Below are 72,089 nucleotides of genomic sequence, written 5' to 3' on the forward strand. Positions count from 1 at the left end.
TAATTTTTGAAAGAAAAGGGTGCCAATGTTAAATGTATGAAACGTCTAGAGAGAATTATTTCCTGCAAAATTTTCAATGACTTATATCTCGAAAACAAACACACGGACCCTTCATTTTTTTCTGCTTTTTTAGTTCCTTTATTTATATACTATCACTTTATGAAAGTCTTTTAAAAGCTGGTTATTTTGAAACAAAGTATCAAACATCCTTAAACACTATGTTAAATAACTATATACTAGATGCAATTCTTTATTTCTTCTTACTCTCTTTCTTAGAACGAAAATACAACAGATGAGGAAAAAATATATATGAGGAAATGAGGTATTATTACCAATGAGACAATTATCCATTTTAGTTCAAATGAAGTGGATGGAAGCAATTATGGGTATACATACAGCCTTCAACAATTAGAAATACCCATACCGTGTAGTCGGTTATAAAAGGCCCCGACATGAAAAAAGTGAAACCATTTAAACGAGAAAACAAACGGCCTAGTAGTGGAACAGCACAACATAAGAACAAACTGTAAAAAATAAGCAGCAATTGACTTAACTCAAATGATCAGAACAAGACACAAAACAACTCATATGAAAACAAATGAAACAAAGCACCGAAACAACAGTATTCGCAAATACTGAAATCTTGTTCAAAATCAATTAATAAATAAATCATGTTCCCCAGATCTAGACTAAAGTATTAATCTTTGCACATCCATTAAGTTGTAATTGCATTTTAAATTGATCTACTTCTGTTGATTTCCATTTATTTTATAAAAAAAAACGGCCTTTCTAAACGTTTTTTTCGCAAATGACACCAACACTGCACGCAACGTGACGACATTTCGAATTTGTGTTTATACATGCTTAATGTGTTTAAAATCAATTCTTTGTTCTTCAAACAAAATAACGAGGTTTCATGTTTTTTCCCCTTTTAATACACTCATATGTAGCATAATATGGGGTAGACCTTTTGTTGTTGTCATTTTTGAAACGAATAAGACAAAACTCAACAGCAGAAATCCAAATGGCAATTTTGACTAGTGAATATACAAAATAATTAATGATCAATATGTAGACTCTTTTCGACCAACAGTTAAACTTAATCCTTCTTTTCGAACGACTGCAAAAATATGCGTTCTCTCTAGGTGACGTCATCAGACATGGTCGCCTTTTTCATGTATTCACAATAGGAATTTCAGAGGAAAGCAAGAAAATTTTGACCAATGAAGAACTGAGATCAAACAAGCCACACGTTGATTTAATAAAAATAATCAATATGTCAGGTCGGATTAATCGAGTTAGAATTAGAGAAATACAAAACCACGTCCGTTTGGAGTAGGGATGCATAAATTTCCGCCTAATTCAACCTACCTTTATTTTCCAGTCAAAATTATCACCCTTTCATTCCGGTTCATAAGGATTGATTGACATACCTATTAAATTATCTATTTTTTTATTCTGTAGTGTGAAATATTTCCACTGAACATTAAGCAAACACCAATTAAACTACCAATCAAAAAACTACAAACCACTAAAAAAAATTGAGAATGGAAATGGGGAATATGTCAAAGAGACAACAACCCGACCAAAGAGCAGACAACAGCCGAAGGCAACCAATGGGTCTTCAACGCAGCGAGAAAATCCCGCACCCGGAGGTGGTCCTCAGCTGGCCCCTACATAAAATTGTGTACTAGTTCAGCGAAATTAGTCGTCACACTAAACTCCAAAACATTAAAATGAACTAAAATTAAAACACATACAAGACTAAAAAAGGCCATAGGCTCCTGACTTGGGACAGGCTCAAAAATGCGGCGGGGTTAAACATGTTTTGTGAGATCTCAACCCTCCCCCTATACCTCTAGCCAATGTAGAATAAAGAAACACATAGCAATACGCACATTAAAACTCAGTTCAAAAGAAGTCCACTAAAAATGATTGAGGAATTACTTTTAACAATAATCTATTTTGTTCGGCAAACATGAAATAATGATTTTAAATTACAAATTAGGCAATGAGTTTGACGTCGAAATATATGGCTTACCAACTGCATGGACGATGAATGTCTTTATACATGTACTTAATAATCATAAACGTATTTCTGGATAAATATATGTCAGTAGTGACGTTTTAGATTTTAATGAACGCAATCTTGTATGTATAACTGGAAAATTCAAGATCACGTCAACACAAATTACGTACAACTTTTTCCTATTGCTTACATAGCCGTATACACCTTATTTATGTTATTATAAACGGTATACCACATCTAAATTGTCACGTTAATATTGTTATTATAGCTCATAAATTAATTTGCGATCAATGTAAATGTATTGATCCTTTGGATAAATTTATCATTCAAGATTGTGGAGTTTGAATGTTGTTTTCAGTCGGTAGTAACATTAATATTCACACTATATTAGACTACAAGAGAAAACAAGAGAAAACAATACTAGAAATTTCACAAAAACAGAAAATGTATAAGCAAATTTATTTCCATAACGTCTGAAACTACTTTGATATTCAAATGCTACAAAATAAGAAAATGCATGTTTGATATTCACATGTCACAAAATATGAAAATGTTTGTTTGATATATACATGTCACAATATATAAAATGTATGTTTGATATGCACATGTCACAATATATGAAAATACATGTTTAATATGCACATGTCACAAATGTGAAAATGTATGGTTGTGAATATTATGTTGGCACATCACCATCCTCGCTACTATCATTACCATAATTATTACCATTATCATTATCATAAGCATTTTGTTACCATTATCGTTACGATTATCGTTACCATCATCATTACAATTATCATGATCATTACCATTAGCATTATCGTTACCATTGTCGTTACCATTATCATTACCATTATCATTACCATTATCATTACCATTATCATTACCATTACCATATAGAGAATAATTGGTAAAAAGTGCAGTATAACGAGCAAAAAAATACAAAAAGTAGAGAAAAATATGCAAGTAAAAAAAAAGAATAGTGAATGATAGGGTGCTCACATATAACGAATAAAGTAAAATGGTCTAAAAATTTGAAGAATAAGGAAATGAGGTACCTCAAATCTAGAACCTCGTGTGTTTATAAAAAAATCAAGTTCAATGCTGGTGGTGGAAATTTTAGAAGCCAAGCTTAAGATAAGAAATTACCAAAGAACAACCATAAAACAAAATAAAAAACAAAAAGTATTTTAAAAAGTAACATTTCTATGCCTTGCAAATTGTTTATTTTTCAAAATAAGCATCATCATTTTTGTTGGACCCGGGTTAAAGAAAAAAAATCTGCCTACCAATTTTGCGAAAGACATATTATGGTAAATAATTAACGTAAATGAAGAAAACAGATATCCACTAAGTCATATTAACTGAAATAATTCTATTTATTCCCTAACAAAGAAAACACAATTTCGCTAAGTCAATCCCCTGGTTTATCAGACAACTAACACACAGTGAGAAACCTATATAGAATGGTTGTACTATAAAGGGCAGTTGTAAAACAACCAGATAGTGCAATAAAGAATTTGTTAATGATAAATTAAAGACTGTATGATTTACCTACTCCTTTGTATACGTTCTAGTTGAATTGTTACTTATCAATATAAAGAAACAAAAACCTAACGTTAAACAGAAACGAAACAATTCATGTGGTACATAGATTCGACAAGTTTGATTGTGTTGTCACATCCGTAAGTCTAAACAACGTAAATTAGTCACATATCAAAATGCTTGATAGTTATATCTCAAATTGTTAAACGCATATATCTTTGCAAATATTTTACCATTAAAAGCTATCTTTCTTATAAAGCTACAGTGTTGCGCTTCCCACAATAACTGTTCGATTCGATAATTGAAATCATATGGAACAAACCAAATTAGGAGAAAAATGTATTGTATTTTAAGCTTGGCTTTCGTAAAACGAAGATTATACAGTGGCTTATTGAGTTTAACGTACCAAAAAATTCAGAATGCAAAATGGTGGCTTTCCTTAGTTACGGACTGGTAGAACGTGGAATCTAACCCTTCAAAATATTTGTCAACGTCCAATGAAAATTATCGTTCAAAACGAATTGCATTAGAGTATTTAACATCAACTTATTAACATGTATAACTTAATGATATATATTGTTTTATGTATTCAAAAATTTGTTGGTTTTTTTTTTCGATGATAATGATGTAGATGCTTGATTTCACTCTCTTGATATTTATAAATTAGTTTGGTGATGTTTGATAAAAAAATGTAAGCTGAAGCGAAGTTTTATATGAGTAACTGTTCATACATTTGGCCATGCAGGTCAATGTCTGACAAAAAGTAGATTAGGAATTCGAAACTGCGAAATAATTCATTTCTGTAACAAAAGAATGACGACAGAGAGTATCCAATTCAATACTTGATACCATTTGAACCATGTGTAAAGATTGACAGTAATTCGTCATAACGAGATAGGGCCATTTCTAAAAGATTTCGACAATTTGTATTTAGGTTCATAGATTTATAGTACTAACTGTGTACTTGCTATGAGGTATAAGTTTTGCTCAATACCGCTGATAACTTTTATGTCATTTTGTGGCTGGTGGAAAGTTGTCTCATTGGCAACCATTTACATTTTCTTATTTTATATTGAATGCTTTCTTTCGAATGAGCTGCATTTCGAACTTAACATCTTAACTTCTAAACTTGTTTTGTTTTGGTAATTCTACAAATGGCACACAATTATATATAATCGAAAAAACATTCTTGAGTTCTGATCAAAGCTTCAATTTTTTTAGATACAAAATAACCTTTCAGTAGTTATAACAAAAAAAGCAGTAGTGGATTCAAGTGTGGTGGTTGAAGCTATAACCACCTTTTGATATAAAATAAATATTTGGCAAATAGTTTCACTTTCTTGTACGTTTTTAATCCGTATAACTTGGCCTTTAAATTGTAACTTTATTATGTATGAATTTTTTTTTATCTGAAATCTTGTTAAAGCATGTACCAAGGCAGACATATAACAGTTGTTTTCATTCGTTTGATGTGTTTGAGCTTTTAATTTTACCATTTGATAAGGGACCTTTCGTTTTGAGTTTTCCTTGGAGTTGGTATTTTTGTTATTTTACTTTTTTCAGTTAACACACACGTGTACTTGTAATTTATTTGACATTCAAACCGGAGACTGAACATGTTCGGGTTATAGTTATCAATGAAAAGTTTGATTTGCCACTTTTGACATTTTCACAATATTTTCATTCAACAGAAAATATTTTCAATATTGACACAGCTCAGAAATATGAGAAATTTAACAATAGCTAGCTATCAAATCTTTTCATGTCTATAGTTCGGAATTTCTAATCTCATAAGAGCATTACAAAAGACATTAAGATGCAAATCCATTTAAGATTAGAATTTATATTATGCAATACATAAGTGAAGAATTCTTCTGATAAATCTAGCACATTTAATTTCTGGCTGAAAAAAAGTATATATCAAGTAAATGCTATTTTAATCCTCTGCATCACCAGTGCTGTTGTATGGAGAGCCTAAAGTGCAAAAATTAAAAAAAAAAAATAACTACAAGGAAAATAAACCAAAATCATAATTTTTTTTTACTGAAAATCACAATTCAAAACAATTTCTGTGCAAAATCAAAGAAACAAAGAAAAATATGTTTTCAATGCTCTCTAGAAGGATACAACTGAACATTTTGATGGACTGGCATATAACCTCATGCATTTGAAAGTGGATATCACTTCACATAAAGCAAACATGTGTCCAGTCTGAAAACTTAACTTAAAAAATATAACCGACTACATATTCAAAAGTCCCTATATTCTGCCTGAAGAAGACATTCAGACGATTGTGCAGTTGGCAGTCAAACATTATCCCCCACAAGGCTGAAAGCACACCTCATGTTACTTCCTATACACTTCTAGGTATATCATCGATTAAAAATAAACACGTGGGAACCGTGTACATCTAACATTAGGTTAGTGAGCGCGTTTTATTGTAAATACACGGTTAGTGGGCGTGGTTTATTTTTGGATACACGGTTAGTAGTAGGGATATGTGTCTAATAAAAAGGTGTTTTCTCATAATTACATACACTGTGAATATATGGAATTATAATGTTTTAAGCTTTCAGACAAAAAAAAAGTCTCACTGTAAATAATGTAAATTCTGTTTAATGGTGTGATAAAATTGTGTTATCAAGGTTAAAAACTAGTACGTCTTAATTCCTAATATCAAGATAGTCGCTTAGATAAATTCGTTACACAGTGTCATAGTGACCTAACATGATATATACGGTGTCAGTAAATATCATATGGGGCTCGAGCTTCACTCTCTCGTCACATATGAAATTTTCTGACCCCATCACTATCGTTTAAGGTCACTAGCGCAATGTTTAACCATTATTATCAGACGCCTTGAAAAATTAAAAAAAAAGAACGTCAACAAAAGTGCAGAGCCTTACAAATTACTCCTAACTAAGATGCATGAATTTGATTTTTCAGCTCAAAACAAGGAAAACACGACTTTGGTCTAATCAGAAAACAAGATTTATGTAAAACAAAATTCAGTTCCTGCAACAAGATAAAGAAGCGGGGCCTTGCATTCTGCTTGTATGTATAATTTATGGATACTAAATGCAACTGTTTACACATTATTAAAAGATTGACCATTTGAACTATAAATTCCAAAGTTGAAATTCACTGATTATCGTAACAATCGATGGCGCTTACGAAATCGCAATGAACCGTAACAAAAGCAATGAACCTGATAAACGACAAAAAGTAGTTTTCAGCTTTTCGATTCTTTTCGTAGTGTATGTAATATGTCGAGTTGTCAAATAATAAATACCTTACATCTACACGGCCATAAAAAACGAAAGAAATGCATATTATAACAAAACGTGCCATAGGCTTTTAATACAGTCTTTATTTGACGTTTAAAAAGATGCAGTAACTTTTTGCTTTAACAATTTAACAACAATCACAACATTTAAAAATCTTATTTACTCTAGATATCGTTGTTTTACATAGGAGTATGAAACTATTTTATGTCTCATGCTGCAGGTGAAAACTGAGTAGTGACTTTTCCCCTATTCATTACATTTATATGATATGTGTTTTCCCTATTGGTCACCCATACATGTTGCAATGTATAATGATTTATTGTTTTAACTAAACTTTAAGCAGGTACTTATAAACACTGGCAACAGTTGTGAACAATCCTATATTTATTTAAATATGTCAATGTAATAATAAGATTATTCTGCATAATGATTGTTTTCGTCGTACTTATTAATGGTAGAAATTGCACCATAAACATGTATTTATAATATTATGTGAATTGTTTAATGATTTCCAAATTTATTATTCTGAAAGTAAAAATATTTTATAGCATTTATAACTAAGAACAATATATTCTAGTAATTATGATTGACCTGAAATAGAAATATAGCAGTATGTAACGAACTTTAAATCTTTTTTAAAGATTTCCTTTGCCTTATAAAAGAGGGACGAAAGATACCAGAGGGACATTCAAATTCATAGATCGAAAACAAACTGACAACGCCATGGCAAAAAATAAAAAGACAAACAGATATATAATAGTTCAGATGACACAACATAGAAAACTAAAGTCTAAGCAACACGAATCCCACCAAAAACTGGGGGTGATCTCAGGTGATCCGGAAAGGTAAGCAGATCCTGCTCCACATGTGGCACCCGTCGTGTTGCTTATGTTATTACAAATCCGGTAAATAGTCTAATTCGGTAGGTCACATTCGTTAAAAGGGGAGGGTATAGTAGTTACGACATAAGGAACATATCCGATATCATCTGTGAAACGGCTATTCCATAATGGTCAACCAACTCGTGATGGCGTCCGTAAAATTTACGAAGGGATGATTTCAACTTCACCATTTGGAACTCTTGATTTAATAGCTTCCTTGTGAGCAGCAATCCTCTATCAAGGAAATCATGATAGGAAATACAAGCCCGGAAATATCGTATCAATTGGGAGATATATACTCCGTATGCAGGCGCTGCTGGAATGTTGCTACATAGAAATGGAAAGTTCACAATTGGGAAGCTGAAATCATCTCTTTTGTCGTAAAGTTTTGTATTCAACCGACCCTCATTGTCAATTTCTAGATGTAAGTCAAGATATGAGACAGACTGAACTGTATCTGTAGTATCCTTTATCTCTAGTTCGATGGGATAGATTCGTTCAACATAGTCACCAAATTTTGTATTATTTAGTGAGAGAACATCATCTATATAGCGGAACGAAAAGTTAAAGGATATTGCTACCTTCTTATCTTTCTTCCTAAGAAGTTCCTTTATGAAGTCAGCCTCATAATAATAAAGAAACAAGTGGGCAAGAAGAGGGACACAATTGGTTCCCATTGGAATTCCGACAGTCTGTTGAAAAACACGTCCTCCAAACGTAACAAATATGTTGTCAATCAAGAAATCAAGCATCTTGATAATGTCAGTTTCAGTGAATTTTTTGTTTGAATCAGAGTGATTCTTTACAAAGTAGGATTTATCCCTCCTCAAGACAAGATTCTTGTTTCTACGTTGGCCATTCTTTTTAATGAAACTAAGTAATACCAACTCTTTCAATTTGTCTTTTAGTTTGGAATGGGGAATACTTGTGTAAAGTGTAAAAAAGTCAAATGTTTTAATACTATTGCAAGATGAGAGAGTTTTAGGTTGTATGCACTCTAAAAGATCTTTGGATTTTTTTAGTATCCACATCTGATTCACGCCACCTCTAGAATAGGCAGTTTCACAATAACTTTGGAGCCCGGCTTTGATTGCTGATAAAATAGATGTTAATAATTTAGAAAGAGGTTTCGTGGAGCACTTGGAAGACCCAGCAATATACCGTTGTTTGTAAGGACACTTATGTAAAATTGAGAATGGAAATGGGGAATGTGTCAAAGAGACAACAACCCGACTATAGAGCAGACAACAGCCGAAGGCCACCAAGGGGTCTTCAATGCAGCGAGAAACTCCCGCACCCGGAGGCGTCCTTCAGCTGGCCCCTAAACAAATATTAAACTAGTTTAGGTATCCAATACAGTGATGGAAGATCCAGTTCTTCATCTTTGGTTGAAATTTCAAAGGAACATAGAACAGACCTATGGTTATCCAGGATTTCCTCTTTGGTAAGTGTCGTGAGGGTATATGTTGAGTTTCCAAATGAATTGTCAACACCTAATTCATTTATCAAGCAGTTTATGTAATGATATTTACACACAAGAACGATGTTGTTTGGGGCTTTATCTGCGGGGACAACAACATATTTGTCATGGAGGTAGGACAAGTGTTTTGCAACATTTGGGTCTTTAAAAATTGACGTAGCGTGGGTATTGATAGGCCCATTTAGTTTCTTAATTCGGATTTGTATTAACGACCTCACAGCCTTAATCCATTCGGAAAGAGTATCTACGTCTTCTTTCTCGCGTTTAGCCCATTGCCTGGCATAATCCTCGACTGAATCCATCTGTATTTTGAAGTTGTATTTCCAATTGATGGATTTAGGCTCACGATATTTCGGACTTTTGGATAACAAATTTCGCAGGGAAGTGTTATTGACAATGTTGAGGTTTCCGGTAATAACGTGGCCAGCCGGATTATATGTGAATTTGGAACTAGCACAGATGCAATCAGGAGGTTTAGACTTGAAGTCGTCAATGTTGAGATCCTGCAAAACGTGTTTGTAATTGAAAATTTTAGTTGCAATTGGTAAAGTATAAGTATTAGAAGTTATTGGTACAGACTGATCTTTAAAATAAGGAGGTATGTTTGACTGAACTAATTTATGATGAAGGATATTGCCTAAGTTGACGCCATCGAGACCTTTGTTGGCAAAGGAAAGTTTAAGAAAAGATCTTTTCTCTTTTTCATCTTTTCCAATGAGAACTGGTTTGAAAAGTCTGTGACTTGCAATATCCAAAATGATAGCTGTAAGTTTGTATTGGTTTGAATGAGGGTTTGAATAAGATAGTATTAAAATGATAATAATAAGTGCTTGGTTGATTGATTGATCGGCGGAAGGCCCATTGTTATCGGCCTCTCCGTCCGTTCGTTCGTGCGTCCAACGTTCCCGCTTTGTAACTTCCAAACCCCTAGGAATTTGATGAATCTGAAACTTGACACGATTATTAAGATGTGTCACGATCAAAGACGAAAACCCTGTTATGAAGGTCAAGGTAACAAATAATCCCAGTACTTAAGAATTGTTTCTGCTTTTCTAGCATATAAATAGCTTAGGGTTGGGTTATGGAACATTACATGTTTATTCACCCGGTTTGTAATGCACAAGGACTAAAGCCATACAGGGAACGTTATGGTTAAAGACTTAGTTTAACTAAGTATCTCCTGTGCACAGGTACAAAATGAGTTTCCACTGTTCAATTTCAAACATATTGGAGTTTGCCATGATGATTAACCACTACTATAAGGTGTGTCGCGTACAAGGAAGAAAACTATACATCGACAGTCATAGTCAAAAACTTAGATCAACAAAGTCACCCCTATGCATATATCCACACATCGTTCCGCTCTTTCACTTTCTACCTAGTGAGAGTGATGTCATAAATCTTGGAACGATAATTCATGTCTACTTAAGGTAAACGTTATTTTGGTGCATGGAAGAAAATCTGTATTTTCGTTTGTATTTTGTCAAATCCTCCTTGTGTCTTTTTTATAAGAATTAGATTTTAAAAGTAGTTAGAATGAAAAAAAGCCTTATGATTACACAGAACACTAGTGATAAAATTCTCAAGTATTTGTGAAAACTTCAGTTGTTGAAAATCCTTGGACTTTCCACTATCTTTATGCTCCCTTTGTTCCATCAAAATTGCAAGACAGACCTGTTACTATAATACTTACATAAGGAAATAGGGCATAGTACCTTGATGACTTTTGAATAGAATACATTTTTGGGGGCGTATTACATTTGGACCAATTTAAAAAAAAATGCTTTCTTTGAAAAAAAGCAATTCGTACACCGAGACCGCTGACTGGTTGCCAAACAATTGATGCCGAATTTTGTCTTATTTTCATTTGAAAAAATTGACTGTGAATAAGGTAATGATTATGTCTAAACACCTTTATTGAACGTATTTAATTGTGTGTAACTTTTTTTTCACAAGTCAATTAAAAGCACACTTGGGTTTTAGTTTTAAATAGATACGTGTATACAGTTACTATTTCTGATGAATATATATCTAGTTTATACTTTTTAACTGAATTATAATATTGGTGAACATGAAATATTTCAGCGTTCCAGATGAAGGTAAATCCAGAAATGAAATACGCTTCGAACACATGACTTTTATAAAGTATTGTTGCGTGAACCACCTGAGGGGTTCACGCCTATATATTGGCGAGTTTTTAAAGCTTCTATGAGCCATTCGATATCCTCGGAAACAAGATCTCGGAATATCTCGAAAATTTTCGATCATTTATACAGGGAGTTACCTATGGTTTTGATACGGTCCCTCTATTTTACCACGTGACATTGTATTAATATTTCGACAACCAAATTAAATATAAAAAAGAAGATGTGGTATGATTGCCAATGAGACAACTCTCCACAAGAGACCAAATGACACAGAAATTAACAACTATAGGTCACCGTACGGCCTTCAACAATGAACAAATCCCATACCGCACAGTCAGCTATAAAAGGCCCCGAAATGACAATGTAAAACAATTCAAACGAGAAAACTAACGGCCTAATTTATGTACAAAAAATGAACGAAAAACAAATATGTAACACATAAACAAACGACAACCACTAAATTACAAGCTCCTGACTTGGGACAGGCACATAAAGTTCATTTGTAGATCAGAAAATAAAAAATTAAAGATTAGATTGCAGTAAAAAAGTCATTTATATATTACAACATATTTGCTGTTGACAGAACTTGAAAGTGTTAAATATGAAGTATAATGATATTGCAACTATATAATTCATGTTTTGAGACGGTCTCTTTACGCGTTGTTTGTGAAGTATTTAATACAACGTGTTATGTGCATGGTAACAATAAACATGAGAATAATATACTGACATTAAATTATGTCCCAGAATAAACTTATTATTTCAAAGCAAATGTCGAAAAGCAAGAAGAAAATGAACAAAACGATATTACTGTTAAAAATATTTATCACAGTAGGTCGGAAAACAAAAAGATAATTAAACAAATTTACACCGTATTGTGTCTAAATAATGATACTAACAGACCAAGGGAATATTCATTAAAATTATTAAAGTTTAAACTGGGACTAAATTTACGTATGGTTTGATAAGTCTCTGCTTATATTTTGTATAGAAATAAAATAGAAAATTAGACTTGAAGAAGATATTGATTTGATAAAAAAATTGCCATTAGTAAATACTTGACGTTTGTGTTTATTGATAATATATTTTGAATTTCTGGAAAAGATTTATTAACAGTTAGGAAAGTATGTTAATTGAATTTTAATTCTTTTTCTGTTTTTAATAGTTCAACCTTATAGTATCTTAATATTTGCAATGATTGTGCGATTTTAAAAATTGTATGCATTGTGTTGACCAGCTACTCTACAAACGTCTTGCCGTTTATTTACATTATATTCTACTATTATTATTACACCGTGTTCAAACGACAAAATAAAGTCGGATTTAAAATCTGGTTTGAAAACAATATTGGTTTGTGTTGACACAAATTCCGGATTGAATGGCAAAGAATCCGGAGTCAAACCACTTGGTCCGAGTACACAGTTATTTCGTAGTGCATTTCTTTTAGACAATAAATGAAAATTAAAAAAATCCCACCTGCGCTTTCTCAATAATATTTTTACAGTGTGTTGTACTACTTTTGGGACAAATTATATCAAAATTATAGAAAACTTCATCGGCTCTAACTCAAAATATGGACAATTTTATGTTAAGGGGGTCTTGAAATCTTTTGACAGCTTCCGAAGTGCTAATTTTTAACCTTTTTCAGCTGGACCAAATCACTACTTTACTTTAAAATTCATGACCCAAATTTTTTTACAGTGTAATTTCATCCCCCTTCTTGCTATTTGAGGCATAAAACATGGAGAAATAAATTTGAAAGGGGTATAAAAAAAACTGGCAAGTAACACACTGTCCACACTAGGGACTATATTTGTACAACGAAAATCAAAGGACGATAACTGTGTACTCGGACCACTTGAGGTAGACAGTTTGACACCCGAATTCAACTAACATTAGATTTGAACCTAGAATAAATATACGGGATGACGCAAATGCATAGTCTTATCCAGAATTACTACTTCTTGCGCAAGAAAACTACGTGCATGCGTAAGCATTAATTTCACTCGTGGTAGGTGATTTTTTGCATTTCTTGTCTAAATCTAGGACACAGCAGTAAGAATTTGACGTGATTTTGAAGCATGCTCATCACTGAGACACTCTGACATCTAGTTGTTTTTTCTAATCTTTTTTTTTTTCTTTTTGAGTGACTGTCCTACTATAAACTTTGAAATTTTCGAAATGCTAAGGATAACCCGAGGAATAAATTACCTTGGCTCTATTTGGTAAAACCTTTCGGAATTTTGGGTCTTTATTGCTCCTAAACTTTGTTTTATATTTGGTCTATTTTACTGTTTTGATTCGAGCGTCACTGATGAGTCTTTAGTAGTCGTATCGCGCGTACAAAACTTTAATCCTGACCACGTGTCCATGATGAGTTTATTGATGTTTACCAAATATAAACTTTTTATATAAATTGGTTCTTTTGAGTGCATGTTCGGGTATTCACAAGACTAAACTAGATATTTTTTTCAAAACAAAGCTTTCCTGTCAAATTTTTGATTTGATTTAAGTTACTTCAGGAAATCCTTAAAATTTGAAATGTTTTATCTGACCAAAGTAAATGTCAGTATATAAGAGGTCTTAATGAAGCTGGTGTGTTACTCTCAAGAACAAAATACGAAATATTCTTATAATTTGTGTCACAGAGTTACACTAAAAATGGAAATTAGACTGTCAATTTCTCTATACCTCCTCTTCCATGAGTACAGACAGCTTCAATGAGTATAAGAATAATTTAAAGCATCTAGGAAACAAAATATGAAGACATGAAAATTAAATAAACTCATCCAGATTATGAAACAAACTGAGTGCTGAACTTTACATCTTGATTGGTCTGTGCAATTTGCTTTAGACATCCGGTTTGCAGAAATTGAGAATTGCAATAAAATCAGGTCGTTGTACAAAAAACACGGAGGAAAAATGATGTACACTCCCAAGTAATAAATAAAATAGTAAAGCCTTAAAAGGTAATTTCAAATGGTACCTGTGTACAATTTTCTATTTGCAACTAAAATCCAACAGTGATTTTAATTGAATTGTGCAAGAATCTACACACAATAACATATTTAACAGTCAATTATTTCAATTCAAAAGCAAAAATAAATTCAGCAAAAAATATTTGGTGACCTATCAGCGGTCTTGGGTTCACGTTTTGCTTTTCTTATTTCAAAGAAAACAACTTGATTTTAATTTTTAAACACTGGGTCGCTACTGCTGCTCTTGGATTGATAAGCATAGAGAATATCATCAGCTCAGTAATCAGTACTATATTTATCAAAAGTTTCTTACATTGTCCGTTTTTGAATTTATAAAATAGAAAAAAAGGTTTCAACTCCATCACACAAAATTGACCTAGGATGAATTTGGTTTTTTTTTTTTGGTTGTTTTTTTTTAATAGCTGTTCCACTGTATCGGCTCTTAAATATCATAGGCTTGAAAGTATGCGGCTTTGAATCTTCGTTGTGAAGGCATTTTAAAAAAAGGCTTCGGACGCATGAAATTTATAAAGTGTTGTTTTCATTTTATGTTGGTTATAAGAATCTTATTCTTACTTCGATGCTTTGGAAATATGGATACGAGAATCTAAGCTGTGATGTAAAAACACAGTTTGTGCTCTACAATACCGAGTAATTCTACAAGAATTGAAATCTGTTTATACTGTGCGTACAACTATCCAATGCGATATGTGTATAAAAGAAGGAAAGCGCACACAATTTGATACAAAACATAATAATTGTTTGTTTTTGATACACATTGCGTTACTTTCTTCTTGAAGTAACTTATTGTAAACTGCTTTGTCAACATTCTTGATGACAGTGATACCATACAGGTTCCCTCTACGGGATATAAAAATTTCTGCAACTACTGAGACAAATAGAACCAAACTTATTTTTAATAAACAGAAATGTAATATATTTGTACAGGCACAAATTGTTTCCCTATATGCTGCAATGGAAGGAATAAATTTAAGCTATTGTATGATGGTGATGTTTTGGTTTTGATATGTCATATTTTTGAATTCACATATTCATATAAACCTGATTGTTAATTTTACTTTTAAGTTATTTTCTTTCTTTCCTTTTTTTTCGGTTGTTTGTTTGATCTTGTGTTTACTTTACTCCATCAGGCAAAGTTGGCCTTAGATGGATTTGGTTATTTTTTTCTAGGTCCTTTTTGGTTTATAGCTCTTCAACGTTTTCGTTCCTTATAAATCCTTGGCTTTCATATATTCGGCTTTGGTCGTTACTAATGAAGGTAAAGCCAGAAAAGCACTTCGGACGCATGATATTTATAACGTGTTGTTTTTATTTTTTACTTTTATGTTTTTACTTCTATTTTTGGTTGTTCTGTTATTGTTTCTTGTTTGTTTTGTTGTTGTTGTTGTTAATTGTTGTTTTTATTATTTATTAGGGTTGGGGGAGTTCTACAGGGTTTCCCATTGAGACATTTATTTCACAATCAATTCCAATGAATTTTATTTAATAAAATTATTTAATAAAATATAGTCTTCATTTAAAGGAAAGTTTGTTTTAAACAATAAACATTCTTTTTAGTTATCCATTTAGATGGTTCTGATATGTAAACTTTATTACTCTATGGCTTTGTTATTCAATTCATCGTTGTGGCGTGATCGTCAGTTTGCAAAAAAAAATAGATAAACCCGGCCCGGTGCTAGGGGCCGTCTTAAACTTGCAGTGTGGTGAGAGCATTTAAGCTCTGTACGTGTTGAAGGCCTCACTGACTTTTGGATTTAGAATGATATTAAAAGCTGTGTTCCGTTGCTTTTTTTTTTGTGTTGTTTGCTTTACATGTACTGATTGTGTCTCATGGATAGATACCCCTTAACTGGCAATTTGTAAATCGAAAAAAATATTGACGATCCATACCCACCACTGTATCTTCCCCATACAATAAAAATTTTGGCACATCATTTTTGTTTTTCGCCTCGCTCCAATCGGCTCAATTGTTAAGATTCAGATACTTAGCTTCAACATCTTCCTCCAGGAATGTATTGTAATCTCAAGTCAATTAAACAATTTCGTTAATAAGGAATACATGTGAACAATGTGCTGAAATTGAATGAAGGTATGGTAAATATCAATGAGACCATAACAGGCATATTCCTTCATCCCTTTCTGGCTGTATGATAATATATTTCACAACTTGCTCGCTATGCCCGTCTCTGTAGTTGGTTTTATATTTCAATGAATAGTATTCATGTATAACTGGTAATTTAAATGGCAGGGATTTTGTTATCACAAATTAATAAAAACCTTTACCAAATTCTTTCAGAGATATAAAGATTTAGTTAGAAAGTTTGGCTGTGCCTGTAGAATTCTTATTACAAACGGGATATCCCATTCTTATTTTTACGGTGATGTTGTTTATAAAGCCTTTAAAGTTAGACACATTCCGTGTAAACTAATTGATCCTTTAAATAAACTTATTCTTAAAGGTCGTCAATTTAACTCAGTAGTTAATTTTTCAAATATAGATCTTATAGGAATACTAACATTGTTTCTGTTTTTGAAAAATTAAAACATAATTGACTACATGTGCTATAAATGTACAGCTATGATAATTTATTATTCTTCATCCTGTATATACTGTTTACTTATATTTTTGCATTGCACAAGGTCATACGTTTTTCAAACTGTTTATGACGTCTTTACGGTTAATCCGTTGGATATGTCCTGGTTGAGGAGTCAGGAGCCTGTTGTACAGTGGTTTTCTTGTTTGAATTGTAATGGGCCAAACCGTTTAGGAATTGGGAGCCACAAAACAAGGATTTTCTGGTTTCCGAACAAAAACTTAAGTATAAGTCTAAGGATCTCTATTAAATTGTACCACAAGGTTCCATACCAAAAAAAAAAAAGAAGATTTGGATTAATTTTAGGGGTTATGGTCCTTACCGTTTAGGAATTAGGAACCAAATAGGGGCTTTAAACAATAATTTACTAAAACTTTCCAAAAATTCCTAATATAAATGGGTTTTTAATGCAAAGTCTTGAATTCTTAGGGTTCTTTAGTATGCTGAATCTAACATCGCATTTAGATTTTGGGCACAATTCTAAAAGGGGCATTAGCTACGAGATATGAAAAAAATTAGAATATGATTTAATTTTAATTCAATCATTAATAAGAAATAAATAATGAAATAATAATTCGCTTTTTAGCAGCCAATTTGGGTCAATTTTGTCAAAATAAGCAAAATAACATAGTTGAGGAATTATTCACTTGCAAGTGAATAATTCGACCTCATTGAATCCGTATTCATGTGACCTTCAATTTAACTCACTAGCTAGGGTTGGTTTTGCATGTATTAGTCGTGTTCAGCCATTAAAAGGAAAAGAATGTCAACATTGAAAGTGAATCAAAGGTGAACCGTTTCGTTGACTGTTTCGATCCACACAAAAAAAATCATTCTTATACAGATAATTAACTTATTTTTTTAACCTAAAACATGAAATCAAATAGACATAGAAAAGTCCAGTTGCACGAAGTCGCTATCTATTTATATTTATGTTTCTGTTTATATCGGGTTATATGACCGTCAGCAGTCTTCGGAGGTCATCTCGATAGTTAATTATATGGCTTCTAGAGTAAAATACACACGAAATTCTGATATATATTATCGATTACATGCATTCTTAACTGTTCATTTCAGACTTATTTTAATTTGGATAGGTGTTTTAGTATGTAATAAATGAAATATGTGAAAATTTGAGTCAAATCGGTGAGCATGATTTTGACAGCTAATGCCCCTTTAAATGGTCCACATTAAGGCAAAAAGGGTCCAGATTTAAACTTTGTTTGAATTTAACAAAAAATGAATTTTTGGGGTTCTTTGATATGCTGAATCTAAACATGTATTCAGATTTTTTATTTTGGGTAAAATCAGAGTTAAAAATTAAACTTTGTTTGATTTCACAGATTTGCTAAATTTTGGATATTTATTGGACCATAATAGTTAAGTTCTTAGACCACATTCATTCTATGTCAAAAACCTATAATGTGTCAAATACTAATTCACGAATCCAAATTCTGGGCGTCTGAGCTGTATCAATCTTCAATGTTGTGTCCATACTTGCCCCAGCTGTTCAGGGTTCAACCTATGCGGTCGTATCATACTGCGCCCTGCAGAGCATATTATTTTTATATAATATATAATATCCCCCCCCCCCCTTTCCCCCTTTAAGCTCTTAATCCATTACTGGTGCAATATTTTATTGAACGATAATATTGATATAAATAGAAAGTGTATGCATTTATTTTTGATATAAAGAATAAAAGTATTGAGAGCTGTTAGGAGTGGTGAAATTTGTATGTCTTTGGAAAAGGGTGTCGTGAATTTATTTTCCTTCCTCAGGGTGGGGACTTGAAAAAAATAAGAGAAATTTCCAAAATTCCTCCCATCCCCCCAATGACAGAAAATGACCAGTCACCTAGTTAAAAGTATAAAAATGATGTTAAGTATCACTATTTCAACCTATTTTGATATGAAACACATGACTTTGGAATTCAGAATTACACGATAAGAGTGTGGACAAAAATATTTAGTTTGTTATGCACGTGTTTGTATTGCTTGTCATTTTGTCATTCTTTAGACATATTAGAATAAAGATGTAACATCGATTTGAGTTATTTTGAATATATTGTTGAATTGTGAACAATAGATTCCCAATGTTATGAGAAGCTAAGTAACATCTTTATTCTACTATGTCTAACTGCTTCAACTTCTTTCAATATCGTGTAACTTCCTTTAGATTTATTTCCATAGGTGAACACTTTTTAAGAAAGTGTCCAAGGAAATATTCAAAGAGCAAAATATCCGGATGAATAAAAATGAGCAATAGAAAATAACTCTCCATTCCTGAAAAATAATGGAGAGTTTGAACAAAAGATTTACGTCACATATGTATTTTAAGATAGATTATATTTGAATCATTAAATATGAACATTGATATTAAACAAAAACCCAAATCCTATGACATAATGCATATGTAGACTCAATTTCTATTTTTATTTTTAACGACATGAGTTGAATATAAATGCAGCAACATGTTTCGCCGATAAGAAGAAAGACATTTCTATTTTTTTCCAAGGAGAGTATAAATATCCTGTGCGTTTATGTGTTGAATATCATATGTAGAACATCATATGCTGGAATAGCCAAGTAAGGTAAAGCAATTGTAATTTTCATTACTGATAAAGCGTCAAAAATCGAATATGGAAAAATAAGTAAGGAATTACTTTGAAATTCATACATTTCTTTGCATTAGAAGTTAAGAGTTCAACTTTTCGTTCCTTTTTTGTTTTAAAGGCTTTCCAAATAAGCAAGGAACACCTGCATGAAATAAGAAGATTTGGTAAAATTGCAAATAAGACAACTATCTGCCAGAGACAAAATGATCTCGAAGTAAGCAACTATAGGTCAGCGTACGGCTTTGAACAATTAGCAAAACCCATACCGCACATGGAGCAGTCCACGTTTTTCTTCCTTTCGAAGTATCACTATGTGTTTACCCTTCTTGGGTTTTATTTGCCTCTAATATTGCACCACTTTGCTTTGAACTAGTAATTTTAAGTACTCTAAGACCGGTAGTTTGTTTTTAAGTCTTTTTGATAGTTCCGACACTGTGTCGAGCTGATGAGTCCAGCCTTTTCCAAATACTATTTATACATTCAATAGTTTGTTCGTATGTTGTTCTGTTGTACCACTGTTAGGGAGAATATTCGATGTCTGCAAACATGTTTACACCCTGACGCATTCTGTACGTACACGTCCAAAGTCAGAGGTAAATCAGTTAGTGTTGCTGTATATCTTATCAGTTTTTTTTTATTATTGTTCAGTTTCATAAGTTTGTCATTTCGATGCCTTTAATAGAATGCTACACGGTATGGGTTTTGCTCATTGTTTTTTTTATTTCCCCAAGATGTGATTTAGATATTTGGAATAAGATATTGAACAGAAAAATAATTGTATACGCATTTGAAACGATGACTTTTCTTTCTACAGTTTTTCTAGTTTCAATTGCTCTTAATATCTATTAATGAATAATATTATATGGACTGTCATTTTTAAATAAAATAGCATAAGAATTCTTAAAGTGTTCATTATTTGTACTAAAGGATGAATGGAAGAACACAAAACATTTTCAAATGTATTATACAAGCAGAAGAAAATGCTTATTTGTTCTGAAAGGATTCCTTTCGTAAAGCGTTATCAAGATGCAGATTGCTATTGCGCCTGTCATCGGCTCCTCACTTAACATACTCTTAAATGAATAACGCGAAATAATTTATTGAAATATAAGCAAAAATTTCGAATTCTTATTGTCAAGGATTATTCTTACAAATTTTATAGCCACTTTCTTCCAACATTATAATATTTATTTATAACAAATTCTAAATCTATGGAATACAAATAGGAATATCAGCTAGTTCAATTGTGAACAAGTTTGTACATTGATTATTTAACGATCCGGTTACCATTTGATAATAAAAAAATATGAAGCAAATGCTAAATCTCTTTTGTAATCAACTTAAAAACATTTAAAAAAAAGTCCTGTTTGCTGGTTGTTTCCGAGCAATGATTGACTGGAAATCCGGATTAATTTAATATAATAACACGTTTATGTCACTATAACCTGACATAACTTTTAAATGGACATATTGTTCATGTTGTTGTGCACATACATGTACGGAAAGGATTAATCTGAAAGCTGTCTTTATTGGGATTTTTTTTCAAACATTGTAGAACGGAAGAATTGTGGAACCACAATGAGAAATTTGTATTTTAGGGACAAACATAAGTTACTTTCGATAAACTTTGGGTTTTGGTTGTAATTCCTTTTTCAAATAAGTACTGAAATAAAATCTGATCGATCAAATTACATGATATCAAATAATATATTGTTTTGTCCGCTTATTTAATAGAAGACACCCGTTGTACATTTTAGTGTTTTAAATAAAGTTTTGAGTTGTCTTTAGGCAATTATAGTATGGGAATCTGACCATAGATACTTCATAATGTTATATTGAAACTAAAATTACATTGTGCTTTTGTAAATGTTAGTATAATTCTTTTGACGTTCTCTTCGTAAATTACAGAATGAACGGACATAAACCAGTAACAGAAACGAGAATTGCAACCTTAGTTTTTTTTAATTTCATAATGTCTGCGCTTAAAGTTGTACAGTGAAAATACAAAAGCATTGTTTCTATGACCAAATTACTAGCTATTTGGTGAACGACCTTTCCAGCACTGAGTATCTACGAAACGACTGTTTTCATTCATATAGTCCTGATGATAAGCTCGAACGTACAACACATGTTTCTAGAATAACTTTCTTCTTTCACAAAATGTACACCCGATATTGACAGATTAAAAAGTCAAGTAGAATTCACAAACATGTTTAAACACCTCCGGGTGCGGGATTTTCTCGCTTCGTTGAAGACCCATTGGTGGCCTTCGGCTGTTGTCTGCTCTTTGGTCGGGTTGTTGTCTCTTTGACATATTCCCCATTTCCATTCTCAATTTTATGTTGATATTAAAAATATTAAATTGCTGTGTACAATCTTTAAATTAACCATTTTTATTTTACAGAAAAATGGGAATGTGCAAAATAGTTATTATAGCTATTTTTCTGATAAGCATCTCGACGATAGATAAAAGCGAAGCAGGTACGTTTGTTTGTTAAATTCCTACCTCTCCATTAAGGTCATATCACCATTTTGATATGTTCAAATTTGCATTTATTTAAACGGATATACAACGGAACATTTCGTAAAATATATTAAACGCATAAACAGTCACATAAAAAAAAATCTTTTTAAGAAAAGGGTGATCTGGCATTCTAATTTCAAATCAATGTATTTATATCTCTCCAACAATGTATAACAAAACGGTTGTGGTCATGAACCAACTGCGGTTTGTAGGTATTCACAATACGAAACTGTATGTGGTTACCGATGTCCGTGTGTTTAGTGTAAATTCTAAAATCTGTTGAAATTATTGTATTACGTACGAACAGTATTTTTCATTTTTCTCAGAAATGTTGTGGCGGTTTGTGGCCTTGAAACCTTTGAAATTTACGTAAAGTCTAATAAAGGCCAAGATGATATATTGCCAATAAAGCGCCACTTTGGACGCTATTTTTTGTGTTTAAGTTAAACACCTTGAAACAAAAATGGATTTCACATGGATTATTATATTGCTTTTGTTGTAATGTTTAATGAAGAAACAAATTGTGTGAAATTATTGGGGTTTTTTCAGCTCCTGAACTTTAATTTACCTGTAAGAATCAATTATGCTACCTTCAGCTGTCAAATATTTTTAAGAAAGAGAAAAGTTATTCTTAAAAATATTGGACAGTTAAAGGTAACAAAATGGTTTCGTACAAGTAAATGATAGTTCAATCACTAAAATAAAGAACAGGTACAACAATAGAATGACGTCACAACAATGTTTTAACTTGAATGATGGTTGCTGCACACAAGAAGATATTGAATCACTTGTTCAGTCTGGGGAAAAAACTGTCTCCGCTACAATCATGTCTTTTTTCCCTGATTATGAAATCACCGGATGAAACTTATCTTGGACAGATTTCACTAACCTATATGGAACAGCAAGAGTTCATCTAGTAGAGGGTGAACTTCTTATCCATCACGAGCACATGATTTCACTGATAACTTTTTTTGGAATGCTTATTAATTATCAGTCTTTATTTCATGCTTTCGGAACTGTATGTTCGTCAAAATTCATGAGGTCTGAATGCCTCTTTTAACAGTACTAAATGAATTCAATTTCCCCATATAGTTTTAAGGTAGATTCATGGTATACCGCCATCTTGGATTGTACAATCGCAGTATACAATCGGTCTAGATCTTTGCCCAAATCTGCAAATTTGGAGACAGATAGGCAATTTATAGGTTAGACTGTTTATTTGATGAAAGAAAACTTGGTGATATATTGCATTATTCATAATGTTTAAATAAATACCAAATATTTGTGTTTTTAGAATAATTTTTCCAACTTGGCCATTTAAGGGGAGATAACTCTTTTAGTAAAAAAAATTATACTGGATTGATAGGGAAATTTTAATTTTTTACTTGTAGCAAGAAAACAAGTTCGGTGACACCATTTTTTCTTTTTATTTTCCCAAAGCATATTATAAAACCTATCTTCTCATATTTTATTTCAAAATTATATCTCATAGATTTCTTTTTATGCACAAAAATGTGTTTTTTCATGAACAATCTAAGCAAATTTGGGCAATTTCGTACGACCCGTAGCTTGAAATATCACACGGTGACCCATACTTATTATTATATTTTTGGAAAAAGCATAGAAAAATCTTTATTTTGGCAAAGTATAAAAAAAATTTATCTGAGGAAATATATACCTACATGTATGATCTACCTTATTATAGTTTGTCAACAAGCGGGGGCCGATACACATACTAAGGTGGCCATACAAAAGACAAGTCTAATAAAAACAGACACCGCCATGCCAAAAGTATAAAGCGACGAAACAAAGTCCATAAAACATCATCCAGCAGGAAACATTATCGATTTATTAGAATTGCATATTGGTAAACTAGTGTTGTCTTGATATATGATACACATTGAATCAAAATGACACGTTGACTGGATGTTAGGCACCTTATGATCAACCAATCAAACCTTCGAAAGATAATGGAGATAATATGGCACTAAACTAACATTCTTTCAATCAGATAATACAACAATTCGGTAATCTATTTCGTTGGAAAGAAAATCGTAATGCTTAGTTTTTTTTTAAAATCAAAGTTTTGTCAACAATTAATTTCCAAATTATGTTTTACTTTGTCACGTAGCTTCTACGTATGAAAAGGATGGTTTGAGCGCGTATCATACCTGTTCAACATGTCTATTTTCATTGCATATGCGATGCCGTTCTGTCTTGACGTTATATTTTTCTTTTTGGTCTTACGGTTCGGGGATGTAGGTGTTGTTTGGGTTACTGTTCAATATGTTTGATATTTCATACTCATTATTTCTGTGATGACATGACATATTATAGATGTAGCCATATCATAAATAAACAGTTTACAAAAAAAAGTGAAAGAAACCAAAGTGTCATTTAAAATGATAAGTCGAAAATAAACTGACAAAGCCATTGCAAAATAAGAAAAAGACCAAGAGACCAAAAGATAAACTACTGTATACAAAGCACATTGAAAAAAGACTGAGAAACGCAGAAGTTTGAATTGTTTGAAAAACTAGGATTTTCTACTCCAGAAATAAATTACATTAGCTGTATTTAGCAAAACCTTTCGGCCATCATTCATGAGACTCAGAGTCTTGTCTAGTCTGGCGTACAAAAATATATGCCTGGTGTCTTTGATCAGTTTATTTTTAATATTAGTTAATCAACATTCATTATGACAGAATATTTGTTAAATTGTTGTCTGGTAAACAGCTACTATTCTGAAGCATAGTTCTATAGCGCATATGTGCAAATTGCTTTAAAACATGCAATATTCTATTTTTATCTGACATTTCATTAAATCTAATTAACGCTTCAGATGATGTAAAATAGCTGTTTTATTGACATAAACATGAGATTGTAGGCAGACAAATTACCTTAATTACAGTTTAAAATTTCAACAGCTTATTTAAATATTTGTAATAGAATTGTTAGGTATGAACGAATGATTTTGATCAATATTAAGACCCTATTTTGTTTTGTATATATATATATAGAGAGCAGACCACCTTAACTCTCAATCGTACCATCATAACCGGAAAAAAAAATCCCGGAATCGCCGATTCAGGAGAAAAAAACAAAGTTGCATGAACTCTACAAACACTGTAGTCAATTTGTCTTCAGTTGCTTTGTCGGAGACCGAGACTAAGGTACGGTCAAAAGGTCTTAAATTTTGTCCCACGCCGGGCAAAATAGATTCTATACTTTTGGAAGATGACCTAGACAAGTTAGCAAGATCCCTCAGAATCAAGGAATATTTTTCTAAGGACACCACAAAAAGTACCACTGATAGTGACACAAGTGATCTCGACTCAGATGACGACCAAGAAGATGTCGAATTCCCAGATTCAGGAAAAAAAGTTCATGGATTTCTAAACCCAGTAAATGTGCTACTTTAGAACATATTATTGACAAAATTAAATCCGACGTAACACATCTGTCCACTGCCACTTCCCAAACATTCAACAATTTATCGTCTGAAGAAAATGAAGCTGTGCGGTTACTTAAAAACTTTATAAGAAATTAGACTCTGACCCCACCCCTCAATTCAACAAAGAGATCACCACAAACCTGAAAAACATGTGTGAACAGGGACATATTGATGAAAACTCATTTTAATATCTAAAACCTGAAAAATCAAAGCCGGGGCGTTTCTATCTTCTGCCCAAAATACATAAAGTCAATAATCCAGGTAGACCAATTGTTTCCGCCAATGACCACCCTACAGAGAAAATATCAGAATTTATTGACTTTCATCTGAGACCACATGTGGAAAATTTACCATCCTATATACAAGACACAACACATTATCTTAAGAAAATGGAATCTTCAAACCCTCTCCCACCTGAAACTATCCTTGTCTCGCTTGATGTTACCTCCCTCTATCCTAACATCCCCCATGACGATGGTATTGAAGCCTGTAGGAAAGTCCTGAACTCTCGTAACACCTTACATCCACCGACTGAATGTCTCATCCAGCTTCTAACTTTGGTATTACAATGCAATAACTTCACATTCAATGGTGAACACTTTCTCCAAGTTAATGGAACAGCAATGGGAACAAAGATGGCCCCGTATTATGCCAATATTTTTATGGGGAAATTAGAACAGAGAATTCTCAATTCTTCTCTTTATCAACCCCTCTCTTGGTTCCGATTTATCGATGATATTGACATGAAGTGGGATAATACTGAACAAGAACTAAATTTGTTCATTCAACATGCCAACGATGCCCATCCCTCAATAAAATTCACATATGAAATCTCTGGCTCTAAGATCACATTTCTTGACACTCCAACGCAAGTGAGAGATGGAAACATATTTACAGATCTGTATTGCAAGCCCACAGACAAACATCAATATCTATCTCCTTTAAGTTGTCACCCTAAACATTGCACCAACAGCATTCCCTACAGCCAGGCCATACAAATAAAAAGGATTTGCTCCACCAACGATATTGCAAAAAAACGACTACAAGAACTTCGCGGTCACCTAAAACATCGGGGCTACAAAAGAAAAGACATTGATAAAGTTTTTCTCGTGCTAACAACATCAGCTGAGACTTTACAATATAAAGTCAAAAAGGTCAACAGGAGGGTGCCTTTTGTGTTGACTTACCATCCAAAATTTGACAACTTATCTCACCTTATCCGCGAAAATTGGAAAGAAATCGAAAAACATCCTAAACCATCCAAGATCTTTCCCGAGCCACCTGTACTGGCTTTCCGTAGGCCCAAAAGCCTTAAAGACTTGCTGGTGAGAGCTGATTTATCCTCTCAAGCAGGCTCTTCGTCTGTGGGCTCTTGCAAGGGTTGAGGAAACAAACGATGACTTGCAAACAAATACTGGTTACCCAGACTTTTAACAGTCTATCCACTGGTACAGAATACACCATATTTTGCAATGTTAATTGCAAGACTACAAATGTTGTGTATCTCCTACAGTGTAAATGTGGTTAACAGTATGTTGGCGAGTCAGAAAAGCCGTTTCACAAACGAATGAACGGTCATCGTAGCGACTACCAGTGCAAGCCAGACCTCCCTCTCAGTCGACATTTGAGATCCCCTGGCCACACTAAGGAATATCGCAATCGACTGACCATTAAAATCATTGACCACAACTCTGCTTGGTCTAGGGAGGATAGACTCACTCGGGAAAGATTTTGGATAAGAAAATTAACAACTTTGGCACCAAATGGGATAAATAAAAAGATGTAGTTCGACTCCATGCAGTGCTTCACATTAGTGTGATATTATTTATTGTTACAGTCTCTGTTTCTATGTCTGTACCTTACTCATCTCTAAAATAAGTCTGTTGAATATACCAATTTAAATTGCTTAATTTTTTGAGGGATGTAAAAGTACCAAGCCACGTTCAACTAGTTAACCGTAGTCAAAATTTATTATTATATTTTAACGGCCGTTTGTTTGCGATGTTTAAATACGCAGACTCTGTTGTAACTACTCTACCGTTGTCAAATTTGAAATATTTACAAATTTAGATCGTTCAGTGCTGTTTATTTGGAATTCTTATTGACGCAATCGTTCTTGTAACATCATAACTGTCGTCACCGTTAAAGCTTATTATTTTTATTTAAAGCATATATTTAAACTCTCTTTTGTAATTAGTCATGTAACCTATGTCGTGTTTAACACATATTTAGAATTGTGCAAGCGTTTTACCTGATGTTCGGTTTGACTTTTTTATTGTATAAATTTCAAGATTGTTATAGTTTAATCTAAGTAGACTGATATATGATTCATTCAACATCACAATCATATATACTGATGAAGGATATCTGTTAGCCGAAATATTTATAAATAATTACATTTATAGTTCCTTTTTTTGTTATTGGTGTTGTTGTGTACACTTTTTAGGCGTTTATATATATATATATATATATATATATATATATATATAACATTTTCCAAAAGACCAAAAAAGTGAAAAAGAATATTTTAACAAAACGCATTTGACTAACAGGTCGAACAACAAATGTTCTTAAATCCTGCTGACTGCCATTGGCGATTGCCAAATAAACGGATCACAAGGTGTAATAATGGATCTTAAGTATAAATTTGATACCAAACAGAAAACTAAAAAACTTGCGGCAAAGATGGTATACCGCAAACAAAGGTGCAAAGATTTTTTGTACACCATATCCGGATTTCGACAATTAATGTCTCTTCAGTGATGTTAGGAATCGAATAATTATTTCTGTGACTGTATCTTACGATCCTTTACGATAGATAATTTAGCTAATCTGTAATTAATTCCATCTTCATATCTAATATATCAGAGTAGAGCGTAGAGTTGTTTAGACGTACTTATCAAATAATTATTTCTGTGACTGCATCTTACGATCCTTATCATAGATAGTTTAGCTAATCTGCAATCAATTCCATCTTCATGCCTAATATATCATGTACTGTTTTACAACTCTAGATTCTACTGACGAGGAAAAGTAACACTAGGCCACCGAAATCTGAATTTTTAGTTTAGTCTAGGTGGCCGAATGATCTAGAGCGCTGGACACAGTGCAGACGGTGTTGTTTCGATATCCCATTAGCATGAGTTCGAATCCCGGCGAGGGAAGAACACAAATTTCCTTCCACAAATTTGCAGATTTAACATTGTTGTGCTGATATTTAGAGTAGTTATGAATATAATATGTGTTTTCGGCCGTGTATCACCTTCACTGTTGATCCAATGGATGGATCCGTCGTAGAGTTGTCACTTGTTTAAACGTACTTATATATGTATATACGAAACAGTTTTTTTTTTCACTATTTGCCTAACAGATATTCAATTGCATTATATTACACAGGTTATAGTCTGCAGTGTCCACCAATTAATCCAGATCATGTCAGTCATTGTGGTATTTTATGTCGACCTGGAGGGTGTACTAGAGGATATCTTTGCTGTTCAATTGGTTGCGGTACACAGTGTGTAAGGGGAATTTGGATTTATAATTAAACAGAGAACTACATATGCATCTGGTAAGATATTATTATACAGTACTGTCTCTAATATTGATAATGAAAACACTTACACAAAAAAACAACAATTTTGCATAGTTTTTTTGGGTTGTTGCTCTTCAAGATATTTAATAATTTTAAAAAGCACACATAGTGAAAATTTAACTTCATACTTGTTACCCTTAATTCGGAGCACACATTCGGATATGCATGTTTTTGTTGTTCGGTGTCACACTGTTTGAATAACACCACTTGATATTTAGGTAATCACTGTTTATTTACAATGATCAAACACTATGTAGATACCCGCTTAGTAACTCATACTTCATTGTAATCTATGTTTATTGAGAATGAGAAAACAACTTAATAAAAGAGAGGCGAAAGATACCAGTGGGACATTCAAACTCATAAGTCGAAAATAAACTAACAACGCCATGGCTAAAAAAGAAAAAGACAAACAGACAAACAATAGTTCACAAAACACAACATAGAAAACTAAAGACTGAGCAACACGAAACCTACCAAAAACTTGGGGTGATCGCAGGTGCTCCGGAAGGGTAAGCAGATCCTATAATAACAGTTGCAAAAGTAAAAACATGGGCGCAATTATAGAAGGCAAAGAATTAGCTGTATATTGATGCAAAAGAAGTGAGATTAAACGCTCAGCAACCAAAACAATAATTATCAAAATATCAAATGTATGAATAAAAAGATTTTTTTTAACTATAAGTTGATAATACGGTTAGTAGATAACAGAAATAAAAAAAATCTTCTACTGGGCAGCATATATTTTTTCAAACTCTCATGTATATATCCAGCCGTAGTACTAATACCTCGATAAAGCTTGTCTAGGTGTCGAACAGATTTTTTTTTTATTTGCATATACTATATACATATATTTTTTCATTGTTGTAGGCTACAAGCAGAAAAAAAAGTAGCAGTAAAGAAGAGTGATTCAATTAATACTTTTTATTGTTCCAAAATCAACATAAGCTTCTATGTTTTCTCAATTAAAATTATCAAATTTGAATACATTTGAATACAAATCATAATCAAAGTTCTTTATATTTCTATTTACGCAATTGCCACTTTTGATTATTCGATATGAAAACAATGTTATCTGCACATACCAACACGGAAACAGACGATTGTCTGTAACTGTTACTTTGATAATATAAACGGTACCAATTCTAATGAACTAGATGCGCATTTCGACAATTTATGTTTCTTCGTTGATGCTCTAGGCCAAAATATTTGAATACCCAAATCTATTACAAATGGTGAAAAGCGGATCAAATAAAAAAGGACCTAAAATTAAGCAAAATCCGGACAAGAAATCAGAGCATTGCTCCAGATGTGCATTTCGACAATAAATGTTTCTTCAGTGATGCTCGAGGTCAAAATATTTGAATACCTAAATTCTAATACAAATGTGGAAGGAAGTGCGGATAAAACCTAAAAGGACCTAACGTATAGCCAAATCCGGACAAGGAATTAGAGCTTTGCTCAAAGGAGATATATTCCTTAATTTAAAAACATTTCCTTAATTCTATAACAGTAAATTTTGAACAAACCATATCCGTCTAATGACAAAAAATATTGTCGAAATGCACATATTGTGTAGTAAAATTGGTACCGTGAATGTTATATTAAGTGTTTGCTTGCAATAAAGTTGATAAGTTGTTTACAGTAGAAATGGTCTTCTTAAAACTATCTAAATTTATCGACAAAAGTTATAATTAGACTGTTATTGGTGAATAAATTCTGCGTCTGGTATCAAGTTATTATTTTTTTTTGTATTTATTTTCGCATATCTATATTGTAAAACAAATCTTCATTAAGATGTTTTCTGTTTTGTTTTAAAACGGTGCACTAATTTAGCTGGAAAATTGCATCTGATTGTATTTTCTAACACTGTTCGTGAATTTTTATTTTGAAATTTACTTCGATAAGAGTGTAGGACATTATCTCAGTTACAACAGTTAATTTACTGTTGAATTTGTTTCTGGAACTGTGAGCATTCTTTAATACAGTATTTTTATTTTTTTTTATTCAGTCTCGCCCTCCTTGAATACTATTGTGATAAATGTACAAACGATACCGGCTGAAGTGATCATATTTGAAAGCATTTTTTTTTTTAAATTACCTACTCTACATACATAATTATTTGTCTACAGATTAAATAAAGGAAATAAATTATTACAATTAATGTTTCAGATAAGTTGTAATGTCAAAGCATCCCATTATGCGAGTGCTAAACTGCTCAGTTTAATACAAAAGAGACCCAAATACCAAAGGTAGATTCAAACCTCAAAGAAACCCAAGAAAAACCGACAAAACCAGAGCAAAAAAAAAAAAAAAAACCAAAGACGACGAAAGACAAAAATGCGTTATAGTACAACATCACGCACCATCGTCTGAAACAACATGCAAAATTCAGGAAATCGGTAGACAATCTAGATATCCTGATTTGGAACAAGTGCAAATTTTTAGTCCATTTATTGCAAAACAAATTCACAATAAAAAGCTATTGCTTGTATTTATTTCTTGTTTCCTGTCTGTCTTTCTTTGACAAAATGATGGATCGTGATTACCCTCCCACCTTGAAATTTTCTTTCGTATACAAGAATCCATTGTCATGAAGAATAACAAAATATCGTCTTTGTATAAGTTTGACTTAACTTGTGCTATAACTAGTTGATATAATGAGTAGGTTACTATTTTTAAAATGCAAAAACAAAAATGACATAGCATTTCCTGAAAGTTTAAGAAATGTTAAAAATAAGTTTGATTTCAGACAAATACTATTCTTCTAAGTAGACAAACCACAGGATTTCTTTTCTATATGCTTTTAATCGACACATCAATCAGATAGGAAGATAAATTGCAATCACCAAGTGTTTCCTTGTTTTTAAGTAACAGTACTGCTGTATACGTGTATTGTTTTATGCCCCAGTCTGTCCGTCCGTCCATTCGTCCCATATGATGCATGGTTTATTTTACATTCTCCTTCAGTTTGCAAACTAGAACTTTTATGACATGGATGGTGTAAGTGCATATATTAAGGGGTGCATAAAACTTGGATTTTGATTTTTTCCTTTCTTAAATCCCACACACGAAAGAATATTAAACGTTGTCATTTTGGAGTAAAATTATGCATGCTAACAGTTTTCAAGTTCGCAATTTTATAATAAAATGCTGGATGATAGAACTTTTACTAACTAGAATGTGCCGATTGCCAGGATTGCTTTTTTCTTGACATTTTTTACAAATGTGAAGATGTTGAACTAGGTCAATTTTATTCCCCTCCCTTTTAACTTTGAAAAAGTTAAGATTTTTAAAAGTTTGAAACACACAGCAACACAATTGTCCTTCGATATGAACTAAATAAAACGGGGGTTTCAAATGTGTCGCACAGACACAATATTTTCAAGTTCTACTTCAACATCACTGTTTATTAAATCTACAGTTGCTAACTTATATTCATGCATTCAGAGGGAGCATCAGCCTTTCACCGAAAGAAATTTAACAAGAGCATTATTGTTAAATTAAAAAAAAAGAACAACTGTGACACAGAGAAATCCATATGGAAGGAAAAACAAAGAGAAAACACGAGATCATAAATTGATCCCTACTTTTAAGTTAATGTTTAACCGAGTGTAAAATAACATACAAAGACAAAAACACAATACAAAATAATGTCGTTGACAGCCAAAATATAAAATCTGATTTCAAAAATATAATGGTAAAAAATTAGGACAGTTACGAAATTTAGGGAGAGTTTACCGAAAACATCCGAGAAGTGACTGTTTATATTATAGATTGGCATATATTATAGGCATACAGTATACTTTTGCCACAGTCTACTGTTGGCTAAATGCGTAACATGCAATAATGTCACGTCTGCGAAGCTCAGTCCCTTGATATTGCCATACATTTTTGTTGATAGTTGTTCATTCTATTTAAAATTTCATAAAAGAGAAAAAAAATAAGGCAATCCGATTATGCTAGAGCCGCTGAGCATGTCATTACAGTCGCAGTCAGTAGCGAAACTGTTGTCTCAAATACAATGAAATGTAAAGTGGTCAAATCTTTAGTATTCTCTACGTTCTTTGCACTGGTAGAAGAGTAAATGTTTCCGGTCAGAAAAATCCTTTTGGACATAGCAAATCATAAAACAAAAACGGCTTTACGCTGTATGTGAAACGCACGAAAACTAGTTTGTAATTGTTTACTGCTTCCTCAAAACTAGAGACCTACGGGTAATAAATCAGATACGAAATGAATGAGATATTAGGCCGAACTATAGTTCTCATGTGATACATATTCATGGAAAATTCTATTCAATGTATCTAAAAATTTACAAAATCTCATCCATTCATTAAAATGTCAAAAAGAACTTTTGTAAGGTGCAAACCATATTATGTTCAATCAAACAGACCAATATTTGGTTGTCGGTACCATAATGAAACTTAAACTTTCTTTAATTCATGGATCAAATTTCAAAACCAAATTATAGACATTTTTACTGAAAGAGAAAATTATCATGTTTATGACTCTTTAAACAATGTCATTAAATGTACACCTTGTCCAGGAGCCGTCAAGTCTACAAATGGTTTTAAATGCGGAATAAACAAGTTAACCTTCTCACGGAAAAATCAGATACATGAGAGCCGTCAAGTCTACAAATGGTTCTAAATGCGGAATAAACAAGTTAACCTTCTTACGAAAAAATGAAGCTCTGCAGGTAACATGGTCAAAGTACGAAATTTATTATATTCACATCAACATGTAAAGCATAAAAAAAAATTGTCGCTTGTCATGAAGGAACACTTCAACGGTTGAAATGTTCATTGTCAAATATTTATTGATGCAATAAATACTTTTTGCTGCACATCAGTTTTAAGCTAGAAAGCAGTCATCTCAGTTAAAACAATTGTTTCAAGAAAAACTTGCCAACCGGTCACTGTCTTTGTACATGTTATAAGTAAAATTAGGCATTAAGCTTAAATCCTAGGCAATAAGTTAACGCCTAGACATTAAGTTACTGCCTGCAATTTTCAGACAATAATCTTATTTCCTGAAACCTTTTGATGATTATTCAATATATTGCCAAACATCGTTTCAGGTGAACTTTGGGATTTTTGTTTTATCTTCCAGGTACATGTACATTCAGTGAAATATTTTTGATGCAAAGTATTTTTTAAATCATATTCCATATATCAATAAACATTAATTTAACACATCCTCAAATTTTAGTATTTTCCATATACATAACAGAATTTAAGGTAGCTAGGGTGTCTAAATGTTCGACGATAGATTTTTCTTAAACTTCTGTGAAAGGCTTCTGGGTCAATGTTCTTTCAAATTTCAATTTAAAAACTGGGGTCACTAACCTTGTTTTTTCGTTAGAATACACTGCAATTAACGAAATCAAAGTTTTTTTTCTATGCGTTATATATATAGGGAAAACCATAACTTTTCTTTATTGAGGAGTCGCTAAACGATATAAATGGATAAATCAATGGGAGAACTGTTTTTCACAATCCCATCCATCCGCAATATTAAATACAAAAGGGGGTTACAGGCTTTATCTTTTTGAAAAATTAAAAAAAAAAATGTCCTTTCAGAATTCAATATAATCATCTGCTCTTGATTTATTGTAAAAGGATTTTTTTCCGAAATATCTTGATACACGTAACGAACCTTAATTTTTAGATAGTTTAATTTCAAGTTTTAGATGTTTCTGTTGTATATTAAATGATCATGGTAAAATATTTTTTAAGTATTTTTGCAACATGTGTAGAATACATGCTCAGAAAAAGACACCCAATCTGATCTATGTAGATTCATAAACAGGTCATAGTGACAGAAACCGTATGATTTAAACAACTTAATAATGACTATGCAAATATTTCTCGTGATTTCATGGCTTTGCAAATATTTCTCTTGATTCCATCGAACTATCTCTTTCACTTAGTGAAAATTGTAACACGAAGAAAAAGTATATTTCACCCCGGTCTGACCTACCTATTGAATTAGTTATCTATTTCTCGCTTAAATAATTAAATAAGCGTGAAAGATTTCCACTGGACGTTAGGCAAACACCAATTAAACAATCAATCACAAATCTAAAAAAAAAAATGGTTGAAAAATTTCTTTTGACAATATTTTATTTTGTTCAGCAAAAATTAAACAATGATTTTAACATAAACATTAAGCAAGGAGTTTGACGTCGAAATATATATGGCTTACGCACTGCATGGACGATAAATATCTTTATATATATGTACTTAATTAATATCATAAACTTCTTTCTGTTTTAATATTTTAAATAGATTTGAAGAAAACATTCGAAATATGTTTATATTCGTGAAGTCTTCTATTCTCCAAACGAGCAGGAAGTTGCAATCGTCTTTGGACAGCATTCATCCACCGTTTATATGTGTTGAAACGTTTTTGTTTTGTATACTGAATTGCTATGACATTTACTAGGTTTGTTTTATCCCTTCATTCTTACTTCTATCATCACCCTTCTTAAAGGTCTTTTTTTCAATTTTGTAATGTCCATGTGCAAGGGTGTGGATTGCGTCTGGTAGGATGTAACGTTTGTCTGAAAGTACGATCTTGTTAATCTCCTCGATGAAGATGGCTGCGGAAGATATTCATGGGTCTGTATATCTCCTGCTGCGTTTTGAGACATTTCTTGTAATCATCAAAGACGATGTTACAATTGATCACATTTTGTTTAACTCCCTTTGCTTTCTTGGTGATTTTTTCATTTACCTTATAGGCGTACTCTTTTGCTCGAAGACCTACAAATTCTTTCGTGATTTCACCCCCACACTCATTCTTAAATTTTCCAATGATTTTCTTATTCACACCGGTTGTAATTCCTGAAGAGTGTTCGCCTGCATAATTAGAAGTTTCACACTTGTACTGAACATGTGGTGTAATGTCTTTGTAAAATCGGCGGTTTCAATCTAATAAGCCAAGCTGTCAGCTGTATCGGTAAATAAGAGCTTTGCGTTGTTATCATACATCTTACGTATAAAATTGTAATGAAAGTCATACAGGCATCAACGTTTTTGAAAAATCCAAGATGCAACTTCCTAAGTAGACGGATTTAATAAATTCAAGTTTCATTGGTCATTTTCATGTGAACCGCTACTCAGTTTTCAGTAGACAACCCGACGATCAAAGTTAGATTTGACTACAAGCTTCAGTGCCCGTTTCTTTGATGTTACCAGTTTAACACCAACTTTCTTGCGGATATTCTCCGGCATGGTCTTACCAAACATGTTTGAAGTTTGAAGAATTTCTTCTCAGAGTTGGTCTTAACCTTGGCACGAATGTGGTGTACCTTTGTTAGTTTTACCCCAAATGATAGGTATTGATAAGGATTTCTATCATTACGTGTATACTTGATTCGCTTCTTCAAATGTGGCACTAATTTACACACCTGATTAATCTCTACATTCTCAGGTGCCAATGGATAGTTGTTATGGTCATCATAAAGTTCCTGAGGATACTCGAGATCGCACCATGCATCCATTGTGATCGTCTGGATAGTTAACGATGTTGTCAATTTCCTCTGGTTTCACCCACTCGAACTCTCCTGTAGGTAAGGGTTGTGCCATAGCCCATCCAAATTGTTCAATTGTTCATAGTCGTTTATATATGGGTTGTTGGCCTTACCATATCGAAGTAACGTAGGTACACTATCCAGTCGCTGGGTTCGTTTTCACCAACTCCACATGAACCACTATTTGCACCTTTAAACCCTTCTTTTTGGTAAGTGCATCTGAAATTTTACTGGAAATGGTGCTTCCACTTACCTTAAAAAACGTATCTGAATCATGTTGCTTTAAAGATTCAATGGTCACCATACCAAATACACCATTCAGCGCTTCTATCAGTTACTTTGATCTCATCTTCAACCGGCGGTATCTCGAATCACCGAATAACAGCGTTATTAGCCAAATAACACTTGTAATCACCGAATAACACTTGAAATTTTAATATTAGCACATATTGGTGACATTTAAACATTGATAATTAAATAATATTGTATTATAAGTGTATTTTATAACTTAAAAATGATTTATAGAAAGCAGGTAAGTTCATAAAGATCATTATAAATATTAGTGTGTACATCCAACATGGCGACCAAGGAAAACACAATGGGAAGAATAAAAGAATGATTGCATATGCATACAAAGGGAAAAGCTATGAAAATAAAATATTAAATAATGTACTGTATATACAGAGTATTGTCCAATAATTGTTTTTCAGTAAGGTTTCGAAAAGTTAACAAGTACATCAAAGCCATGCAATTACTCCAATCACCAATTAGTTTTCTTAACGATTTACTCAATATTGATTGAAACGTAATTAAGAATGTTCACATATTTAATTTAAATTTAATCAAAAAATTAATTATACTTGATTGTTTTATAATAAAAACAAAGCAGCTGAATGATGATTCGTATGTGTGTATTTTCTCAAAAAGAAATTAAAGATTTTCATTGGCAAATATTAATGTTTTTACAAGTAAAACGGCATTCCCCGATAAGCCCGTGCCTTGTGCAGGATATCTTAGTAGTTTTAATTTTTCACAATAAAATTCTAAATAAATTGTTTTCGCGGACTATGACAGATAAGCCCGTGCCTTGTGCAGGATATCTTAGTAGTTTTAATTTTTTACAATAATTTCTAGATAAATTGTTTTCGCGGACTATGACAGATAAGCCCGTGCCTTGTGCAGGATATCTTAGTAGTTTTAAAACGGCTTGGTTACTCTCCATTTTTAAATTAAAAAAAAATAAATAATACACAGATATTTTATTTAAAAGTAGAAATTTTTGATTATAATATTATTTTTTTAATAACTATAAATTTTTTTTTATTATTGTATAAGTTAAATATCCCACCCTCACATTGTTCATTGCCTTGACGTGGCGTGAGGGCTCCACTTTGGTCTAAAATGAACACGTTGAGGGATTGTATGCAATCATTCTTTTATTCATCCCATTGTGTTTTCCTTGGTCGCCATGTTGGATGTACACACTATATTTAATGCGATCTTTATGAACTTACCTGCCTTCAGGAACATATATATACTGTTCCCAGCTGCCTTCTATAAATCATTTTTAAGTTATAAAATACACTTATAATACAATATTATTTAATTATCAATGTTTAAATGTCACCAATATGTGCTAATATTAAAATTTCAAGTGTTATTCGGTGATTACAAGTGTTATTTGGCTAATAACGGTGTTATTTGGTGATTCGTGTTACCCTTCAACCGGTGCGTTTTCAATGTCATTTCTTTACAATTGGAGTAGATCGTCTCTTTAGCCGAGAGTACTTAGTAATGTTGTGTCTCTTTGAGTGTGTTTTCAGCTCCTTCTTGGTAAAAACCTCTTCGCAGGTAAATTGTCGGTTGGTTTTCTCTTCAATAAGCTTTATCAACTTCTCTTTTAAAATTTTAATGTACCTCCTTAGAACCCCCATCCTTAGCTATTGGACGGAGTTCCTTCATGGTCTTTTTTACCTGCATCTTTCCTCCAATATCAACATTTTTATCATCCTGATTGGATGGTTGTTTTCTATGTCTCCAGCACAGTCCGTCTGTTCCAGGTTTACTCTTACAAAACCCGTTTTTCCTTTTCAGTATGCGCCGAAAAAACTTAAACAAATTTAGCAACACCGTTTTCAAATGGTATAAATTTTGATGTTAGCCCAGATGGACAAATCATTTCTTCGTCATCAATTATATTAGAATTCATATTTATTTTATTACTATCACAAATTTCCTTTAAGGTGTTCAAATTCATATTATTAGTTGATTCCATTCTACTTCTATCAACACCTCCTTTTAAAGTGTTTCTAACATTGTTTAAAAAAGCCATAATTATGTTTTAAATTGCAATTAACCACTTTGTCTTGCAAACACCACACAAGGCATAGATGGATTCGGGTTCATCGCTAGCTCTAGCTTGCACCCGTTTTAAATAGTACAACACGTTTTTCGAATGACGAGTATACTTTCTTCAATGTCTGCATAAATATTTTAATTTTCAGCTTCAAATTTGGTATTGAAAATATCACGCCATCAAGAAGCCGACCATCCCAATTCTTTTGCACAGTCTAGTAAAGGATGTGCTTGTGACAACGGGTGCTTTATGTTGTGTAGGATCTGCTTACCCTACGAGAGCACCTAAGATCACCTTATTTTAGTGTGGTTTGTGTTGCTCACTCTTTAGTTTTTTTAAGTTGTGATTTGTATACTTTTGGTCGCTTATTTGTTTTTTTTTGCCATGGTGTTGCCAGTTTGTCATCAACTTATGAGTTTGAATATTCTTTTGGTATCTTCTAATTCTCTTAGACATATTTGAGCAGACACCTTTCTTAATTGATTTGATTTGATTTGATTTTTGGTGTTTAACGCCACTTTTAAGCACCGCTTTTGGGCTATTTCGTGGCGGCCAGTTTTTATTGGTGGAGGAAACGGAGTACCCGGAGAAAACCACTGACCTTCGATAGGAAAACTGACAATCCTAGTCAATTAAGATTGGAGTCGAGTGCACCCGCACGAGCGGGGTTCGAACTCACAACCTCAGTGTTGACTGGCTAGTGATTACAGTAGTAACTTCTTAGACCACTCGGCCACCGAGGCCCCCCTTTCTTAATTGAAGACAGTATTTTATTATTCTGGGTTATTCATCTTGTCTGGTTTCTGTCTCATTAATATCCACCTTACATCTCCTTTTGTTCAAACTAAACTGACCAATATAAACAAAAGAAGTTCTATCATAAATGCTATTGAACAGATAAAATTACGTCTACTGAAATAAGCTCAAACTCCCATCAAACATGCAAAACTAAATCTGACTGTTTTTTAAAATGCATATATTGGTGGAAGACATTTTGGGGTTAAAACATATAACATTAAAAAAATCAAAACAACACTAGATGCAACCACAGCGCTAATCTTTATTGCTTTGTAAACAAAATTTGAGACCAAATTCAATATGAACGGTAACAATAACAGTCAAAAACAATAACATAATTATAATCTGAAGTACATACTGTGAAGACATTTATTTTCATGAGCATCAATTTTCATGGTTTGGAGAAAAATTGAATCTTTTTGGATTACTCGATTTCAGTGTTTTGATAGATTACGCATAAAAGTCTATAGGAAATTTACATATATGTTGATAAACCCCAATTCACAGTTTACCTGTACACATCAAACCAAATGAAAATCAGTGTCCCACTAATAATGAATCCACAGTATGAAGTACATGTACATGTATACAGTATAAGTGTTTATGTTCTACCAGACTTCTTTTCCAGGGTTAATTTTCATGAGTATCTTGGAAATGTGACAACTAAACATGTGTTATCTTTCTAACTACATACATTGTAAATATCTAAAGGATCACTAAAATTTAAAGTGATTGAATAAAAATTAACAGAATTTTTACTCATAAATAACACATTTTGGAACAAATACACTTATAATATTGTGTTGTGTACAAATCTGTAGTAAGTACAATGCTTTGTGAAATCATTTTGTTAAACTGAATGGAATTAATTCATGCATGGCTATCTTCATAACTTTTAAAACGACAATCAATTTATTAGTATAAACTGTAAATTTTGTTTATTCAAGGTATAAACATTAATATATTTCACATTTTTGTTAACATTTAGTTTTTTTCATACTGTATACATTACTCAAAAATATCTATTGGTTGATGCTTAACTTATAATAAATACACAAACTCTACAATATCAGACAGGAAACCCGCTATGTACTTTCAAAAAAAGGATTCAGCATTAAATCATACGGAAACACAACTTACCAAAAACTTTGAAAAGAAAAAGAATGGAAATCAAATATGCATGTATAACAACAAATCTCAAATATAAAAAAGAAGATGTGGTATGATTGCCAATGAGACAACTCTCAACAAGAGACAAAATGACACAGAAATTAACAACTATAGGTCAAAACACACTTAACAAAACCTAACCAAAAGAACAGCATTTTCATTCCTGTTCTTCATTAGCAATTTTACTATTTGATTAAAAAAAGTAGCAGGATGATCAAGTATGAAAAAATAGTAGGTTGTACTGATATTTAATTCTTATATATTTAGAAAAAAGTAATTTCTAGAAGTGATATATATGTAAGGTGTTACACAAGATAATGGTCATTTACATTGGGTAGAGTAAGCTAACTTATTTTCACTGATACTCATTTACGTGTTTAGCCCTTTCTAGCATTTTTCAGTACTTTCTAACTTTATTTGTGTTTTCTTATGAGATAAGATTCAAGGTTGACAAATTCAGGCTGACTTAAATTCATGGTATGCATCTACTTTCATATAAGTCACGAAAACAAGTCGTTGCAAAAAGTAGTTCGTTTACAGTAATAAATTCAAATGCATCTCATCTTACTGTAATAACAAACTCAAATAAAGATGTTAGTATCTGTTATGTATGATGATTATTTATCGAATTTTGGAACTTTCAATAGTATATTTAAGTGCAGTGTATTTTTAAAGGCCCTTTAAAATGTTTCCAATCTTGTGTTTTAAAATGTTCCTGACAGTACTGATTTCTACTCCTACAACAAAGTCTGTCTTAAAATAGTTCACTTAACAGCAATAATTGCAGTAAACATCTTATTTAAACTTTGTTGGATAGTTGTCATCTCCTTATGTTATATTGAATATCTGATCTTCCGCATTTAAGTACAAAACATGTTCCTTCATAATTATTTTTTTAACACAAGTGCTAAACATGTTGTCAAAGACTTTAAGTAATGAATAATTTTCATTGTTATTTCTATTGGATAAACCATTTATAAAGAGTTTACTATTTTTAGTATGCATATCCGATAAAAAAAATCTTTGTGACTTTGTGAAACAAGAGGCTCTCAAGAGCCTGATCGCTAACCTGTATTTCAGAGGAGAAGATTTTTAAATGTTAGCAAACTTGATGAACAAATTGTGTAAAATTGTCTTTAAAGGGTAATAACTCCTTAAGGGGTCAATTAACAATTTTGGTCATATTAACTTTTTTGTAGATCTTACTTTGCTGAACATTATTGCTGCTTACAGTTTATATATATCTATAATAATATTCAAAATAATAACAAAAAACTGCAAAATTTTGTTAAAACTACCAATTCGGTGGCAGCAACCCAACAATGGGTTGTTCAATTCGTCTGAAAATTTCAGGGCCAATAGATCTTGACCAATTAAACAATTTTACCCCTGTCACATTTGCTCTAAAAGATTTAGTTTTTGAGATATAAGCCAAAAACTGCATTTGACCCTTATGTTCTATTTTTAGCCATGGGGGCCATGTTTGTCGATGGATACAAACTTAGGATACAATTTATAAACAAGATACCCTAAGGAACATTTGGTTAAAGTTTGAAGGTAATTGGCCCAGAAGTTTCAGAGGAGAAGATTTTTAAATGTTAGCAAACTTGATGAACAAATTGTGTAAAATTGTCTTTAAAGGGCAATAACTCCTTAAGGGGTCAATTGACAATTATGGTCATATTAACTTTTTTGTAGATCTTACTTTGCTGAACATTATTGCTGCTTACAGTTTATATATATCTATAATAATATTCAAAATAATAACAAAAAACTGCAAAATTTTGTTAAAACTACCAATTCGGTGGCAGCAACCCAACAATGGGTTGTTCAATTCGTCTGAAAATTTCAGGGCCAATAGATCTTGACCAATTAAACAATTTTACCCCTGTCACATTTGCTCTAAAAGATTTAGTTTTTGAGATATAAGCCAAAAACTGCATTTGACCCTTATGTTCTATTTTTAGCCATGGGGGCCATGTTTGTCGATGGATACAAACTTAGGATACAATTTATAAACAAGATACCCTAAGGAACATTTGGTTAAAGTTTGAAGGTAATTGGCCCAGAAGTTTCAGAGGAGAAGATTTTTAAATGTTAGCAAACTTGATGAACAAATTGTGTAAAATTGTCTTTAAAGGGCAATAACTCCTTAAGGAGTCAATTGACAATTATGGTCATATTAACTTTTTTGTAGATCTTACTTTGCTGAACATTATTGCTGCTCACAGTTTATATATATCTATAATAATATTCAAAATAATAACAAAAAACTGCAAAATTTTGTTAAAACTACCAATTCGGTGGCAGCAACCCAACAATGGGTTGTTCGATTCGTCTGAAAATTTCAGAGCTGATAGATCTTGACCAATTGAACTATTTTACCCCCGTGTCAGATTTGCTCTAAAAGCTTTAGTTTTTGAGATATAAGCCAAAAACTGCATTTGACCCCTATGTTCTATTTTTAGCCATGGCGGCCATGTTTGTTGATGGATCAAAACTTCGGATAAAATTTATAAACTAGATACCCTAAGGAACATTTAGTTTAAGTTTGAAGGTATTTGGCCCAGTAGTTTCAGAGGAGAAGATTTTTGAAATAGTTTACGACGACAGACCACAACGAGGACGGACGCCAAGTGATGGCATAAGCTCACATGTGGCCCTTTTGGCCCCGGTGAACTAAAAACTGGTAACTCTGGTTTATCATTAATTTTGTGACAGAAATAAACATATTAATATGTACAATGAAAAATGAAAAAAAAAAAAATTCATTTAAAATTTTCAATGGGTACTGTGTGTCTATTTTTATAGTAAGAATTATTGGACATCCGTCTATCTGGCAGTTTTCTATGTTAATAAACATTTAATAAAAAGATGAAATGATAGTTGAATTCCAAAGGACTGCTTTCAGAGGAAGTTTTCATAAATAACTTGAGATAAACAAATTTACTATGAAAGGAGCATAAGGCTTGTAGTTTCCATTCTAGCATCTTTTAAAATCTTTACATTTTGTAAGAAAAGGATTATTTTGACAAAATACAGAATAAAACGAGGAGGAATTAGAGATAGAACAAGCAACAAAAAATCTGTATATTGATACATTTTTATAAAAACATAAAATATGAATAAAATGTAAATATTACATCAATATTCATGATTTCAAGACAATCCCAAATAAATCTATTTTTCAAGCACTATCAGGCATGTTCCATACAAATATAATTTCACAATTATTTAAAAAAAAGTGACAATTATTCCACATGCTTTTCTTTATTAAATACGAAGAATAATATCCTTGTTTTTTTTTAATAGAGAAAACATATAAATATAATCTATTTTCACATATTCTCCATATCACGCTACTGGAGTGATATGGGATTTTCCCAGTCGAGTAAAAAGACAATGAATGACATCATCAGCCTATGCAATTGTTGTTTCCTAGGAAAATGAAGATAAACAGAGTATCAATGGTCTTTCAAACTTGAGGATGTCAAAGATGAAAAGCCTCGAAAACATTTTTCTTGAAGTTTTGTCCCCGTAGGATATTTACAATGAAAGTTTATGAGAATATTAGTTATTCCTTATTTTCATAATTCAAGGCCAGTAAGAGTTACCTCTCTTTCAGACATATCTTTTTTATATTCAATTTCAATTCATTTTAACTAAATAGCAGAAAGTTTGTGAAAAACACAAAAAAAAACACAAATTACACATTTTGGCAAACAGGAAATATATCAAGCCTGTCCTTAGTTTTATATATAGGAATCTAGTTTATTTACTTAAGGTAGCACTACAGTCTAACAATGATTTTTTGAAGATATTTTTTTTATCACATAATTTTGAAGTAAGTATTATTCTGCACAGTTTGTAAAAATCCCAAAGTCATTATCATATCACAACAGGGAGTAAATTGATAATGAACTTTTGTAAATAAAAGCACATGTAATTAATCTAAATATATAGGCATTTGGGAGGGGCTAATATGTCAATCATCTGTTGATACCAGTGTCCAGCTGTTAATCCCTGACCACAAGATAAAAATATCTCATTGCATTGCAACAAAACTAATTTATAAAACATGGAAGTTTAGAACAGACAAAAAGAAAAAGATATGAATAGGAAAAAATTTAAAGGGAAAAAATCTACCAAAATGAAAAAAAAATATGGAAAAGAGTGTGAAAATATCTTTGAAAGCCTCTGACTGCCTGTATAAATTTCTCGTCTTTGGTCTTCTACATTTAAAAATAATTTTAGGCATTTTAACTAATTTTAAGTTTATGTGAAATTTTTTAATTCCATGAAACTCATAAATCATGTTGGACAGTCTATTTTCAAGAAGGGGATGGTCTTGATCTTTTTATGGACATGTATTTTAATTTTGATATATTAGCTAATTTCAGTCATCATGGTCATATTATATTTCTTTTTAAAATTCAAATGAAAATTATTCTTTATAGTGAGAATAATGATGTTAAATATTAATTATGATGCAGCTGGCCAATCCTGTTATTCTCTTATCTTAGACTGTCTGGACAGAGGCGGAGCTTTGTCTTTATTTAATTACTACATCACAGATGTTGGTCAAATCTGTGACGTCAAACTCCCGCCAAATGCCAAGTTAGTGTTATACAGTGCACACAAAATGCAAATTTTACAGCATTAGAGCATCAAAGACACAATGTGTGTGGTTCTATTGATAAAGTAATGGTGTCAGAACACTCCTGGGGTGTTCCCAGTGGAATTTTTGTATTTATGTGGCATTTATAGGGGTTCTTAAGAGGAAATTCAGTTTTAAGGTCATTTCTCAGAACAATTTTTTCATGAGAATTGTAAGGAAAAAATGAAAATAGAAACTTTATGGGTACCCCCTTTGGCTTGACTTTGATATATGTGATTGAAGGGAGTATTTTCTACAATACTGTGTCCCAGTTTTTGGATAATTTGTTTCTAAATGAATTTATAGGTCTCCAAAGATGAAAGGTGAAATGAGGTTTGGCATCCAGCAGTAAAAATAATATATCTTATTACTGGAGGCATATATCAAAAATCTGAGACACAGTTTTGTAGATAGTGAATGGTTGATTAAAGGGATGAAAACAAATTTTTACTACCATTTGACCTGAATGTGCCATTTTCATCCAAGTTGGAAGACCACTTTTTTGGCAATTAATGAGCTATATTTTGAGATTAATCATACCAAAAATAAATTTATCTATAGATTTAGAAAGAGTTATATTTCAGCTTTAAAATGAGTTAAAGATTTTAAAAATCCATCGAGTAGTTTTGGAGAAATTAATCTTTAAAGACTGTTGGTTGGAGTCAGAAAATTCTGACTGTAGTGCTACCTTAAATATTTAGAAATTTACATCAACTTAACTAGAAATTGTACTTGTTTTATAGAATTCCTCATCAATATTTGAAAATTACTCTTATCACCAGTTAAAAAAAATCGGCAATGTCCACCTATCCTCAACAAATTAAAAGACAGGACAATGGCTTTTGGAATTACGACAAAAAAAGGAAGGAATGTGTTGTTATGGTGTACAACTGAGCAATTATATAACCCTGCAATGTTTGACCTTTTCACTGACGCTAAGAACAAGTTTTTATTCAGAAGTTTCAAAACAGACACGAGGAAACATTACACAATTGATTGTTGGTTTTGCTTAACGTCCAGTGACGAATATTTCATGCATGTTCAGGACGTAGGAAACACTACATCAACAAACCATAATCTAAAAGTCCAAAAATAAATTCCAGGTCATTATAAATAGTTAAATCTATGACTGCTGGCTATTTTCTAATTACTTATCTGATTAGGTTTGTATTTTGTAATAGTTTAAACCCCACATACAATGCTTCATTTAAGAGATTCCATAAAATTGTCCAGACTGTATTCCTTTTCATATTGTGATTCATCCCATAATTCCCCTAGACTTTCGATAACAGTTTGCATGCTTTCCTTTCTATTCCATTTGTCTCCCTGTGATGAGCCTGCAATCTTTTCTCCTTTGTTCTTCTCATCCAATGAAAACAGGTCTAACAACTGATCAGTTCCCATGCTTTGTAAGCTGGCATTTTCTTGGCTGATAACTGTGTTAGCAATTGTCATTTTGAACTTTTGAAGACTGAAAAATTAAAATGAATCAGTAAATACTAAGTTAGTTGAATTGAAATTTTAATGCATTTTTGAGTGAAGTTTTTTTTAAATAAATAGTAGGTCTTTCTGTTAGGTGTATGGGATCTAAACAATTTTAATAGTCGTCAACTTGTAACAAAATTACGTGTAAGTGATCATAATTTGGAAATTGAATTAGGACGTTATAAAAAAATTCAAAGAGAACACAGACTGTGCAAAGTTTGTAAAATTTTAGATGATGAGGAACACTTTTTCCTTCATTGCCAAATTAACAGTAATGTAAGACATTCCCTTATAAATGCAATTAAAACCCATTATCCTAATTTTAACCAGCTTGACTCAAACTCTAAACTTAAAACTATTCTAGATCCCAATAAAGATATTTTGTCTAGTGTTGTAGACTATATAAAGCAATCTATGGAATTGTGAAAATAGGGTCCACATTGGTCAATTATTATATATATATATATATATTATTAATATCAACTTGACTTGTTTAAAACATTTATCATGTATTATGTTTCTTGTCACTTGTGTATACAATGTACTATGTTTGCATTTTAACCCGCCAGGGTTTCATGTTTTGCAATAAAGTTTATTATGATGTTTATTCATAGAAGATATTTTAGCAATCCCAAAATAAAAACAGCAATAAAACTGCTGTTTCTGTGAAATATTTATCATTTCCCAATGGTTTTTTTTCAGTCTTTCCACATTTTGCTTAAACCATTCGTTATCATCTGGTTGAGCATAGAAGGGCCCACCAATCTTAGAAGCAGTATAAACTCACCCCATGATCTTTTCCTCAAGTGTTCCTCTTGTAATCAGCCTATATACATTGACAACTTTCTTCTGTCCAATTCTGTGTGCTCTGTCCATGGCCTATGAAAAGAGACAATAAAGTTTGTATTGGAAACATATTGTAGCAATTCAAATTAAGGCAGCTGTTCTTAAAAAGATTTTTTTTTTGCATAAAAGTTACTTGTATTAATGAATCCATGAAATGTTTAGTAATCAAGAAAAGTTAATTTATATTGCTACAGAATCTTGTAACAAAATGGTTCTGCCCCCCCCCCCCCCCCCCCCCAAAAAAAAATATAATATGTAACTATGTGTCCTATCCAGCCATAAAAAAGAGTTGGTCAGGTTTTTGTTTTTTTAGATAAATTCGCATGTATAAGTTTTCAGAGTTTTTTCCAAAAATATCAAAACATAAATCGCCGACCTGAAATATTTATTTAAATTTCATTAAGTCTTTGCTAGTTTAACAATGTAAAGAATACAAAACAAAATGAACTTAGATTATTTAATCATCAAAACAGTTCCCAGAGGTTTTTATTCAATCAAGTTGTTAGTTATGAAATAAGGCTGTCTTATTTGGCTTTTGGCTTTATTTGTTACATTTTGTCCTTTTTTCCTTCATTGGTTTTCTGTATGGATAACTGTTGTTTCACAGTTCAATTGATGTAATGTAAGGCAAACAAGATAACCATGCATGTACAGTTGTAAATCCTGGGGATATTTATTCAATGATTTGTATATGCATGTAAGCTGCATTTGAATTTGTCTGTACCTAGCTACCACTAAATACATGAAAATAAACACAGCGTAAAAAATGTACATATACACTAACATAAGCTGAAATGACTATGTCCATGATATATCATGTGAAACCGAAAAAATTGCCCAGATCAAAAATTGAAATAGTTGGTTTACAACTTCATGCACTGTGGAAAAACTTGTGTTATATTGAATTCTGTCAAGCTGTCTTCAAGAAGTTTTTGATTAACAAACTGATATAAGCAGAGATTATAAATTCCATGTTTTGGTATGGGAAATCCCAAAAATCACTGATAAAAAAAAAAAAACAAGTGCAAAACTGTTTGTCCTGTACCGTAGAAAGGCTTGTATAGTCCGCGGTTTTATTCTCCAAAATTGGACCTTCCAGACGGGGTGCGGACTATAGAGTACAATAAGCAAGAAATAAGAGAAAAATTTCAATTTCGCGGGCAAGTGTTTGTTTACGTTCCGCCATCTTTGTTATTTATATTGTAGAGGGCGCTCTTATCATTTTTCAAACTAATAATTTTAACTCATCCATATTAATAAGTTATTTCTATTCAATATCAAATTAATACTGATAAATATAAAAATTAAACCTTTCATTACAAATTTCTCGTTTCTTTTCAATGCATTGGTTTAAATAAACTGGTATCTGCTTGATTGAAACGATACAAACATAGTGAAAAAGACAACCGTAAACCAGCTTAGAACTTGTAAACTACAAAACGTAATCGGTTATTGTTCGTTCCGTTTTGGTGTTTCATACTGACTAATATGGTTTGTATTAGCTTAAGACCCTTCAAACATTAATGTGATAGATATATTAAAGACTGTTTTACAAAAGGATGGAACTGTTTTACTTTCAAAGTCGTATTATAGTGATATCTGTTATGTACGGATTTCGACTCTCACCGGTTAATTTCTTCTTTTACGCGTGCTTTTTAAACTTCCTGTTTAAACATACACAAGTTTCTAAATTGTTTTTTAAGTGAATTAAACTTATTTTAACAATCATGAAGCGTTCAAGAATCATTTACAAGCAGTTTCAGCTTCTGTTTGATGATGGAAAACAGGTTTTTCCAAGAAAATACCGCAAACGACTGCACAGGATTTGAAATTACCGGAGTTTCATTAGACCTTTTCTAACAGTTACAAAAAGTTTTTTTACCTAAAATTTCGTGGGGAGAAGGGGGTGCGGACTATGTACCAGTGCGATCTATACAAGCCTTTCTACGGTAGTAGAATCTGTGTGATAATTATAAATTAATTCCGTCCTGCTATTTTTAAGTAGTTGAGGATTAACAGTTAATGTGATGCAGCAGACTACACAGGACAATAGAAGTGTTCCCTAGCAACAGCCTGCTCAAATACCTGTAAATCTTTCATTGGATTCCAATCGTGTTCCACAAAGATGACAGTATCAGCACCAGTCAAATTTAATCCAAGTCCTCCAACGTGAGTAGTCAATAATAAAATATCAATAGATGGATCATTGTTGAACCTTTAATTAGAAGAAAAAATACATTTATGATGTCATTCATTAAGGTAGCTAGTTTATCATATAATTGCGTAGTTTTTCACAATAACAACCTTCACTGGTCACAAAGTAATAGCATTATTATAAAATGGCAATTCAAACTGCCCTGTCTACTACTGCATAAACTTCAGTAAATTTAATTTTAATATGGTCCCTTTGAAAATCCACAAAAAAATTATTCATAAACAAAAATGTGTCCATAGAACACGGATGCCCCACTTGCACTATCATTTTCTATGTTCAGTGGACCTTGAAATTGGGGTCAAAACTCTAATTTCACTATCAGTACCATTCAGAGTTCATGGATTACAAATGATAGACACTTACCATGATAACCTCTTTTGAAATTTAAATTAGATTTGATAGAATTGTGAATTAAAAACCTGACCAGTTACTACCATGGGTCAATCAGTTATCTCCATTATTCTTGACCTACTGTGGATTCAATATTATTTGTGGGATACCCATTTTCCATGGATTTTATGGGTATAGGTAATCCACGATTTTTCTAATTTTCAACTAAGTACACATTTTCTTGTACATGTATATAGACTTAAGCAAATACACGAAATCAAATATCCAGGAAAATATAATTTTTCTGTAACCCACGAAAATAAATGATTTGATTTTGATTTTTGGTGTTTTAACGCCACTTTTAAGCACCGCTTTTGGGCTATTATGTGGTGGCCAGTTTTTATTGGTGGAGGAAGCCGGAGTGCCCGGAGAAAACCACCGACCTTCGATAGGAAAACTGACAATCCTAGTCAATTAAGATTGGAGTCGAGTGCACCTGCACGAGCGGGGTTCGAACTCACAACCTCAGTGTTGGCTGGCTAGTGATTACAGTAGTAACTACTTAGACCACTCGGCCACAAAAAAATAAATGAAACCAGTTACAAAATAATATATACCAATGTCATTCACTGTTTATGTTTACATACCTGTTAACAATATTATGTCTGTTATTGGCAGGTACACTTCCATCTAACCTGAGGTAAGTAACACTTGGCATGTGAGTTCTGAAAACAAAACAATTTTAAGAAAATTAAAATAATTTCTCACCATCAAAGATGTAATCATAGTGTAAGCTTTATACACATGGACCCAACTGTTAACAAGATACTGAAAGCTACTTCAAAATCATTTCAAACTGATAAATAAATCATGTTTTCCCAAACTAAAGTATCAATCAGTACACATCCAATGGATTTGGTGTATGGACATAATAACCAGTCTGAGAAGAATATGATCTTATGCTTTGCCATAGTGTAAGTATCCACAAGATGTAGGACCAAAAAGTGTGTATAACTGTATAACCATACATATTAAGGTGGTACCTAACACTACAGGGAGATAACTCTGTAAAAAGCAGCTAAACGTTTTAATCACGTTGTATTGTTAAGGAAATATTAAGCTTCTCAATGATCAAAATTAGTGTTTGTCAAACTGCTATTTAACCAATGAAATTTTTCTGATAAAGTGGTTGGTTCAAATTTTTTGAAATTTTTATATTTTTGTCAAAGGGTCAAAGTAAACATTTTGTCAAAATTTTATGAAAATTAAACAAGCCAAATTAATATTAGTCAAGGTGTTGGGTACCACCTTAAGTTATGCCTTTACTTATCAAAATCAATAATAGTTAGTACCAATGAAGACAATATTCAAAGATCTTACTACAGTTTTAAATTGATAATAATAATATGTTTATTCAAAGGATTAAAAAGTTTAAAACATGGATGGTATATACATTTAAGGGCTTTATAAACCACATCAAAAATTAGGATGTGATATCCTGTTTATAGTAAAAAGGTTTCTACCAGTACAGCAAAACTTACAAAACAATCTTTGAAAGAATTTTATTAATGTTTTATATAATTTGTGACAAAGAAATCCCAACATAAATAATGTTCATATATTACTTACTTGAGCAGATCATTTTCTACGATTTCCAGCATACTTTTGAGCTGACAGAAGAGCAAGACCCTGTGCTGACCAACAACTGGACCTTCACTCAAAGCTGCCTGACCACTGGTACCACTGAAACTGGACACCCCTATACCACAATCATTTAACAATTGTCTGTAATAGAAATAAAACAACAATTAACCGGGGGGAAAATAAATTGTATGAAGAAGAGAAACATTTTTCTGTGCTTAGTAATAACATTTTGCTTAAATTTGTAATTTTCTTTTCATTTTTATAGTGTTTTAGAATGTTAAAATTGTGCAACAAAACCTGATGAGGTAACCTTCTTGAATACTGTGGATTCACTTATTATTTTCGTGGGTATCAATTTTCGTGGATAAAGGGAAACTTGTACTTTTGTTGATATTTGATTTTGTGGTTTTGCCTAAACTAGAGGCTCTAAAGAGCCTGTGTCGCTCACCTTGGTCTATGTGCATATTAAACAAAGGACACAGATGGATTCATGACAAAATTGTGTTTTGGTGATGGTGATGTGTTTTGGTGATGGTGATGTGTTTGTAGATCTTACTTTACTGAACATTCTTGCTCCTTACTATTATCTCTATCTATAATGAACTTGGCCCGGTAGATACAGTGGAAAATACTTTGTAAAAATTTACAAAAATTTACAAAATTTATGAAAATTGTAAAAAATTGACTATAAAGGGCAATAACTCCTGAAGGAGTCAATTGACAATTTTGGTCATGTTGCCTTATTTGTAGATCTAACTTTGCTGTACATTATTGCTGTTTACAGTTTATCTCTATCTATAATAATATTCAAGATAATAACCAAAAGCTGCAAAATTTTCTTAAAATTACCAATTCAGGGGCAGCAACCCAACAATGTGTTGCCTGATTGGTCTGAAAATTTCAGGGCAGATAGATCTTGACCTAATGAACAATTTTACCCACATGTCAGATTTGCTCTAAATGCTTTGGTTTCAGAGATATGAGCCAAAAACTGCATTTTACCCTATGTACTATTTTTTAGCCAAGTCGGCCATCTTGGTTTGCGGGCGGGGTCATCGGACATATTTTTTAAACAAGATACCCTAATGATGATTGTGGACAAGTTTGGTTAAATTTGTCTTAGTAGTTTCAGAGGAGAAGATTTTTGTAAAAGATTACAAAAATTTATGAAAAATGGTTAAAAATTGACTATAAAGGGCAATAACTCCTTAAGGGGTCAACTGACCATTTTGGTCAAGTTGACTTATTTGTAGATCTTACTTTGCTGAACATTATTGCTGTTTACAGTTTATCTCTATCTATAATAATATTCAAGATGATAACCAAAAACGGCAAAATGTCCTTAAAATTACCAATTCAGGGGCAGCAACCCAACAACAGGTTGTCCGATTCATCTGAAAATTTCAGGGCAGATAGATCTTGACCTAATAAACAATTTTACCCCATGTCAGATTTGCTCTAAATGCTTTGGTTTCAGAGATATAAGCCAAAATCTACATTTTACCCCTATGTTCTATTTTTAGCCATGGCGGCCATCTTGGTTGGTTGGCCGGGTCACCGGACACATTTTTTAAACTAGATACCCCAATGATGATTGTGGCCAAGTTTGGTCAAATTTGGCCCAGTAGTTTCAGAGGAGAAGATTTTTGTAAAAGTTTACGGACGACGGACGACGGACGCAGGACGACGGACGCAAAGTGATGAGAAAAGCTCACTTGACCTTTCAGGTCAGGTGAGCTAAAAAGTCTGCATTCAAAATAGAAAGTTTGTTACTTGTTTAACATTTAAATTCTTTGTTCATCTGTATCCACGAAATCCATTATAAACTGTTGACACAGAGATATGTCTCGCTAATATGTTATTTTGATAATGCAAATGTTGAATTTAAAATAGCAAACTTTAACATGTAAGTTATGCAAATATTCAAAGTCAATGAACCATGACTGAAGTTACAGGGCTAAACCATCTCCATAGAAATGAGATGTGTCAATGCTAATACAAATGCATACCAAATACCATTGACTTTTCATAAGTTGTTCCCTTTAAACAAAGCTACATGTAAACACAAACATTAACTTGTAAACTATGTAAAAGTCGATGAACCATAATGAGGGGGTGGGGTTATATAATCTCCATGGAAATGAAACTTGCAAAATTCCAATACATTTGCATATCAAATATCATTGACTTAACATTAGAGGTTCATCTTTAACTGACCTAATCACAAACTAATACATGTAAACTAAGCTAAAGTTTCAAAGTCAATAGACCATGACTGAGGGGTAAGGACCAAATATTCTCCATGGAAATGAGATGTGCTAATGCTTATACAACTGCATACCAATTATCATTGACCACTAACAGTTCCCCTTAAACTGACCTAATCACAAAATAATAAATGAAAACTAAGCAAAAGTTTCGAAGTCAATAGAGTATGACTGAGGGGGCAGGGCCAAATAATCTCCATGGAAATGAGATATGCCAATGTTTATACAAATGCATACTAAATATCATTGACCTACCACTAGTGGTTCCCCATAAACTGACCTAATCACAAACTAATACATGTAAACTAAGCAAAGTTTCAGAGTCAATAGCGCATGACTGAGGGGGCGAGGCCAAAAAATCTCCATGGTAATGAGATGTGCCAATGCTAATACAACTGCATACCAAATATCATTGACCTACCACTAGTGGTTCACCATGAACTAGACCTAATCACAAACTAATACATTGTTGACGCTGCCGCCGCCGCCGGAAACAGCATACCTATGTCTCGCTTTTTGATTCCGTCAAGGCGAGACAAAAATGGAATATTTTCACAGTTTTATTTTCGCTTTTTCGGGGTTAGAGTTAATATGCGAAAACTAAACAACCGTAAATATTTTATTGGAACTAGATACATTGGACTAAGACTGCACACAAATAAATACAAACATGAAATCACATATTCAAAGTGGCACCAATTTAAATTCAGTCGACAAATCTCAAATAAAAGACAGAGTTTAAATTTCCCAGTTTACAGTAGTCAGAGTATCCACACTCTCTTATGTACATACCTGAGAGCCATTAGTTTAGGAGTATGTTGGAGATCACGCAGATTGGAATTCTGTTGTTTGAGCTGGAGAGTAATCTCTTTATATTTAGGATGGTTTGGCGTCAGTACCAGAGATGGGTGATTACAGACTTTCTTTAGGTATTGTAATGCCTGCAAAAATATTAATCATTCAACATTTAATATTAGCATAAACATTTGATAAAAGGAATGGAAAATGTGTCCATGAGTCAGATGATACCCCTGCTTGCAATTTGTCCATTTATAAAGGAGCATAAATTGAGAACGATACAATTGACGACACCCATATTCGAAAATTGATCCGAGTTTTGTGGTAATAAGCATTGTGTATAAGTTTCATAACATTTCTTTGAGAGTATATGTACCCTTTACAAGGGCCTAAAATTTTTCTAATAATTTTCAAATACATATTTTTGCTTTCAGCATGTAAATTTTGATATTTTTGTTAAAAAGAATAATATCAGCAGGAATGCTGATCACATTACCATACAATGCAAGTTGTTGATTAAAAACCTTTTTGTGCTTCTTTAGGATTTAATATACAGTTTTGAAACTTTAAAACAAACTACACACACGATATTTACTTTTCATAAAATAATCAGTTTATCAGGGAACTTGAAAATACAGTAATGATTGTACCCTAAAACTTGATATTTTACCTGGAACACGTGACCGATTGATGGACTCTGTTTCTGTGTATCTTCCTCTCCTCCTAATTGAGTGACAACATCATCCAAACCTTGCTTTGCCCTCGACTTGGCAAAATCTTCATACAACTGAACCTGCAAAATAAGGTTTATTTATTGTAATACTGTAATTGTTAGAGATCAATCAGACCTCTGGATAAAAAATCAGCTGTTTGGACATGCAGATTATAATGGTAAATTGAAATACAGGAGTATTATATCCAACAACGTATGCTGCAAAACTAAAACAATTAAATGACATAACTGGGACGACGCTGACGACGACGACAACGTGATACCAATATACGACCAAACATTTTTAATTTTTGCGTATAAAAATCATATATAATTTATGCATGACATATTGCATATAAAAGTGTTTCTTCAAACAAAAAGTAGAACACCAAAGTAACAGAAAACATTTCACACAGTATGTCATAACTCAAAGAAGCTTATACACTTAGAACCAAACCATAGAAAAGCATTACTAACAAGAAATGATTGTAACAGGATGCTGTTACGAAGTCTCCCAAACGAAGCTCCCATAATTCGTAATTCCCAGGGTCGCCTGACATTGGACAAAGTCCTGTGAAAATTGGTTTGGTCCAGTAAAGTTATATGCATTAGTGATGCCTGGGGACTAACCCTGTATATCATTCAAATCATCTTGGCATGACAAACCAGAATATATATGGTTTAGGGGTGGGGATCTCAACCATTTACAAGATACAAGAACATTGGGGGTGGGGGGAACCCCTAGGGACTGACCCTAAACGTCATTCAAATGTTCGAGACATGACGAACAGGAATATATATGGTTTAGGGGTGGGGATCACGACCATTTACAAGATATTAGAACATTGGGGGTGGGGGGAACCCCTGGGGACTGACCGTATACGTCATTCAAATGTTCTAGACATGATTAACAGGAATATATATGGTTTATGGGTGGGGATCTCTACCATTTACAAGATATTAGAACTTTCTCAAATGACAGGAGGTCGGGATGACCCCTGGGGACTAACCCTGTATATCATTCAAACCATCTTGGTATGACAAACCAGAATATATATGGTTTAGGGGTGGGGATCTTGACCATTTACAAGATATTAGAACTTTCTCAAATGACAGGGGGTCGGGATGACCCCTGGGGACTAACCCTGTATATCATTCAAACCATCTTGGTATGACAAACCAGAATATATATGGTTTAGGGGTGGGGATCTCGACCACTTAAAAGATATTAGAACTTTCTTAAATGGCAGGGGGTGGGGGTGACCCCTGGGGACTAACCCTGTATAACATTTGATGTGCTTTATCATGACAAACCAGAATATATATGGTTTAGGGGTGGGATCTCGACCATTTACAAGATATTAGAACTTTCTCAAATGGCAGGGGGTCGGGATGACCCCTGGGGACTAACCCTGTATATCATTCAAACCATCTTAGCATGACAAACCAGAATATATATGGTTTAGGGGTGGGGATCTTGACCACTTAGAAGATATTAGAACTTTCTTAAATGGCAGGGGGTGGGGGTGACCCCTGGGGACTAACCCTGTATATCATTTAATGGGCTTTATCATTTAGAACATTTTCAATTAAAAAGATTGTGTCTATCACAAACGGTTTTCAATTTATAATCATTTGAAAATTTAAAAAAATAAAATCCCTTAGGGTTCTATAGTAAAACCCTCTTTTCTTTTTGCCCCTCAAAGTACCCCTTTATAAACCCCATTGCACAAACAAAACCCTGATTGCACCACTAGACATGTTAGTCTAACATATTGTGAAACCCTAAGTTAATCTGACAAGCGGTTTTGGAGAACAGGTGCGGACAAGTTCAAATTTAAAAGAAGAAGAAGAAGAAGAAGAAGAAGAAGAAGAAGAAGAAGAAGAAGAAGAAGAAGAAGAAGAAGAAGAAGAATAAAGAAGAAGAAGAAGAAGAAGAAAAAGAAGAAGAATAATAATAATAATAATAAGAACTGAGCAAAAACAATAAGTCTTCCCAAACTTCGTTACAAGCGGTTTTGGAGAACAGGTGCGGACAAGTTCAAATTTAAAAGCGGCGGAAGAAGAAGAAGAAGAAGAGGAAGAAGAAGAAGAAGAAGAAGAAGAAGAAGAAGAAAAAGAAGAAGAAGAATAATAATAATAATAATAACTGAGCAAAAACAATAAGTCTTCCCAAACTTCGTTTGGGAGACTTAATAAAACAATGGGCTTACCTGTAATGGACTGAGATCACAGTAATAATCCTGTATTTGACTTACCTGTAATGGACTGAGATCACAGTAATAATCCTGTATTTGACTTACCTGTAATGGACTGAGATCACAGTAATAATCCTGTATGATTTTAGGGGGTAAGTCCTGTAATACATCCTCCTTTAATCTTCTTAGGATGAACGGTAAGACTTGTCTGTGAAGAGATTCCATAGCTAATGCTCCTGTAAAAGCATGATTAACACAGTTTAGTTCTATATGTATTAATCTTATATATATTTAGTCTATTTTCTAGAATATGAGATTTCTTTCTAATAGATAACCTTAGCCGTATTCGGAAAACCTTTCGTAATTTTGGGTCCTAAATGCTCTTCAACTTCGTACTTTATTTGGCATTTTAACTTTTTTGATTCGAGTGTCACTGATGAGTCTTTTAGTAGACAAAACAAGCATCAGGCGTACAAAATTTTAATCCTCGTATCTAGGATGAGTTTATTTACCTAATGAAGATAAAAATCATATTATATATTCCTATATACTGTAAATTCAGAAATTATTGCGAGGTTTTTATTATTGCGAATAATGCGATTAGATGAGTATCGCAATAATTAGAACTGGCATTCTGATATCTGATACATACATCAGTATGCAGATATTCCTGAAATCGCAATAATTAGACTCGCATTTTTGTCCATTCTTCAAAAATCGCAATAATAAATGCACACAATAATTTCTGAATTTACAGTATTGAATACATTTTGTTTTAATCATTTTTATTAGCAGTAAAAACTTTTTACTCAACACTAATTTCTGACTAATCTAAATGTTTGATGGATAAACTGGATCGCTGCATCAGTCAACTGATCTTGTCTGCTTGTCATTTTTAAAGCAATTGACTGTATTCTTATGAAGTAACTTGACCCTCTGTACAGAAAGTTTGCCCTTTGCTCAAAATAATGAAGATTATATGCCAAACAAAAGCACAAATGATGTAATATAACATTGTCTTAAATCAATTATTTTAAGTAAAAGATAAAAACCAGCATGAATTGTATTAGGAAAAACAGCTACGAACTTCGATGGATTGTTATAATAGGGTTTATAAATAGTATTTTGGGGGCATTTGGACACCTCTTAACCTTTTCTAATGTTAGATCTTGCCTTTTAATAAGATCAAATCATAGCCTAAAGTCAACAGGAAAATCAAAATCAGAGGCTAACAATGCCTACTGCATTTTACCATTTCAGAATCTTAAGAATACCGGTATTGGATGAATATCAAAATGAATATTATTTCGTACCATTAGTTGGATATTCATTATTTAGGATAGTTAACCAATCACAACATCTTGGTGTACAATTTTAAAAATATTACCCAGAATGCATTAGCTTCTGAAATAGTGAATTTCACTGAAACATTTATATATCTACCTGCTTCTTGTTCCTTAGACGTGCTCTTGGCATCCCTACTTTGTAGAATGGGTTTGCCATATCTGGCCTGGAATTGTTTCTCAGTACCCAGGAATCCAGGCATCAGGAAATCAAACAGGGACCACAAGTCCAAGACATTGTTCTGGATAGGGGTCCCTGACAATATCAGTCTGTGGTTACAGGTCAGCTGTTTTACAGCTTTTGATAACTGAAACAGAATAAAAAAAACTCTGGTAAGCTAAATTATGTCAGACTGTAGTTAGTATACAGAATTTAGGTTTGGAAATTTGTTGGATGAACAATCAATTCCTTATCAGCTAAGGCAATTAAGTTAAAGAGGGTCAAAATTATTCTATAGGTTCCTTTGTTAATTTATCCACATTTCAACTGGCGTATGTCAAATGCTACTACTTGCGTGTGCTTGATGAAGTCTTAAATTTGAAAAATTAAAAAAATTGTTAAAATTTAATTATTATTTACATAATCTAGGGAATTGTGGAGAGAAGTCTCATTGGCAATCATACCACATCTTCCTATCTTTATATAAAGCTGATGAACTACAGAGTTGGTTAATTAGCCATCGGTAAAACAAATTAAACCAGATATATGTACAGGTAGAAGTTAAACAACAGTGTTCAGGATGTAATTACAAGATTTCAGCATCAATGTAGGATAGGTATATTTCAGTAAACTGTCAATAAATACATCTTACTAAATGTTCAAACAAGCTTTGCTATAATTTTCAATATGCTTCCAAATCTTTATTGCACTGTCCATCATGTCCATAGTAATTTTACATACTGATTAAATTTTTACATTTTCATGTGAATTTTTGTCTCTTTTGATAATTGGACCTCTTCTCTGTTTATATGATCTTAAAGTAAAACATACCTTTGTTTTACCATTTTTAATAACATGTCCCTCATCCAGTACACAATAATTCCATTTTATTGACCTGAAATTACAAAAATATGTGTTAATTTCACTAAATGAATTTTGACTTTCCCATTCAGATTTAAAGCTAAGTTTAAATCCAATCTGTATTTGTTTGTTTTTAAAAAAAAATTTCAGCCATTTTAATACAAGTGTGAATACTGTGTGCCTCACTTTCCATGGACATTTTTTTTTAAACAAAATTAAAACATATATTAAGTACATAGCTACAATTAAGGACAGACGGATGAACAGACGGATAAAGGTAAACCTTAATGCCCCCTCCGCTTCGACAGGGGCATAAAAATTATTTGAAATTCTTTGTAGAAATCTTCAACTATCAAAGTTGATAAATATTTATGACTTGCAAAATATACACAAACAAAAAAATTAATTCACAAATCATGGACACATGGCAGTAACATCATTATTTGACAACAACAAAAAACAGCAGTTTTGAAAAAGTTGCTAAGTTCATAACCTAAAGAATACCAGCTAATTTCACAAATAATATGACAAGAAAAAAAAATAGTGAGACCATTTCAATATACCCGGTAACATTTTATAAATTTTAATCAGAGCCCCAGATACAGAATACTAACCCAAAGAAATCAATGTCATTCCTTACAACATCATATGATGCCACTATCAAGTTGTGCTTCTTTACTTTCTTCTGTAATCTGAAGAAAAAAAAAACCAATAGAAAATATGTTATTTTTGTATTTGTCAGCGTTTTCGCCAGTGTTTGTTTCTTGTGCAAAATATGGCACCTGACTAAACAAAAAATATCTGTTGTGGTTATTTAAAGTAAGATCATCACAAAATGGAGTCTAAACGTGAATTTTGCCATGAATGGCTTTCAAATAATTTTTGCCTTTCTCTTTCAGTAAAGGTACATGCAAATTTTGCACAGACGAATGGAAAAGATGACCAATACAAATATATGACTGTTAAATTGAACTATAAGATACATTGAATACGTACCCAACTATTTAGTATATGTATATGTAAGTATAGTCTTCTGCTATAGAAAGGTTTCGATTGACACAATTTGAGCAAGAGTTCCTACCCTTTTGTTGCCATTCTGGAGGTTTAGATCCTTCATAAATCAGCAAAATTCAACTTGTTATACTGACCATTAGACTTGAGAAAAAGGGTTTTCCTGAACAGTTTTTATTTCATTTACCCTTGCTCAATTCATCACTACGATCTAGTAATGATCTCTTATCAGACTTGTATGTATCACATGTTTTACTATGGTTAATCAAATAATAAAATCAACCATTTATCCCTTCAAAATGGCTGCCAAGGGAAATAACTCAAACTCAAATTACGTCATTCGAAACCCATCTATATCATCAATAAATATATAACATAAATGACAATATTACAAACCTAGTTCTCTCCCCTGGGGGTCCAGCATACATCAGAGTAACCCATCTATATCATTAATAAATATATAACATAAATGACAATATTACAAACCTAGTTCTCTCCCCTGGGGGTCCAGCATACATCAGAGTAACCCATCTATATCATTAATAAATATATAACATAAATGACAATATTACAAACCTAGTTCTCTCCCCTGGGGGTCCAGCATACATCAGAGTAACCCATCTATATCATTAATAAATATATAACATAAATGACAATATTACAAACCTAGTTCTCTCCCCTGGGGGTCCAGCATACATCAGAGGATTCAGATATTTCACATCCACAAACTTGTTAACTTCATATACCCAGTGACCAATCAGTGTGGGTGGACACACAACAATAGATGGCATTGGTACACAATCAGGACCTTTTGTATTCTGAAATTATAAGATTAGTATTTGATTGATTGATTGCAGATTGTTTAATATCTTGCGGCTAATATTTCATGCAGATTCAGGGCAAAACAAAATTAACCATATATCAGGTAAGGTTGTCTCATTAGCAATCCTACCACTTCTCCTTATTATATACATATGTAAATAAGGATCAGAAATTTTGCCTTCAATGATAATATACAGATCTCTGTTATTCAAGGGTTCGTTACCATGCAGAGATTGTACAGCTAAGCATGCAGCAGGAGTAAGAGCAAAAGACTGGGCAGTTTGGAGTCTGAACATGTGTCTTGATTATAAATCCCTGTCAGCATGTCCGTCTAGTACTAAGGGTTCATATTTACATCACATTAGCATGTTCATGTCCAGCTGGGTCAATGTTCTCAATTGTTTCTCCATAGGCGGTAATGGCAACGTTTTCTTCTGTTGCTCAGTCCATATCGTTAACTTGGATATGTATGATGGCTCGTTTCGAAGCTGAGACATTTTCACATATGTGGTTAAATTTTCGGGGTACGAAGTGAGATTACTTTTTCCGTATATTAGCAAACCCCGAGAATCCTTTTGTGATGCGGCTCCTCGTGGTAATCAAAGCGCGAAAGCGCTGTAAAGGCAGTTAATTACAGGTGTACTTATCAGAGGTGGCTTTCAGTATTTAAGATTTAGAGTTCTCTAATGATATTGAACAAGTTATATGAATGTCATATTCTGAGCACTATATGAAGGTGATTGTTCTCACTTGTTTATGAACTAGTGCATTATGTCCAGTTTGTACCTTTTTTTATCTATGTTTATAGTCAAATTAGTTATCAAAGGTACCAGGATTATAATTTAATACGCCAGACGCGCGTTTCATCTACATAAGACTCATCAGTGACGCTCAGATCAAAATGGTTATAAAGCCAAACAAGTACAAAGTTGAAGAGCATTGAGGACCCAAAATTCCAAAAAGTTGTGCCAAATACGGCTAAGGTAATTTATTCTTGGATAAGAAAAATTTTAGTTTTTCGAAAAATTCAAAGTTTTGTAACAGGAAGTTTATAAAAATGACCATATAATTGATATTCAAATACTGTTTAAAATAGTTAGGCATTTTCTTTTTAGTAATAAGTAAATGTTATCAACTGTATTTTATTCAACTCTGCAAATGTGGTTTGTTACTGTTAAGTATGGATGATAGTTGTTTCATTGGCAATCATAACACATCTCCTTATTTATATAATGATCTATATTCAACGACCTCAGGTACAAAAAAAATGTATGTAACTTAACTATGATGGGAAACCTTTGACTTCTTTCTTTTATATAAACTTTTGATTTGGTACCATAGAACTATGTAGAATAAATGTACATTCCAATATGTCAACTCTTTCAATGACAATACTTTTTTAAGAAACTATAACTCCAAGCAAAATTATATTTCCAAGTTTAAAGTAATTTATGAATGAAAAAAGGAGTTCTTAATTAAGAAATAAACTGATTCGCTGAGGGCAGCTGGATACACCCGCAGAGGTCCAACCCTGAACAGTTGGGGCAAAAATGGACACAATATTCAAGCTTGATACAGGTCTGAATTTGGATTGTAATTAAATATTTGACATATTATAGTTTCTGAATAAATGTAGTCAAAGAACTTGAAATCGGTTATATGAATTGAATTTATATTCAATTAAAGATTTCTTGCTGTTGTGCAATACACTGTGCTGTTGCGCAATACTTAATGAATCTGTTGCCAGACTATAAACAAATAAAGTTCAATTTCTTCTCAATGTCATATTTGAAATTTATGAAAATCTATAGGGAGATTACATCAATAGCTATAAATAATTCACCAAAGTTTCATGCGAACTGCTTAAAGCATTTTTGAGTTGTTGTCCAACAAGAGTGCACACGCTGAAATGTCTCGCCTTCTTTACTAATCACTGATATCATGTTGATAGTCCTTAATATAAAGCTTTATTACAACTGTCACATAAACTTAACATTAACCAAGAAAACTAAACATTGACCAATGAACCATGAAAATGAGGTCAAGGTCAGATGAACCATGCCAGGCAGACATGTACAGCTAACAATTCTTCCATACAACAAATATAGTTGACCTATTGCTTATAGTTTAAGAAAAACAGACCAAAACACAAAAACTTAACACTGAGCAATGAACTGTGAAAATGAGGTCAAGGTCAAATAAAACCTGCACGACTGACATATAGATCATAAAATATTTCCATACACCAAATATAGTTGACCTATTGCATATAGTATTAGAAAAAAAGACCAAAACTCAAAATCTTAACTTTGACCACTGAACCATGAAAATGAGGTCAAGGTCAAATGAGACCTGCCAGCTAGACATGTACACCTTACAATCATTCCATACACCAAATATAGTAGACCTGTTGCATACAGTATAAGAAAACAGACCAAAACACAAAAACTTAACTATAACCACTGAACCATGAAAATGAGGTCAAGGTCAGATGACACCTGCCAGTTGGACATGTACGCCTTACAGTCCTTCCATACACCAAATATATACTTGACCTATTGCTTATAGTATCTGAGATATGGACTTGACCACCAAAACTTAACCTTGTTCACTGATCCATGACATGAGGTCGAGGTCAAGTGAAAACTGTCTGACGGACATGAGGACCTTGCAAGGTACGCACATACCAAATATAGTTATCCTACTACTTATAATAAGAGAGAATTTAACATTACAAAAAATGTTAACTTTTTTTTCAAGTAGTCACTGAACCATGAAAATGAGGTCAAGGACATTGGACATGTGGCTGACGGAAACTTCGTAACATGAGGCATCCATACACAAAGTATGAAGCATCTAGGTCTTCCACCTTCTAAAATATAAAGCTTTTAAGAAGTTAGCTAACGCCGCCGCCACATCACTATCCCAATGTCGAGCTTTCTGCGACAAAAGTCGCAGGCTCGACAAAAACTGGAAAATCCCCCCTGAATAAAACCCCATAACTCAGAAATGTAAAATCTAAAATTTATAAAATTCTAAAGGGAGCTTACGGATTGATAATTTAGTCTTAGATGCAAGATTTTTTTATCAGTTGTTAGTGGCTTTGAACTAGCTGTCAGTAACTTTGAGTACTCTCAGATCTGTACTTAGTGTCTTTTTGTTGTTTGGATTTACAACTACCCGACCACGTCCACTTGTATTTGTATTTATCCATCTGATGAGTTAAGCCTCTTTCAACTGATTTTTATAGTTCGTTCTTATATTGTACTGTTACACCACTGTCCCAGGTTAGTGGGAGGGTTGGGATCCCGCTAACATGTTTAACCCCGACACATTCTGTATGTACATGTATGTGGCGTGCCTGTCCCAAGTCAGGAGCCTGTAATTCAGTGGTTGTTGTTTGTTTATGTGTTGCATATTTGTTATATTCGTTCATTTTTTGTACATAAATTAGGCCGCAAGTTTTCTTGTTTAAATTGTTTTACATTGTCATTTCGGGGCCTTTTATAGCTGACAGTGCGGTATGGGCTTTGTTCATTGTTGAAGGCCGTACTGTGACCTATAGCTGTTAATTTCTGTGTCATTTGGTCTCTTGTGGAGAGTTGTCTCATTGGCAATCATACCACATCTTCTTTTTTATATTTACATCAACAGATATAAACAATTCACCAAAGTCAAGGTGAGACAACAAAACTTAGTGGTAAGATCTCTGAAATGTTTTACATGGTACAAGTTTTTCTCATTGTTGGAGATTGTACGGTGACAGTAACACCTGTAACTGCTTAAACCCATTTCTTATGCACTTTAGTTCGATAAACTCACTGAATATCATACCACATCTCCTTATTTTTATATGCATTACAATTTACATGTGCATGTAATTATAAATATATATATATATCAGAACAAAATTCATTGCGTCACTTTTATTTATGCATCCTTTGGCACAATACAAGTTCTAAAATTACACAACATAGTACAACTAAATGTTATTTCAGATGAAAGTTTTGTTTCAGTTCCATTCATAGGATTTATTAGAATTTTGTATGTTTTGCCAAGTCCAATAATTCGCTCTATGTGCACATGTTAATTGGAGACTTTTCTATCCCGTATAAGAGTTTTGGAACTAATTCTGTTTCTTTTTTTGAAAAATGTTAGCAAACAAATCTTGCACATTTAAACCTTTGTCTGCCATCACACTGTCACCTGGATCACATAATTGAACTATTCTACATCTTTCAACTATTTCATAGTCACTGGTAGAACCAACATATGCATTAGAGACATCGTTGACTAAACCACCAGGTGTCGAACATACAAGTATTTTCAGTGTTTCTGTTTTTATATGATGAAAAGGTTGCCTGAGCTCTAGGAGCTTTAGGTTTTATCACGGGATATTCTGTGCTGTCAATAATAATCCAAGTCGTAGGAAACTTTAATTTGAAGTTGGATGGTGAAAAATACCTGACTAAACCACTAGATGGCCAAGTGTTAGCCTCACACCACTGTTTAGACATAAAAACAATCCATGTATACACAATATTCTTAACACTAGATTCAATCTAGAATCTAGAAAGTTCAAAGTTGGTTGTATAATGCCTCAATTTCATCAAAGTCATAAAAAAACTGATTTTCAACTGACACCCTATCAATTTGAAAATATATGTATCTCAAACAATGTGCTGCTGGACCAAGTGTGGTCAAAACAAATAAAAATTTAGTATACAACTCTAAACCGGTATAAAAATGCATGGCTGTGTCACATGTCTTCATTTCAAAATTCTCTGCTGAAAACATAGGCATTGATGGTGTTTGCATAATTCCATCTGTGAAGCTCAACATTAGCTCGGCAGTTGGTGGTGGACAGTCATAAATCCTTTCTGCAGGTTGAATGACTTCTTCAGGAAAACCAACTTTACAATCAAAACTTTCCTCTAGATTTCTACTACAATATTCATCAAGTTTGGTTCTTTTGTTTTCACAGGAAACTGCCCTGATTTTTCTTTTTGCGGACGATTCAGTCTCTTGCTTGGTCCAGGAAAATAGGCTGGGAATGGCAGTAGACTTAAGTCTCTGAATGGTGGGTTTGCGCCCTGAAAAAGGTTATAAAACATTAGTTTTTTGATAATTAAATGAACTTCCATTAGCAATGTATACTTTGTATTACCTGGCGAAATATTAACTAGATTTATTCATTACAATCTGGATAAAACTATGTTTGCCTGATTCAATGTATGTTATGTAAATCCAAAGGACAAACAATGAGAGACTTATGCAACAAACGTACATTGTTTATACCTTAATAACTATAATATAGATGAGAGCATGTCATTGTTTTGTTCCTGTTAACATTGTCATTGATATTTTTCAAGAAAGTCTATGAGGCATAGCTTATGCATTCCTGTCATTACTCAGGTCAGGAATAACCACCAATTGGTGGATTATACCTCAATTGAGGTATAATCCACCAATTGTCATTATTGACATATAATGGTATAATTGTTTTTCAAAGCAAATTATTCAACCAAAATGGAGCATTGTTTTCTTAAAACCATATTATTGTATGAAAACATGTCAAACATTCCTAGTTTAGTATAGTGACATAACATATTGCATTTAATCAACAATTGTATTTGCAGTTTCTTCTATTGTTATCTTGTCAATTCTTGATTGGCAAATTTATCACTAATCACCTGTCAATGGACATCAATACCAGTCAGAGCTCTGACATAAATAAGTCAGAATAAAATGACTTCTTAAAGTCAGAAAGTGTTTTGAAATTCTGACCTGTACGCGTCAATTTTTGTTTTGCGTAGTTTTCACTCGAGTCCGTCAAACCAGAAGTTATTTTGAATTTGCCGCCGATCTACGACACATACGATCACGTGGTTTTTTGCAAGAGATCACGTGTTTGAGAGTCGTTGTTTTGGAAGTGTCTCGAACGAGAAGTCATTGAGTATTATATTGATTATTTACGATTTTTAGTGAAAATCTAGGTCATTGTGGGCATTTTTAGAAAGGTAATTCATATTACCTCCGTATTTTCATGGGCATTTTTATATTTTTTGCCTATAAAGAAGTTCCTTGCAAGTGATTTTTTTGCTGTTTCATGAAGGCGCGCGACCTGTAAATACGGACGCGTGGTCTTTGAGATGACCTGGTGTTTGACAATTCTGACTTGTTCAGGTCAGAAAATGTTGTTATGATAATGAATTGTTATTTTCGGGAGATAACTCGTGTTGTCTTAAACAATATTAACATTATTAACCAGTCAGTGCAATTTAAAAAGTAAAAGTATTGCTTCGAGCTGAACATCGTCACGTGATTTTTCTATTTTTAAACTCAATCACGAATTGATTTTTCGTTTCTCCCTATGAGAAAAACGATCATTGTGAATATTGATATGATGAAAATGAAATGAAAATGGAAAAAAATTTAATAAAAGAAAAAGGAAGGGAGGGGTTTAACTAAAGAATTTTTTTTTTATTTTTAAAGTTATAACTTAAGAACAATAAGTGATGCACACACCTGGTCTTCATTTATGATCATGGGACATGATAAAACAAATGAAATGTAGGGCAAGTCTCCAGGGATCACCCCCATCCCTGTCATTTCTCTATTCCTCTTTATAATGTCAAATTGATTTGAATGAAATATACCGGGCTAGTCTCCAGGTTTACCCCCACCCCTGCCATTTGCAAATGTTCTTATATTTTGTAAACGGTAGAGATCCCCACCCCTAAACCATATATATTCTTGTATGGGACAATTTAACAAATCAAATGATATGTTGGGGAGGTCCCTGGGGGTCACCCCTACCCCTCCTGTTTAAAACTTGTAAACGGTCGAGATCCCCACCCCTAAACCATATATTTTCTTGAATAGGACAATAAAACAAATCAAATGAAATATAGGGGAAGTCCCTTGGGGTCACCCCCACCCCCTCCTGTGTTAAAACTTTTTAACGGTCGGGATCCCCACCCCTTAACCATATATATTCTTGTAAGGGTCAATAAGACAAATCAAATGAAATAAAGGTGAAGTCCCTGAGGGTCACCCCACCCCCTCATGTTTGAAAACTTGTAAACGGTCGAGATCCCCACCCCTAAACCATATACATTCTTGCACAGGACAATAAAAAAAATCAAATGAAATATAGGGGAAGTCCATTGGGGTCATCCCCATCCCCCTTTTTGAAATGTTCTGGATCACCACCCCTAAAGGTAAACCATATGATATTCCTGTTCGTCATTTCAAGAAGATTTGAATGACATGCAGGGTCAAACCCTAGGCGTCACTTACGCATATCACTTTACTAGACAAAACCAATTTGTACTGGAACTTGCCCAATGTCAGGCAACAATGGGAATGACGAATTATGGGAGCTTTGTTTGGGAGACTTCGTAACAGCATCCTGTTACAATTATTTCTTGTTTAATTTAATCTGCTGAGAGACCACCTTTACATATTATATTTATCAGTGTTTGTGCAAACAGAATTGTCTATTCAGTATTATTTTCCTCTCACATGCATCACATCTTATTAATTACATGGATATAGGAAGATGTGATATGAGTGCCAATGAGACAACTCTCCATCCAAGTTACAATTTATAAAAGTAAACCATTATAGGTCAAGGTACGGCCTTCAACACGGAGCATTGGCTCACACCGAACAGCAAGCTATAAAGGGCCTAAAAAAATTACAAGTGTAAAACCATTCAAACGGAAAAACCAACGGTCTAATCTATATAAAAAAAAAATTTTGGCATATTTGTTTTCTTCTGAAATTACACATCTATAATTCTTACCCCAGTTGCTTAGCCACATGAAGCATTTACCTCTTATTTAAGAAATAGATAGTCTTTGTTTCTACAGAAGTGAGAAGAACATTGGAAGTCAGAATGTTCTGACTTAATAAGGTCAGAAAGACTCAGAATGATCTGAAAATACTGACTTGTTTTAATGTTTAGAGTATTTTAGACTATGAATGCACTTGTCATGCTAGTACCATAAGAAACCCTGACAAGATTTTGTTCCCAAACAACAGTTTTTAAAGATATTAAGAATAACAACTGTACAATGGAACATAAATTACAAAGTTATAAGTGTTGTGAAAAAAGCTATTTAAAAAAAAAAATCAATAGATAGTTATCTTTCAACTTTTACATGTATTTAAAAAACAGTGAAAATATTATGGATTATATGTATGGCTTCTTGAAGGACAACAAAGTCACCATATTTGGTCTGAATTTGTATGTTTTTTCTCCTCAAAATTTTTTTAACATTAATAATGTCGACTTTTTTCTTAACTAATTTTAAACATTCTTAACTATAATTAAATTTCCCCAACATTTTGCTTACAAACTCTTTAATTTCTAAAGTCAAATTGAAAGTTGTCTTCACAGATTCAATGTGTCTGAAAATGTTATATTGAAAAAACAATACTTTTATATCCTCAAATAAAATGGGCATACCATGAGTTTAATGGTCATGCAGATATGCAATCCAGGATGTTAACAATCAGAGTTTAGATTACAGTCATATAGTAATAGGCAGAGTTTTTCTTATATAATCAATAACCAGAGTAAAGATAATTGATTAATAGAGGTTTAGTTTAATATAAGTAATAAACAAAGCTAATTAATACACTTGCAATCACATACATGTAGTTAAATTAGTAAATACAGAATATTCATACAAAATTCAGACAGAAATACTGTAATAGGTCAAGTCATTAGGGACGACATCAAAAGTTCAATGTAGGATAAAAAACTTAATTCACATCACATAGTTTTTTCACTGACTCACCTACCCCCCTCTTAACTTAATTTGGGAAAGATTGATTGACCAATATGGATTTATGTAAAATCGATTTTGGATAAACAAAACTTGCAGCAACTTTAACCCCACCCCCACCCCCAAACTATTTGATTTAAGTTTTTTTATCTTACATTGGTCTTTTGATGGCATCCCTTAGAATGTGCTGACTTTGTACATGAATTGTAGTGATAGTTATGGCACCCATACAACATGTAGGAATCAGTCAAAAGGAGAGAAAAATTCCCGAAATTCGTCACATAGTGACATTTGTGAGTCGGAATAACAAAATATAGACTCATTAATCTCTCCATCTTTTCAAAAATTATGAACCAGATTTTATGCATATCCATATAGTTTTTGACGGACTCTTTTAAGTCAGAACATGATTTGACCTGTTTGAGTCAATTTGCAGAACAAAATTTCCAATCAAAGCTATGTGTTCTTCCTCTTAGCCCCCTTCTGAATCTGCCACTGTTGAGTTTATTAATTGATTTTTCCATACATTATCATTTATATCAAATGGCAATGCCTGACTTAATAATTTCAATAAATTTAGTTTTTGACTGATTTTTTAAAGTCAGAACATGACTTGACCTGTTTAAGTCAATTTGCAGAACAAAATTTCCAATCAAAGCTAGGTGTACTTCCTTTAAGCCCTGCAATGCCCGGCTTAAATATTTCAATAAATTTATTTTAGTTTTGGACTGACTCTTTTAAGTCAGAACATGATTTGACCTGTTTAAAACAAAATACATTTAATATTGAATATACCAAATAAACTTTTTTATAGTCCTCATTATTGTGACTTATGGGGACTTTATTCTCTCTGTCTTTTATCTGGCTCACCCATACATTTTTATATCAATATGACAATACTATACTTAAACGTTGTAATAAGTTTAGTTTT

The 72,089-nt window shown here is 32.7% G+C and overlaps 2 protein-coding genes and 1 long non-coding RNA gene across 4 annotated transcripts in view; 1 reads left to right on the forward strand and 2 right to left on the reverse strand.

The window, feature by feature from the left end:
• Positions 1–19,419: 19,419 nt before the first annotated feature.
• On the forward strand, positions 19,420–30,972 carry LOC127708008 (uncharacterized). Its single transcript, XR_007985119.1, has 4 exons — positions 19,420–19,553; positions 21,982–22,058; positions 28,952–29,123; positions 30,018–30,972. It is a non-coding gene; the product is annotated as an uncharacterized LOC127708008 (long non-coding RNA).
• Positions 30,973–44,122: 13,150 nt separating this feature from the next.
• LOC127708887 (TATA-binding protein-associated factor 172-like) overlaps positions 44,123–72,089 on the reverse strand; it is an 84,079-nt gene continuing 56,112 nt past the window's right edge. The window contains exons 29-41 of one of the 2 annotated variants that reach the window (XR_007985422.1): positions 62,205–62,356; positions 61,142–61,219; positions 60,498–60,561; positions 59,607–59,814; positions 58,269–58,399; positions 55,924–56,046; positions 55,248–55,396; positions 52,174–52,329; positions 51,192–51,269; positions 50,085–50,214; positions 47,941–48,032; positions 46,357–47,139; positions 44,123–44,789 (exon numbers count right to left, since the gene is read on the reverse strand). Coding sequence is in view for 1 of the 2 variants with exons in the window: in XM_052214047.1 (XP_052070007.1) it covers positions 46,872–47,139; positions 47,941–48,032; positions 50,085–50,214; positions 51,192–51,269; positions 52,174–52,329; positions 55,248–55,396; positions 55,924–56,046; positions 58,269–58,399; positions 59,607–59,814; positions 60,498–60,561; positions 61,142–61,219; positions 62,205–62,356 (1,629 nt within the window). In the remaining variant the exon portion in view is untranslated. The other variant, XM_052214047.1, reaches the window with a different exon arrangement.
• Positions 66,272–72,089, reverse strand: part of LOC127708891 (uncharacterized) — a 10,786-nt gene continuing 4,968 nt past the window's right edge. The window contains exon 2 of the mRNA XM_052214053.1: positions 66,272–67,453. Within this exon, the coding sequence (XP_052070013.1) occupies positions 66,939–67,453 (515 nt within the window). The 3' untranslated portion in view covers positions 66,272–66,938. The remainder of the gene's footprint in view (positions 67,454–72,089) is intronic.

The sequence above is a fragment of the Mytilus californianus genome, unplaced genomic scaffold (genome assembly GCF_021869535.1).
Source record: "Mytilus californianus isolate M0D057914Y unplaced genomic scaffold, xbMytCali1.0.p SCAF_7, whole genome shotgun sequence".
Lineage (NCBI taxonomy): Eukaryota > Metazoa > Mollusca > Bivalvia > Mytilida > Mytilidae > Mytilus > Mytilus californianus.